The sequence below is a fragment of the Dasypus novemcinctus genome, chromosome 4, assembly GCF_030445035.2.
Source record: "Dasypus novemcinctus isolate mDasNov1 chromosome 4, mDasNov1.1.hap2, whole genome shotgun sequence".
Lineage (NCBI taxonomy): Eukaryota > Metazoa > Chordata > Mammalia > Cingulata > Dasypodidae > Dasypus > Dasypus novemcinctus.
The window spans coordinates 153,910,780-153,982,868 of NC_080676.1; the positions used below are offsets into that span (position 1 = coordinate 153,910,780).

General features: G+C 40.8%; 2 protein-coding genes and 1 pseudogene across 2 annotated transcripts; 1 reads left to right on the plus strand and 2 right to left on the minus strand.

Annotated features, from left to right (window-relative positions):
* Positions 1-8,976: 8,976 nt before the first annotated feature.
* Positions 8,977-52,941, minus strand: TMEM50B (transmembrane protein 50B). Its single transcript, XM_004474511.4, has 7 exons — positions 52,727-52,941; positions 36,973-37,113; positions 33,542-33,654; positions 32,082-32,149; positions 19,754-19,846; positions 15,467-15,524; positions 8,977-10,421 (listed from the first exon to the last, which is right to left on the minus strand). Exons 2-7 carry the CDS (start codon positions 37,069-37,071, stop codon positions 10,376-10,378), a joined length of 477 nt encoding a protein of 158 aa, XP_004474568.1. The 5' UTR covers positions 37,072-37,113; positions 52,727-52,941; the 3' UTR covers positions 8,977-10,375.
* On the plus strand, positions 12,613-13,235 carry LOC131278300 (ubiquitin-conjugating enzyme E2 E1 pseudogene; annotated as a pseudogene).
* Positions 52,942-66,480: 13,539 nt separating the features above from the next.
* Positions 66,481-70,641, minus strand: DNAJC28 (DnaJ heat shock protein family (Hsp40) member C28). The gene is made up of 2 exons (XM_004474510.4): positions 70,320-70,641; positions 66,481-69,215 (listed from the first exon to the last, which is right to left on the minus strand). The coding sequence occupies exon 2, from the start codon at positions 69,182-69,184 to the stop codon at positions 68,030-68,032; it is 1,155 nt and encodes a 384-aa protein (XP_004474567.3). The 5' UTR covers positions 69,185-69,215; positions 70,320-70,641; the 3' UTR covers positions 66,481-68,029.
* Between the last annotated feature and the right edge of the window lie 1,448 nt (positions 70,642-72,089).

Sequence of the window (72,089 nt, forward strand, 5' to 3'; positions counted from 1 at the left end):
TGAGGCCTGTGGACGAGCCCACCTGTGAGGCTGGCTGGTGACGAGGCCGGGCGAGGTGAAGGAGAGGGCAGCTTCCAGAGCAGCCCGCGGGCCAGGGGTGGAGAGGGGAGCCCCGGGCTGGAGTTGGAGGAAGGAGCCACGCTGCCTCTATCTGGAGGCCACCGGCTGCTGTGGTATACTGAGAAAAGGATCCCCGCTGCCCTCGCACCCAGGACCCTCACACAACCAGCTGCCCAGGTGGGGAATAGCCCAGTTGCCAGCCAGTGCTGAGGCTGGGGCCATCTGCCTGTGACTTGTACTTCATCTTTTTTTTTTAAAGATTTATTTTTTTTATTTCTCTCGCCTTCCCCGCCTCCACCACCCCCATTGTCTGCTCTCCGTGTCCATTCGCTGTGTGTTCTTCTGTGTCCGCCTGCATTCTTGGTGGCAACGGGAATCTGTGTTTCTTTTTGTTGCATCATCTTGCTGCGTCAGCTCTCCATGTGAGAGGCGCCGCTCCTGGGCGGGCTGTGCTTTTTTCGCACGGGGCAGCTCTCCTTGCGCGTGGAGCTCCTCTACGTGGGGGACACCCCTGCGGGGCACGGCACTCCTTGCGCGTATCAGCACTGTGCATGGGCCAGCTCACCACACAGGTCAGGAGGCCCGGGGTTTGAACCCTGGACCTCCCATATGGTAGGCGGACGCCCTATCCGTTGAGCCACATCCGCTTCCCTGTATTTCATCTTAAATCACTTACCTCTGTCCATAGTGCCTAAGTAAATCTGCACAGTCGCTCCTTGAGCTCCTTTCAGCCACTGGAAAACAACTACCCAATTTCTCCGAGGTCCCTAGCAACCCCTGAAATAACATGCCATGCGCCACACGGCCTCTATGTCAGGGGAGAACATCCCACACCGCCCTCACTATTGGCGGAGAAAGGGGACTCCATGCAGCCCTTCCTCGGAGGGCAGCCAGACGCCCTGCTCTTCGCTGCCGCCCCCTGGGGAAGCAGGGGCTCTCCTGACTCCGGGCAGCCGGGAGAGAACCGGTCAGATTAGGCACCAGTGACCTGGGGTCTCAGGGGCTTCGCAGCGCTCTAGGAAGACCCAGTAGGATGATGCCGCCTGAAAGTTCACCCCAGTAGAGAAATGCAGGCAGCAGGGCTTCTCTGGGCCCCTCAGTTGTTAAAACGCAGGGAGGCAGGCCCTCCGAGTCCTTTTACACACGTATCCCTAGTTAAAATACAGCATTGCTTTCAAGAGATAGTAACTGCTTTTGCCTTTAATCAAATATTGGTATGAATAACAATTTAAAATAAATAAGGGTTATCAGTTGGACTTATTTCATTTTTGCTTTCAGGGCTAGAGAAATATTTTATATATTCTCTGTGGGTGGTGAGTGGTTTTTGTTGTTGGGAAACATAGGAAAATTTGTAAGCCCTTAAAGAGCTGATGAGAACATGAAACGCTTGTGGACAGGCAGGTGAAGTACCCAGCAAAAAAATTCAATTAAGTGAAAAACTGGGGAAGCAGATTCGGCTCAACTGATAGAGCATCTGCCTACCATATGGGAGGTCCAGGGTTCAAACCCCGGGCCTCCTGACCTGTGTGGTGAGCTGGCCCACACACAGTGCTGATGTGCACAAGGAGTGCCGTGCCACGCAGGGGTGTCCCCTGCATAGGGGAGCCCCACACGCAAGGAGTGCGCCCTGTAAGGAGAGCCTCCACGTGCGACAAAAGCACAGCCTGCCCAGGAGTGGTACCGCACACACGGAGAACTGACGTACCAAGATGACACAACAAAAAAGACACACAGTATCCCAGTGCCGCTGACAAGAATGCAGGCGGACACAGAAGAACATGTAGCAAAATGGACACAGAGAGCAGACAATGGGGGTGGGGAGAGAAATAAATTTAAAAATAAATAAATCTTTAAGTGAATAAGCCTATGTGCTTATTGACTATTTCCTTTCTATAACTGTTGCTGTGAGCCTTGGTACAATCTCCACTTCTCAAGGTGCCAGCCCCAGGCTACTACTAAAGAAGGGACAAAGTACCAGCAGCCAGAGCCATGTGCACATCCATATAGGTTGTACACTGCACAAGCCCAGGGGTGCCATTTGCAACATAGACCACGAATGTAGCCTGCAGGTGATCCTTACTCCCAAGCTGTCTTCAGCAGGGCTACTTTAACAGAGTACTGCAGGCTGGTTGGCTTAAACAACAAGAATTTACTGGCTTACATGCTGGAGGCTAGATGTCCAAATTGAGCTTGTCGGCAGGATCAGGCCTTCACTGAACTCCACAGTTCTGGTGGTGGCTGGTCGGCCGTCCGGAGCTCAGCCTCCACCCCTGACACACCACCATCTGTCTTCTCTCTCTTTCTCTCACTCCCACTGACTGACTGCAGCCAAATTTCCTCTGTGTTTTAGTTTCCTGCGCTGCTCAAAGCAAATACTATGAAACGGTTCAACTTAAACAATGGGAATTTATTAGCTTATGGTTTTGAGACTAAAAGAAAGTCCAAATCAAGGCGTGATCCAGGTGATGCTTTCTCCCCAAGTCTTAGCTTGTCACACGGCCAGGCACATGGCGGCCTCTCCGGGTCAACCCCTTCTCTTCTGGGTTCTGTTGATCTCAGCTTCTGGCTTCTCTATGGCTTTCTCTCCCTCATGTCTGAATTCATTCCATCCCTGCAGGACTCCGGTAACAGGATTAAACCCCATCCTGATTGAGGAGGGCTGGCCTCACCTTAACCGAAGAAGCCTCACGGAAAGGTCCTGCTTACAAGGGGCTCACACCCCCAGGAATGGATTAAATTTAACGCCATGTTTTTCTGGGGTATGCACAGCTTCAGATCACCACGCTCTGCTGGTAAGGACTCCAGTCATATATATAGGCTCACCCTGATTCATTTGCCCCTCATCCAAATAGGATTTTGGAAGATCCTATTCACAAATGGGTTTCTACCTGCAGGACCAGGGGGTAGGACTTGAATGAGTCTTTGTGGGGCCATGAGTCAATCTCCCACCCAAGCCACTGAGATACCTTCTGTAGAGTTTGAAGTTATTTTATGATTCCCAAAAAAGAAAAAGATTATGTTCTTAAACTATTCCATCCCTCCAGGTGCGGTACCCTTTGATTGTGTTAAATTCAGTTTAGGGGACTTTCCTTAGATTACTTGATAAAATCAAGTTAGGGCTTTTGATTGCACTACATCAGTGAGGTATGATTCAGGCTGAGGCAACACCCTCCCTCTGGGTCTGCTTGGAGACACACAGAGAGACACACACGCAGGAAAAGGGAGCTCTGCCATTTCTGACTCTGCAATGTGAAAGGAGGACTCGAGGATCTCCAGCAGCCAAAGCTGGAGCACAAAGTCCCCAAGAGGCGCCCACAGAGCAGCTCAAGAGGAAATGAGGCATATGCCATATGCCCACAGCTGAACTCGGGAAGAAAGCAGAACAGCCGAGACTGATAGAAGAGGCCTGGAAAGAGACGAGCCCTATGCCTGGTTGCCCTCAGCTGGGCTCCAGGAGACGAAGATTCTGGAAGGGAAGGCAGGCCCCTCAGCAGAGACCGCAGACATCTTGCTTTACCACGTGGCAACACCCCAGGATGAACAATCGCGGACTTTGGTGAGAAAGCATCTCTGCAGATGCCTTAATTTGGAAATTTCACAGCCTTGGAACTCTTTTCACCCTAAATAAAATCCCCATTGGGAGTGGATGTGGCTCACGTGGTTGAGCACCTGCTTCCCATGTACAAGGTTCTGGGTTCAATCTCTGGTCCCCCCTAAAAATTAAAAAAAAAAAATTTTTTTTTAATCTCCATTATAAAAACCAACCCATTTCTGGTACTTTGGCATCAGCAGCCTTGTGGCAAAATCAGATTTAATTAATAATCATCATAAATACAATTGTGATTAAAGTAAAAACAAATACCTACTGTTGTCTTTTCCTTTCAAAACCACTGCCTAGTACTAAAGTTACATTTATGTATATGGTGTGAAAAACTCAGGTCAGAAAAGTACCTATATGGTCTGAACCTAACTACACTAGAATGCAAGACCCCCAGAAAAACTTACTGCATACTAAAATACCTCCAGTAGGCTTTAGATGATAAGGTGAATTTCTTCTACTATATTTTCCAACAACTATTTATAAGAATTTTTTTTTAACTGAAATAATGTCTCAAATTTTGTGTGAAATGAAAGCAGAATGCTGTAACCCAAGAGAAACTGAGACAGGGAAGGAACTGAAAATAGCAGATTTCAGGCTATTTTGCCCCACCCCACCCCACCAACCGGATCTGTTTTTCTCCAACCAGATGAGAAGCATTTATATATGCAAGGTAAAGACTATAACTGGTTATAACAAATATTACATCTCCTCTGTCACATCATAGTCACTTTAACTCAACTCCAAATAATGCTGTTAGCAAAAAGTAAAGTAAATTTGTTCTATTTATTAATATAGATGTGGAGTGGACACAACCATTCCAAGGTCCACAGGATGGAGGAATAGAGTATGTATTAGAGTGGACTTACTGATATTCTATTCATGAACTATTGTGATTAGTAATCGAAGAAAATGTGGCATTGGTGTGGAGAAAGTGGCCATGGTGGCTGCTGGGGGTAGGGAGTGGAAGAGATGTGATGCGGCGGCATTTTCAGGACTTGGAGTTGTCCTGGGTGGTGCTGCAGGGACAGTTACCGGACATTGTATGTCCTCCCATGGCCCACTGGGTGGAATGTGGGAGAGTGTGGGCTATGGTGTGGACCATTGACCATGAGGTGCAGTGGTGCTCAGAGATGTATTCACCAAGTGCAATGAATGTCTCATGATGATGGAGGAGGTTGTCGTTATGGGGGGAGGAGTGGGGTGAGGGGGGTGGGTGGTATATGGGGACCTCATATTTTTTTAATGTAACATTAAAAAAAAGACAGAAAAAGAAAAAGGACAGTACAACTTCACACACAATAAAATAAATAAATAAATAAAACTAGTTTCTCTCCCCCAAGATACTTCTTAATCACAAAGGGAAAAAGAGCAACATCATGGTGGAGAACCCTGGTGGACACCACCTTAACCAGGTGATCCAAGTTAAAATCACCAATCCTGGGATGGCTGTGGTAGCTGATTTAACGTACTGAAAACATATCATTTTTGTGATATGCCTGCCAAAAATGCATATTCTGAATGTGATCATGAGGAAATACCAGACCCACCCAAGCTGAGAAGCATTCTACAAAACCACTGGTGTGCATTCTTCAAAAATGCACAAAAGACAAAGATGGAGAAACTGTTTCAAATTCGAGAGACACTAAAGGAATATGACAACTAACACAATGTGATTATGGATTGGACCATGAACAGAAAATAAAATTCTTGTTGTTTAATATAAAGCATTTTACTGGCAAAATTTGGGTGACTGCGTAGTGCTGAATTTATCTTAATTTCCTGATGTCGATGTTGTACTGAAGTTGTGTTTTGGGAAAATACGGACAGAAGTATTGAAGGGGAAAAGACAACTCGTGTTGTCTGCAATAGTGTCAAACATTTCAGAAAAAAAATATAAGCAAATGTGGTAAAAAAAAAATGTTTACATTTGGAGAGACTGAACCTTATATGAGAATTCTTTATCCTATTTTTGTTAGTCTGAAATTATTTCAAAATAAAAAGTTACTCAATTCCTAAAATCACAACTTTCATAATGGGAGGTAAATACACTTCACACCAGACGGAATGAGTTTTTGGGCCCGGAATGGAAAGAGTTGGTAATAAGCTCCAACTACATCCTTTTCTGGTGTTTCTCTGGAATTTTCAGTCCGGACCTCTGGGGTGGGGCAGAGGCCAAAATACTCCCTAAATCAAAGTTCTGCCACTCTACACTGGCACAATCCACAAGGGTCCAGGAGCTGCCCTGCCACACTTATCTGTAGAAATTTAAAATATTCTGTTAACTAAAACCAAAAGAATTGAAGAGGCATCATCTATGTAAAACCTGATTTACAGATTTTGTGATAAAACTGCAACCAAAACAAAACAAACAAAAAACCACCAGCAGCCTCAAAACAAAACAAAAACCAACTGACTTGGGAGACTTTTTGTTAAGATGGGACGCCACCTTGTGACAAAAGGCTAAAAAGTCATCAAACAAGAAAGGAAGCATTCCTCCTGGCAGACCCCATGAAGGGAAAATATACTTGGCACCTCCTAAGATTAATTCTCAAGCCACGTTTACAGATGGAGAAGCAACCTCAGGGTCACAGAGCTAGTACATGTCAGTGCTCTAGATGGAGAAGTAAACCAACCTAAATGTAAATTCTGTAGTCTCCCAAGAATCCCAACTCAAAATTTAAAAAAATTTTTAAAAACAAGTAATTCCCTAGTTAACGATGTACCTGGAATTACTCTCTCTGGCTCCCTCAGCATCTTTTTTATTCTATATCTCAGGCTTGCAAGGGGCTTTTCCAAGGCCAGCATCATCCATACCTAAATGTTTCCCTCTCTTTTATTAATTTCCTGCGTTTTCTAGTTTTCTAAAGCCACCACAGTAGCATTTCCACAAATTATATTTCTCCAAATGTTCCAGGAGATAAATTTCCACGTCTCAGAGTACTGGAAAGCACTGCCAAATGAACCCCTCCTGCCTAAACACATGCAATGCACAGATAAAAAGCCTCTTTGAAAAAAAAAAAAAAAACCTTGACAGAATAAAAAAAAAATTAACATTGCACACTTTTTCCCTGGATACACCTAAAGGAACACAAGTGTTCCCAGAAAGCTTGGGAAATCCTGGCTGAGTGAGGAGCTGGGCTTTGGAGTCTGGGAGAAAGGACCCAAACCCTATTCCTGGGCAAATTCCTAACCTCTGGGCCACACTATTTTTCATTTAGTGAATGAGGATTAAAGTCCCTACCTCCAAATTGTGAGGCTGGAATGAGAAAACATGAAGCATACAGATATCAAGTTCTCAATAAACGTTAGCTTTCATTAAGCAGAGAAATGACATGAAGCAGGGCTCTGAAACAGGGAAGACTGAGCTGGCAGCAGAGCACTGAGGAAAGAAACGGACATGACAGGCAACGTTTACTCTATGTTAAAGGTCAGCAGGACTTGTAGGCATTTGGAAAGCCTGCAGTTTAAGCTATGAGGACAAGGGAAAGCAGCGGTGGAAGAGAAAACGTTTTTGACTTGATCATTATGAAATTGAGGGGAGTATAGGAGAGGACAAGAAAAGACCGTCTTTGGAAAGTATCAGGCCAGAATTAAAAATTAGTGCACTAGTAATAAAATGGAAATATAATAAAGGCTTTCTAGGAAAATGGGGAAGGATAGTGTAATTTTTAAAAATTGTCACAGTTCCCTCCAGGATCTACTCTGGGATTAAAAATGTTATGTCTTGGTTTTCTTCAATACTTAAGAAAAGCACTGTCAATTCAGTCTATTTATTCCCAAAGAAGCAAGAAAAAATCAAGAGTGACAAATAATTTCTGCTTCAAATAGTTTCTACTACAGTTTCTAAGCTCTCCTGTCTGGACAGATGATCCAGTGGAGAGCTTGCGCTAGAACAACAGCACAGGTTTAACTTTTATCAGCAAAACATGACTAATTGTTTAGAGTAGAATCAAATGAGCCTCAGGTGAGTCTTCCTACCCCTTCAGGTTTAACAGATTTTTACTTGAGATTTAAAATGTGTAAAGATAGCCCCAAACTTTTACAAACTTTAAACAGCATCTCAGTCCTGTAACGTTAAAAACCCCAAGAACCAAAATTGAGAGTGTGATGACAGGAAAAAGTAGAAATGGGATGTTTATAAGATTAGCAAAGATTATTTGATATGAAGTAATTAAATCTAAAAAGGAACACTGAAAAAAAAATGTCCTTGAATTGACACTGAGGTTGAAAACCCTTCATTGTGGGAAAAATTAAGAGAAACTGAGTTCAATGTTTCTTTGTCAAACAAGTTTCTGCTCAAAGTGGCAATGTTTATATGGTTTGACAGCTTCAATTTTTCCCTTTGAACTTGCTACATCATTATGTTGATACGTGTTGATGTCTTATTTACAGAGAAAAAACTGTATAATGGAAAAATCTAGCCTCTGTTTTTTTCATCAGTGCCAACAACACAAGGAATACAGAGTCCTCAGAAAGTATAATTAAAAAATAGAATCCTCTGGTGCTATTGGTTTACACTCACAAGACAGATTCAATGGCCACTGACCCTGTGTTAACAGGGAGAGCTGTAGAAAGGGCTTCCTACAGCCTCCAGGGCTGTTTTTTGTTTGTTTTTAGGTACCAAGGTGGGGAATGAACCCAGGACTTCATGTGCAGGAAGCCAGCGCTCAACCAGAGCCACGTTAGCTCCCTTGAGCTGGTTTTTTTGTTTGTTTTTTGGGAGGTACTAGAACTGAACCCAGGACGTCCCATGTGGAAGCAGGCACTCAACTGTTTGAACCACATCTGCTCCCTGCCCCCTTGTGTTTTTAAGTGATTACAAAGAACTCTACCTTTGTAATTTGGGAAGTCCATAAGAGAAGGTACAACCATTATCTCCTTTATTTTTTGTAATGATAAAAAAAAATGTTCAGATAAATACCTAAATGGCAGCTAACATGTGAATACTAGATTGCTGAATTAAGAATCATCGTTGAGCATACTTCATATATAATACCTCAGTGAAATTTGCTTCTCTTACCATAACCAATATATTTTTAAACAAATGTTAAGAACTGTTCTCACATTTCTCAGAACATAAGGCAATTAAGTGATTTGCTCAGTTTTTAAACAAATTAATGGCTGTCAATAGAAAGGAAAGACAAATTTTAAGTCATTCTTCTGGGATCCCTTCATTAATCTTTTACAAGTCTGAGTATTTCTCTGTATTTATAAAGAAAAACTGCTTCTTTGATCAAGTTTATTTGAATAACTGAAAAATGAAAAGCAAATAAATGTTTATGGCTCATTTTCTCCAATAAACTCAACAAAATTAGTATGTGTGAGAAGTAATATTTATTCCAAGTTACAAGGGAGTTGGAACACGTAATCAGTTTTATAATTTGTTGAGAGCAAGACAAAGTTTACTGACTTTTGAGGAAAAAAACAACAACAAAGAAAGAACGAGACAACATTGGGACAAAGGCACAGAATTCCACAAACTGCTTCATACTCTGTGCATGGCAAATCCTCTCTGAGGGAGACAGAAGTTAAGCAAAATAAAATTTTCATTAATAGTTGTAATGGTGTTATAATACCCTTGATATTTTTCTGCCTTACAACTAAAAGCTCTATAAAATCTCTCTGGTGGAAAAAAAAACGCAACACAAAGCCTATATAACAAATAAAACAAAATTAGCAATTAAAATCCAACTATCCCTTTGAAATTTCTCATAGGAATACACACAGTGCAAATACAGTTTTTAAAACCCAATAATTTTTCCTTTTCACGTTGAAGATATATTTTGCAGGAATACTTTGCCCAAAGCTTGAGAGCTAGAGCAAAAGCAGAGCTGCAGTCAGGTCACTAAGGGCATGAAACGCTTCATTTTTCACTAGGCCATGGTAATTTCTTCTGGAAAAAGCGCTCCATCTTTAACCATTCCACTTGTTATCTGGGTGCGGCTTTTAAATCAGTTGTTTCCAACTTGCTTGATACAGAATTTTATAATGTCAGATAATGACAGGCTGTAAAAGATAACCCTAGTAGATTGATCATTTAAGCTGCTTTTATAGGAAGCATGTTGCTCACCTACCTTCCAATCTTTTTACAGTAACCACATAAAATTCATTTTATTTGATCATGTATTATCCTTTCTCAAAGTCATATTAGAGGAACTGTTTTTAAAAGAGGCTTTCAAACTAGTCCTTCGCGCATTTAAAAAATCTTCTTATAAAAGTCCACTTCTTTAACACAGAAGATTAAACATTTTTCCTTTTTTTAAAAAAAATCTCATTTCTAAGCCAAAATAAATTAAAACTTGCCGAAATACCTTTTTTTAAATGGCTCAGTGCTTATATCAGATCAATGGAGCTATATTTTTGTGCATTTTCAGAAGTTAGATATACTGAAACAGTAGTTAACTGTAAAATGATATGATACAACCCTGGCTCAGGGAACAGATCAAGCTTTAAGTTTCCAGGAATAAAACAACTGATATTAATCATCCAATATATATAGTCCTATATTATATACATATTAACAATCTATTCAATGGGTAAAAAGGACAGAAATTTCATGAAACTATTTTAAAACTCAGAGCATAAGAAAGTAAAGAAACAAAACATTTAATGTACAATCTATTCCATTTGGCAATGTGTAAATTATATTGAGAGATAAAAACTTATCTACAAACAGAACATAACAAATAGGAAATGTGATATTAAGAAGTGATATCAGGTCCACAGCTCCTCAGTTCTTCCAAATTTGTAGATCAGAGTGCTAGAAAGATAAGAAAATCAATCATGAGAAAAAAAACACATGGAACAAGCAATGCAGAATTCACTTTCTAGATATACTTTGATCAGGACCTCACTAAACCCTTATATATCAATTTCTGAAATTAAAGGATGTGGTGGTATCGGTCTCAATTCACATATTTTGTAAAGCAGTTTGTTGACCTAAATGACTGAGCTTAATTAAGTATTCTTTCTTTTCAAAGCCTGGAAAGTTATTACATATGAAATGCGTAAGAAAAAGGGACATCTCTCACACTGGCAGATATTAGGGCTATTTTGCAACTGGATTCTACCATATCTGAATTACAGTAACTGAAACACCCTAACAAAGACCATGGTGCCATTCTTCATTCATTCAAAAAATAATTATTGTATATTAAGTACTAGCTGTGTGCCAGGCACTCGGCTAAGTGCTGGGAATGTGATTGTGAGGCCAAGCAGACAAATTTGCTCCCTAATGGAGTCTAATGAGAGAGAAAAACAAATGTAAATTTCCAACTGCAAAAAATGCTGCAAGGGAGAGGTATATGATATCCTGAGAGTAAATATAAGGATCTAACCTAGTCAGAGAAGTTAAGAAAGGTTTTTCTGAGGAATGGTGATTGAAACAAGATTCAAAAGATGAGTGGAAATTATTTTGGCAAAGTAGACGTGTGTGGGGGGATGGTAGGGGACACTCTGGAATCATAATTAAATTGTAGGCAGCTGGATGTGTTGGATTTGAAATCACCCAAGAAGGGATGTTAAGCAGGAATTTGGATACATGATTTAGGCCTGGTGGTAAGACTTCTGTGACTCAACGTCTAACAGGCAGTAAGTGAAGGCCTAATTATTATGTGACCTCACCTAGAGAGAGAAAAAGAACAAGAGACTAGAGAAGAGAAGGCCTAGAACTGAGCCTTAAGAAACTTCATAAGTGGCCATGGAGTGGAGGATAAGCCTGCAAAGGAGACAGAGGAGGAGTAGCCAGAGAAGTAGGAGAGGCTGCACCCCAGGGCAAGTAGACAGGAAGCATACAAAGTGCTTGACAACTTGCTGTCTCTGGGCAGAGTACAGAGTTGATGCAGTCATCAGTGTCCACCTAAGTGCATCTTTTATGCATATGGATGGTTTCTGTCCATCCAAATGTCATTCATGTGGATTCCACCATTACCACAGAAAGACAAATCTGAACTTAAATTTGATCTCTATCTACTGCTTAAGATGTCTTCATGAAAACTTGTATCCCCAGAAGGCTGGAGGTCACATGCCAAGAAATACAATCAAAAGTCAGCAAGGCTGGAGGTCACATGCCAAGAAATACAATCAAAAGTCAGCAGCACTTGTCAAACAGTTTTCAAAATGGGAAGCAGAGTACAGAGGTCTCCCTAAGTTGAGGAAACAAGAGTTGCATAAAGGAGCCACGGTTTATGCTTATGGAGTATAAAGTAGCTAGAGTTTGCAAGGCAGAATATAAGACGAGAGGTGCACACAGGGAGCTCAGGAGATATGCTAGGGGGTCCCCCCTTGAGTCTTCAGTACACATGTGAGGAAACTATCCAAGGTGAGCTAGTTAAGGTCATGTGTGAACTTGACTAGTTTATGGTGTCTAGGTGTTTGGTCAAGCAAGAACTGGCCTGACAGTTACTGTGAAGATATTTCATGGATTTAAATCATAAGCTAATTCCATCTATGGCTGATTACACCTACAATCAACTGAGGAGATTGCCTTAAACAATGAGAGAAATATAATCCAATCAGATGAATTCCTTAAAAGGAAAACAGATGATTTCAACAGTGAGAAGCAAGAATTTCCATCTCCGCTTTAGCCAGCCAGCTTCTCGTGAGAAATTCACTGAAAACCTTCATCGAAGTTCCCAGCTTGCAGCCTGCCCGAGGGAATGTGGACTTGCCCACTCCCACATTCACCTGAGCCAATTACTATAATAAACCTCATAATATTTACATGATAGATGGGCAGACAGATAGATACATAGATACACAGATTGACAGATACAGGTTAGTGAACTTAAAGACCTAATGACAGGTCTAATAGTTGCTGCTGCTGCACTTCCGCCTTGCTCCCAGTGAGACAGACACCAGCAGCCAGGCCCAGCCACAGCTGCCACCTCGGCAACCCCATGCAGCAGACACAAAGAGAGGGGCTTTTCACAGGGTGGGGTGGGGGACTCGCTATGTTGGATGACAATTCGAGGGCCAGCACCAGCTCCTCCTCATCTTGGTCCTCTAACCAACAAACCGACAAAAGAAGCCAACACCCCCAAGAAGGAGAGTAAAGTCAGCATGGGCAAAAACTCCAAACTCCTCTCCACCAGCGCCAAGAGGATTCAGAAGGAACTGGCAGACATCACTTTAGACCCTCCACCTAACTGCAGCGCTGGTCCCAAAGGCGGTAACGTCTATGAATGGAGATCAACCATCCTAGGGCTCCAGGATCCGTGTATGAGAGTGGAGTTTTCTTCCTTGATACCACATTTACACCAGAATATCCCTTCAAGCCTCCAAAGGTTACATTTCATACAGGAATCTATCACTGCAATACTAACAGCCAAGGAGTTATTTTTTTGGACATACTTAAAGTTAACTAGAGTCCAGCACTAACCATTTCTAAAGTCCTCCTTTCTATCTGCTCACTTCTTACAGACTGTAATCCTGCCAATCCCTTGGTGGGAAGTATTGCCACTCAGTATATGACCAACAGAGCAGAACGTGACAGAATGGCCAGACAGTGGGCCAAGAGATATGCTACATAACTTGGGTTTTCACAGTTCACATGATTTGACTGTCACAGAAAAGAGCTGCTAATGATTTTGAAGGGGTGGAGGGTGGGAGTTGGTAAAGAGTAGGGTATTTCTATAACAGATATTATTCAGTCTTATTTCCTAAGATGTTATTGTAACTTAAGATATCTTGCTACAGTAGACAGAATTGGTAATAGCCTCTTTTAAAACTGTCATTAGTTCTGCAATATTAGCTGAAAGGTAGTATAGAAAAGAATGTACATTTGGGTTCAATTCCTTATAGTATGTAAATTTAAAACAGCTTAATTTTGTAAAGGTTACACACATGGCCATTTATGTAAAGTCCTTCCAAGAATACATCTTTTTTTTTTTTGACTGGAATTTGTTTTCCCTTCTTTGGAGGGAACATTGGTATTTAACAGAGTTTTTAGAGACTGTCATCTCATACATGTAAAATGGACACGTGGCTATAAAACACCATATAGGAAATGAGAAGTTGTATAATATATTTTATATGCCAATCTACTTTATTGTGAAAAGATTAAAGGTCTGAATGAGGACTTGTGAAAACCTGTAGTGAAATATCTTAAGCTGGTAACTGTAAGGTGTGGAAAAGGAGTTGCTCAGTGGATTGGTTATATGTTGTGAACTACTTAAGTCTGCATTTGTTACTGTGCTAATAAACAATATAAAAAAATAAAAAATAAAAGACCTAATGACAGAAACTATCCAAAATTTAATAGAGAGGAGAAAAAAACTGAGGGGAAAAGGGTGGAGAACAGAGCATTAGTGAGTTATGGGACATTTCAAGCAGCCTAATAAACATATAATAGGAATCCAAGAAGAAATAATAGCAGAAAAGATTACAAATTTGATGAGAACTATAAACCCACACATCCAAGAAATGCAATGAATCCCAGAGAAATAAGAAGAAACTACAGTATACAGCATTGTCCTGGTATGAGTCTTTGGTGGACCCCAGAAAATCCTGTTCTTAAAGCAAACCCATTCCTGTGCCTGCAAACCCATCACAGATGAAGCCTTTTGGTTAGATTCAGTTAAGGGACCTTTTGATTAGATTGCTTAGGTTAAGGGCGTCTGATTAGATTGCCAGACCCAAAGTGGGTCTTAATTCTTTTTACTGGAGTCATATAAACAAAGGACTGAAATGAAGACACACCCAAAGAAAGAGACCTGCCGTTTGGCCCTGCCACATGAGAAAGGACTCCAGGATTGCCTACAGCCACAGTAAAACAGAGAGACTGAGAAAGAGGCTGGAGGCTGGAATCTGCAGAGCAGCCCAAAGCTGAAGAGAGATAGCCCAGGGAGAGATGAGCCATATGCCTAATCACCCACAGTTGAGCTTGGAAAGAAACTGAGCCTAGAGCAGAAAGCAGAGATCTGCCACCATTTTGCCTTGCCATGTGGCAGGAATCCAGGACTGCCAGCAACTGATCTTTGATCTCTGATTTAGACATTTCCATAGCTTTAGATCTATAAGACTTTGCCCTAATAAATTACCATTATAAAAGCCAACCCATATCTGTATTTTTGCATTGGCAGCCTTTAGCAAACTAAAACACACATCGTAATCAAATTGCTGAGAATCAGTGACAAAAACAAAGTTCTTCAAAATTAACAATTTTGTGAAACACTCTTAAAATTAAGACATTCATTCTGAAAAGGCTAAGAAATGGGTGTCACTTTGGGGCATTTAGCAGACTGCCCTTAAAAAATAATTTTAATACTGTTTTTTGTGATATTTTTATACAAAATATTTTTATATTTACTTTAAGTTCCCTTAAAAATTCAATCAGAAAACTCTACTCCCCAACCAGGTTTTGTATACAACATGTATACTATGTATAAATTTTGATATTTTTCCTTTTCTTTTATATAAATATACTTGCTATGACTTTTTAAAAAAGCACAGGCTATGGAAACAGTAGTCCAGGTTGAAATTCCAGCTCTGCATTCACTTACCTGGGTGTCCTTATTTCCTAATTTACAAAATGAGATTAATACCTTATTTATATATTTAAGATAATTAAATGGGACTTAAAAGAATAACATACATAAAGCATCCAGCTGAGGTCCCATATATAGCAGAACTCCTATTAGATGACTTATATATGCTCTTTGGCAATAGTGAAATTTTCATCTTTTAAAAGAAATTTTACCCATTCTAACCCAAGGGATTTATACATGTTCCACATATATACTTCTTTATGATCAAGATGATATTTCAGGAATGTTATTGGTATGATTGAGAAATCAGTCAACTTACCTAAAAAATATAAGAGCATTTTGAAAAAACACAGCTAGTCCTGGATACACATCAATATCTGCGTACACACACAAAAAGTTAAAACAGATTAGAAGACTGCAAAAGGCAAATGGCAGTAACAAAGTATCTGTGCCATGCATAATGATATGCTCTGTATGTTACAACATAGTGCTATTATTAGCTCAAAGAAATCTACAATAAATTTAAAGTAACAAAATCCCCATCTCCTTCTTCCAAAACAATAAAAACATAAATAACCAAGGAAAAATAAAGATTGCTGCCAACTTTTTTCACTGAAAAGCTAGTTTTCAAATGAACTTTTCCACACTCAAAAAACTTTTTTTTGAGGCGTGGGGAACTGAACCCCGGACCTGGTTATGTGGGAAGCCAGAGGTCAACCACTGAGCCACATCAGCTCCCCTGAGTTGGTTTTTTTCATTTGTTTTGCTTGTGTTTGTTTTTGGTTCTTTTAGGAGGTAGTGGAAACTGAACCCAGGACCTCCCATATGGGAAGCAGGTGCTCAACCACTTGAGCCACATCCACTTCCCTGTTTTTTGTGGTTTTTTTTGGCTGGATGATAGTATGTCTTTTTCTCCCCTTCCAATCCCCCTCCCCCACCCTGCTGTTTTTTTGCTGTGTCATACCCTGTGTGATCTTCTGTATTTCTCTTTTTGCCTTATCTTCTCATCTTTCTCCTCTAGGATTCATTGGGAATCAATCCTGGGGACCTCTGATGTGGAGAGAGGTTCCCTGTCAAGTGCACCACCTCAGTTCCTGGTCTCTGCTGCGCTTCACCTTGACACTTCCCTTCATCTCTCTTTTGTTGCGTCATCATCTTACTGCGTGACTCAGCTTGCTACGCGGGCACTGGATTGCCATGCAGGCACTGAATCACCACATGGACACTCATGTGGGCACTTGGCTCACCCTATGGGCACCCACGCGGGCACTTGGCTCGCCATGCAGGCACTCGGGCTCACCGCACAGGCATTCAGCTCGCCACGCAGGCAATGGCTCACCACACAGGCATACTTTCTCTTCTTCATTTCACCAGGAAGCTCCAGGGATCGAACCCAGGTCCTCCCATATGGTAGGCGGAGGCCATATCACTTAAACCACATCCGCTTCCCTCCTCTCATTAATTATTAAATTTTATACTGGTTTCAAGGATATCAAATAAACTCAGGTAATAATTTGGAGTTTAAATTAGTGGGGAAAAAAATAGGGTTGCTTTCATTCCGGTTTAAAAAAAAAAAAAAAAGAACTTATCAGGTTTTCTTTTTGTTTAAAGTAATTGCTATGGTTCTAGCTGCATCAAAACTGCTGAGGAACCAGCAGCAGGCACACTGCTTGTCCCTTTGCTTCCTATGGCCAACAGAGAAATATAAATGTTAGAAAGCTACAAATTAAATTATTACTTAACAGTCTGTAATTTATTTTCTCTCATGAATTCAGGGTTTTTATTTTGCAAATGTGACAAATATAAAAATGATCATTACAATTCATCATAGTTCTCTTTCACAGAATTCCTAAAGGGAGTGGTTATTTTCAGAAGAAGAGAAAAACTATTTAAATTTTTGTGGATAACTAACTTTCATAAAACTATCATGTTGATAAAATTTGCTGGAAAAGATGAAGGAACTGGCTCAATTTTTAGCTTTTGCTATTATAGCAAACAATAATAGTGGCATGGTTCAGAGCTCCAACTTGCAGGAAGCAGATGTGGCTCAACTGATAGAGCGTCCGCTTACTACATGGGAGGTCCAGGGTTCAAACCCAGGGCCTCCTGACCTGTGTGGTGAGCTGGCCCATGCACAGCGCTGACGCACACAAGGAGTGCTGTGCCACACAGGGGTGTCCCCGCGTAGGGGAGCCCCACATGCAAGGAGTGCACCCCGTAAGGAGAGCCACCGCACGTGAAAAAAGCGCAGTCTGCCCAGGGGTGGCACCGCACACATGGAGAGCTGACGTAACAAGATGACGCAACAAAGAGACACAGATTCCCGGTGCCACTGACAAGAATCCAAGAGGACACAAAAGAACACAAAGTGAATGGACACAGAGAGCCGACAACTGGGGGGAAGGTGAGATAAATAAATAAAAAATAAATCTTAAAAAAAGGGGGGGGGCTCCAACTTAGAGCCAAATCCCCAGGTTTGAAACTCAATGCTACCGACTGACTAAATGTATGACCTTGGAACAAATCACTTGACCTAATTATGCCTTAGTTTCCTCACCTATAAAGTGGGCATTAAAACAGTACCCACCCCACAGGGTGTGAAAATTAAATGAGTGACTATGTATAGTGCTTAGAATAATACCTGGCTCGTAAGTATTACATAAATGTTAGTTGCTATTATGATTATTAATAGTTCAAAAAAGTCTTTACAGGTCAAGAATTAAACATGTGCTAAAAATGCCCTCTGAAGTAAATGCATATGCATTTTACAAACAGAAAAGTACATAATGAGCAATGCTGTAGAAATAGATGAGCTTCATAATTGAAAAATTTCTCAATATGTACTAATTCTTTAAAGATTAAGATACAACCAATGAGATCACAACCTTGCAAACGTAATACTTCCTTACACAACTTTCAGGAAAGATAATTTATCCCATTTTCATTAGAGAAACTGAAAAGTTTCACTTGTCACTTCAAGTAACTACACAGTCCTTCCAACAAAATCCCACCCTTCTCAGAGTCAGGGATAAAATGAGTTTGAAACACACTTTATTGTATGATTCCATTTATGTGAAATAGGCAAATCTAGAGATAGAAAGTAGGTTAGTAGTTGCCTAGGGCTGGGGAATTGGGGAAAAATGGGAAGTAACTGCCAATGGGTATGGGGTTTCTTTTTGAGGTGATAAAAATGTTCTAAAATTGGACTGTGGTGGGAGTTGCATAATTCTGTGAATATACAAAAAAATTGGAGCATATAATTTAAATGGGTGAATTATATGGCATACAAATTATATTTCAATAAACCTGCTTTAAAAAAAGCACTTTCCTTCAGATGGGCATCATGCTAGAACTGTATACTCCATTAGTATGCTGAATTAACTAAAACAACACATTTTAGATACATTTAGTGAGCAATGTTAAACATTAGACAACCACTGTCCTCTAGAACTCTGACTTATTTTGTGCCAAGTGAAAGACGGTGGAAAGATATATTGGAAAAATTTTACAGTGATCAAACTATGAGATTTCAGGAATCCTGTCTAAAGCATTGGAAGGCCAGTGGTAGGTCAGGACAAAGTGATGTGATAGCTATGCAAAGACTCTGCCACAGAGATTTCCAAAGCAGAGGGGTCAGAGGATGAATACATGTGTTATCTGAGACTCCTCCTCTGGAATGAAGAGAGGCAGTGAAAATAGTCTTCATATGCTTCTAGAGACACCTGCTGAGACTAGGTTCTGCTTTTAATCCCACCCTGGGAAAAAACAAAAACAAAAACAAAAAACTAGGGAACCAGGCACAGCCAGGAAACTCAAACTGGTTTAAGAGGCATTTGTTCTACTGCAACAGCTGTTTCTGCATCAAGGACATAAACATGCCTTCAGTCCATCCTTCAAAAACTTCCCTTGTACCTGTGACTGAAAAAAATCCAGGCTGGGGTTGGAGGGAGGGAAGTATCAGTGGAAAGAAAGCTATCAAGGTCATAACCAATTATGTGAAATCACTGTGGCATTGTTTTATAATTCAGAATTTTTCAGATTTAAGAAAACTAGTACAGAGCACCTTCAGCTGGACCAGGGTCAGCATTCCATAATTAAATACATCAATATTCCTCAATAAAATATTTGAATACTTACACTAAATGGAATAAAGTCCATAGTTAGCCCAATGTCAGTTCAGGTCAGGTTTTGCTGCCAAACTGGTTATGAAAAAAACTTGATTTTCAGAGTTTTGTGGATTTTGGAATTGTGAATTAGGGAATGGGGGCCATGTACTGATTTCTGACTTTTACCATTGCAATCCAACAGATGGGCCTCTTTTATAAGATATAAGAGCTTGGCTGTCCAAGGTAAGGAAGGAAACTAGATATTGCTGAGATGGCTCAGAGTTACACACTTTCATCAATGCTATGGATTCCCTAACCAGGGATAGATATCCCACTGTACTCAGTGATTCCTCTGAGAAGTTTTAATCAACAACTTATCTTCATAAAGAATCGTTTCTTCAAGTCACCTGAATAATGAAGCTAAATTTTACTTGAGGAAGTTAGTCTAAGTAAGTCATATATAAAAGACATATCTGAATAAAGAAGGAATAAACACTTACTTTGGGTAACATAGGCACCAAAAAGAATCCACATGGAAGCAATAAGTGACCCAAACATCAACATGAAACCAATGAAAAGCCAAACTCGAGCACCTATGGGAGAACAGGTGTTAGGTTTTTGCTCATTTTTGCACTTTTATAATGTCTTATGAAGACATAACACTAGAAACACTATTAACCTATTACATATTATGCAAATCAAAGACAGTCATATATTTACATAAACCTGCTATAACAGATGATTAAACAAAGATTACAGAAAAGTTCAAAGAGATTAAACCATACCTAGAAAGAGAAAAAGGCAGACTGTTACCTCTCTACTGGTCCACTGCTGGAGAAACTAAGGCAAACTTCATTAGTTTTTTTGTTGCTTGTTTCTTTGAAAGAGGTACCAGGGATTAGACCCAGGACCTTGTATATGGGAAGCAGGTGCTGAAGCACTGAGCTACACCCACTTGCCAACCAGAAGTTAAGTTTTTTCATTCATTCATTTGTATATTTTTTAAGAGGTACAGGAGATCGAACCCAGGACCTGATATATGGGAAGGACACACTCAACCACTGAGTCACATCCACTTCCCATTAGTAATTATTTGGCTGATTAGTTAAATCCTAAGTACCCCTTTTTATATATTATCCAAGTAATTGTCCAGTTAGAAGTAGCAAATATATTTCAGGTAGCCAACACCACACAAGAATGAAAGCCTTTAAATGAAGGACAAACATGTCCCCCTTTAATCACTATTATGCTTCTAAAATCACACTATTACTCAATATGGTACAAATAGTGGTCATGCTTCAGGAGCTACACTCAGGCTCTTTTATGGCTGAGGCAGCCAACCTGTAGTAATACCCTTGTAGCATTCATTCAAGGTCAGAAGCATCTCTTCCACATGGAATTCCAGAATCTTGATAAAGTAATCAGCTGGACAATTTAGCAGACTGAATACATATTTAGGACAGCAGGTTAACCCTTGTACCAGACCCTTGTATAATGACTGCCCATCTCCCTGTAGAAGAGGAGAAGAGCTCCACTGAAGTGAAAAGAAAATCCAAGCTAATTCCATAAAAGAAAGTTTTATTTGCTTCAATTGCAGATATTGTTATTAAGAGAACAGAGACTCAAGTATTTTAGATACTAGCTATAGCAAAAAACACTGATCAAAACTCAGCATGATTAGAATTGCTGATATTTGAGAGAAATCACCTTCTAGGTTATTTAACTAAACATGATTACAATACTAAGCAGATCTTCAGAAATACAGTAATGTTTAATTCGCTGGGAAAAAAACATCCTCAACTATATTATAAAACAGCTTTTAGCTAAAGTGATTTAAAGAACTTATCAAAAAAAATCTTTGTAATTATTTTCCAATATGTCCCTTATATATATATATGGCCATGTTAAATTTGCTAATTTAGAATTAAACAAAAGTATTTCTTTTAAAAAATGAGTATGCTTTTTGTTTAAATAAAATTTTAAACTATAACATTTTTCCTTTTTCTTTTGGCTGCAAGGAAGCTCAAAGAAGCAATTAAGACCATCTTTGCGCCCGTGAGGAGAGCCGCCCAGCATGAAAAGAAAGTGCAGCCTGCCCAGGAATGGCGCTACCCACACTTCCCGTGCCGCTGACGACAACAGAAGCGGACAAAGAAACAAGATGCAGCAAATAGACACCAAGAACAGACAACCAGGGGAGGGGGGAAGTTAAATAAATAAATAAATCTTAAAAAAAAAAAAAAAAAGACCATCTTATCCCAGATTATTCCATTTATATTATATTCATTACTTTCATATTTTCCTGAAAATTCCTCTAGGAAGTAAATGGGTACAATTCACAAATAAATCACTTAAGCAGTATGAAGGCTTAGTATAAAAATGCCTGAGCATGACTATAAAAGTTTACCCTGAATTTCTGAAGTAACAGACAGAACTTATACTATATGCCACATATAAATATAATAAATTGTATGTGAATTTTATTTGGATGGGGAATAATCATGGAACAAAATGTAATAATCACTTAGCAAGGCTAAGAGAAGAGTATAATGGTAAAAAATACAGGTTTTAAAGCAGACAGACCCAAAAAAACACCAGTTCCACCTTTGAGCTAAAAGATTAAATAAGTTACAATGAAATTTTTGATAAAAACTAGATGATAGTAACATAATCCATAGCAATGTCTCTGGTATGGTCTTTACAAAAAAAAAAAAAAAGATTAAGTAAATGTGTGCTCTCTGCAGAACATTTTCACTTTTTGGGGACTGAATCATGTCCCCTACAAACAGCATGTTCAGGTTCCACCCCTGGTTCTGTGGGTATGAACCATTTGGTAAACAGAACCTTTGAAGGGATGTTTGTTTTAACAGCTAGGAAACTAAAACACTTCCAAATACACACTACTTTCTTATTCTTTACGTTCCCCTCATTCCTGACATTATCTGAGGCTGGGGCACAAAATATGCTAAAAAGGGAGCACACACACAGAAATCTTGTGCACTTTTAACGTAGATTCACAGGTGATTTATCACTATCCTTCTCCCCAATTCTCCATAAATCCCAATGGAAGTGAGATTATAAAAGTTACATCAGAGGGACTTCTGGGAATATGGTGGATGAGACACAGGACTCACTTCTCTCTCAGAAAAATAGCTAGATGACAGGCAGACGCAGCCTGGGAAAAAATGCTCTAGGGTTTAGGACACCAGAGGAAGGCTGAACACCAGCCAGAAGAGAAAAGGACACAGGAAAAGAACGTCAATAGAAAGACTGTGAGTGGAAGCTGCAGGTGCAGCGCTGGCACACTTCCCCCGCACCCTGGGCAGAGAGCTTTGAATTCTCCAGTCTCTGGAGGGCAGCTATGGACAAAGGGAGCTGCAGAAATCCACCTCCTCAGGAAATGGGAGAGAAAAGGATGCAGCCTAAGGCTGATTCAGCCTTTGGCCAAAAATTTGATCTGCCTGTCCCACGAGAACTTCAGGCCTGATGGTGCCACACCAGAGTTTTGCCTTGGGAGCCAGCAAGCGACTGAAGAGATCCTACTTTCTCAATCACCCTCCCTACTGACCAGAAGTGGTTGTTGAAAATGCACAGGGGGGTAGTATCATTTCCTTCCCAGGGAAAGGAAGGGGGCTGCCAGCAAGGTGCAAGAACAGCCTCTTGGAAAGTTTTAATTGTGAGGCTCGGAACAGCTGGAGGCAGGATCCTTGGCCACAATGTTGCTGTTGGTGTTGCAGGGAACACACTCTGACCAGGCTTTGATCTGAGAGAGCTGCCAAAGAGCACCATCTGCTGGTCGGGAAAAAGTGCAAGTGAAGAAATTCAAAGAATAAAATGGAGGAAGTAAATAGTGCATTTATAGTAATATCATTGAGTGTGAATGGATTAAACTCCCCAATCAAAAGATACAGATTAACAATGGATTAGGGAAGCAAATTTGGCTCAACTGATGGCATCCGCCTACCACATGGGAGGTCCAGGGTTCAAACCCAGGGCCTCCTGGCCGCTGTGATGAGCTGGGCCACACGCAGTGCTGATGCATATAAGGAGTGCCCTGCGACGCAGGGGTGTCCCCCGCATAGGGGAGCCCCACGTGCAAGGAGTGTGCCCCGTAAGGAGAGCCGCCCAGCTTGAAAAAAACTCAGCCTGCCCAGGAATGGCGCTGCACACACGGAGAGCTGACGCAGCAAGATGACGCAGCAAGGCAACAAAAAGAGACACAGATTCCTGGTGCCGCTGACAAGAATGGAAGCAGAGGAGAATACACAGTGAATGGACACAGAGAGCAGACAACAGGGGGTGGAGTGGGGGGAAGGGGAGAGAAATAAATAATAATTTTTTTTTAAAAAACCACACATACAAAAAACAATGGATTAAAAAAACATGAGTCATCCATATGCTCTCTACATGAGACTCACCCTAGACCCAGGAATACAAACTGACTGAAAGTGAAATGTTGGCAAGATACGCCATATAAACAGTAACCAATAATGAGCAGGGGTAGCTATACTAATATCAGACAAAACAGACTTTAAATGCAAAAAAGTTATGAGATACAGATGGCCATTATATATTAATAAAAGCACCAAGAAGCAGTAACAGTCATAAATATCTATGCACCTAACCAGGGAGCCCCAAAATATATGAAGCAAATTCTGGCAAAACTGAAGGGAGAACTAGACAGCTACAATAATAGCTGGAGATTTCAACACACCACTCACACCATTAGATAGAACAAGTAGGCAGAAGATCAACAGGCAAACAGAGGCTTGAAAAATATGATAACCGAGCTAGACCTAAGAGACATAAACAGAATATTGAATCCTAAATCAGTGGGTTATACGTTCTTCTCAAGTGCTCATGGATTTTTCTCCAGAATAGGCCACATATTGGGTCACAAGACACGTTTCAATAAATATAAAAGATGGATTGGCTCAAGCTATTGAGCTCCTACCTACCACATGGGAGGTCCCAGGTTCGGTTCCCAGTGCCTCCTAAAGAAAACAAGGAAGACAGAGAGATGATGTGAAGGGCAGGTGCAGCAAGCTGACACAACAAGATGATGCAACAAGAGAAACAAGGAAAACATAATGAGAGACACAACAAAGCAGGGAGTGGAGGCGGCTCAAACAATTAGGCACCTCCCTCCCACATCAGAGGTCCAGGGTTCGGTTCCCGGAGCTCCCTAAAAAGAAGACCTGGACACAAAAGACAGCAAATACAAACGAGGCAGTGGGAGGTAATAAATAAATAAAATAAATCTTAAAAAAAAAAAGATGAAAATTATACAACACAGTTTTTCAGATCATAATGGAATGAAACTGGCAATCAAAAATAGATGGGAAAATGGGTAATTCATAAATGTGTGGAGGCTAAACAACAAACTACTAAACAATAGTGGGTCAAAGAAGAAAGTGTAAGAGAAACTTAGTAAATATATTGAGAAGAATGAAAGCAAGAAAACAACTTCTCAAAACTTATGGGATACAGCAAAAGTAGTGCTGAGAGGGAAATTTATAGCCCTAAATGCCTATATTAAAAAAGAAGAGGCATGACTCACCCTGCAGCAAGCTTGCGGTCTGTCTCAGACCGTGTACTTTTCTAGTTTTCTTGTTTCTTAATAAACTCTTTACTCCCTTAAAAAAAAAAAGAAGAAGGAGAGGAAAGTGGATGTGACTCAAGTGACTGAGCTCCCACCTACCACATGGGAAGCCCCAGGTTCGGTTCCCAGTGTCTCCTGGAGAACATGAGCTAGACAGTGAGCTGACACAACAAGATAACACAAGAAAGAGACACAAAGAGGAAAGATAATGAAAGATACAACAAAGCAGGGAACTGAAGTGGCTCAAGCAATTGAGCACCTCTCTCTTACATAGGAAGTCCAAGGTTTGGTTTCACTGCCTCCTAAAGAGAAGACCAGCAGACACAGACAGCATACAATGAATGGGAACAGAGAGCAGACAGCAAGCACAAATAATGGGCTGGGGAGGATGAATAAATAAAATAAATGATCTAACTGAATTGGAGACACTAGAAAAAGAACAGCAAACTATTTCCAAAGCAAGCAGAAGGAAAGAAGTAATAAAAATTAGAGCAGGGGAAACGGACTTTGGCCCAGTGGTTAGGGCGTCCGTCTACCATATGGGAGGTCCGCGGTTCAAACCCCGGGCCTCCTTGACCCGTGTGGAGCTGGCCATGTGCAGTGCTGATGCGTGCAAGGAGTGCCGTGCCACGCAGGGGTGTCCCCAGCGTGGGGGAGCCCCACGCGCAAGGAGTGCGCCCGTGAGGAAAGCCGCCCAGCGTGAAAAGAAAGAGCAGCCTGCCCAGGAATGGCGCCGCCCACACTTCCCGTGCCGCTGACGACAACAGAAGCGGACAAAGAAACAAGACGCAGCAAATAGACACCAAGAACAGACAACCAGGGGAGGGGGGGGGGAAATTAAATTAAAAAAAAAAAAAAATTAGAGCAGAAATAAATGAAATTGAGAACAACAACAACAAAACAATAAAGAAAATCAACAAAACCAAAAGCTGGTTCTTTAAGAAGATCAATAAAATGACAAATCCTTAGTTATACTAACAAAAAAAGAGAGAAGATGCAAATAGATAAAATCTGAAATGAAATGGGAAAAGTTACAACTGACCCCACAGAAATAAAAAGAACCATAAGAGGATATTATGAGAAACTGTATTCCAACAAACTAGACAACCTAGATAAAATGGACAAATTCCTAGGAATGCACAACCAACCTACAATGACTCTACAAGAAATCCAAGAACAAACCAATCACATTTAAAGAGATTGAAACAGTCATCAAAAATCTCCCAAGAAAGAAAGGTCCAGAACCAGACGGCTTCATAGGTGAATTCCACCAAGCATTTGAAGAAGTATTAACACCAATCCTGCTTAAACTCTTCCAAAAAATTGATAGGGAGGGAAAAATTAACCAATACATTTTATTAAGCCAATATCACCCTAATACCAAAGCCAGATAATGCCAAGAAAACAAAATTACACCTCAATCTTTCTAATGAACACAGATGCAAAAATTCTCAATAAAATACTTGCAAACAGAATCCAACAGTATATTAAAAGAATTACACACCATGACCAAGTGGGATTTTTCCTCATATGCAAGCATGGTTCAACACAAGAAAATCAATTAATGCAATAAACCATATTAACAAATTGAAGGGAAAAAAAACACATGATCACCTAAAAAAAAAATCCGGCATCCTTTCTTGATAAAAACACTTCAAAAGATAGGAATGAAGGAAAGTTCCTTAATATGATAAAGGATATATATATCAGAAACCCACAGCCAACATCATACTCAATGGGGAAAGGTTGAAAGCTTTCCCTCTTAAGATCAAAATCAAGACAAGGACGATCAGTGTCACCACTGATCTTCAATATTGTCCTAGAAGTTCTAGCTATAGCAATTGGATAAGAAAATAAATAAATAGATAAATGGCATCCAACTTGGAAAAGAGGAAATAAAATTCTCATTATTTATAGACAACATGATCCAATATTTAGAAAATTCTGAAATGTCTACAACAAAGCTACTTGAGCTAATAAATTCAGCAAAGTGGCAGGATATAAGATCAACACACAAAAAACAGTAATATTTCTGTACACTAGTACTGAACAATTTGAGGAGGAATCAGGGGGAAATTTTCTATTTACAATAGCAACAAAAAGACTCAAATACCTAGGAATCAATTTAACCAAAGTTGTATAGGATCGATATTCTGAAAACTACAAAACAAAGCTAAAAGAAATCAAAGAAGACCTAAACAAATAGAAACACAGTCTGTATTCATGGATTGGAAGACTAAGCATTGTGAAGATGACAATCCTACACTAACTTATTTACAGATTCAATGCAATACCAATCAAAATTCTAATAGCCTACTTTACAAAAATAGAAAAGGCAGTTATCAAATTTATTTGAAATGAAAAGTATACCTAAATAGCCAAAAACATCCTAAACAAGAAAAGCGATGTGGAAGGACTTGCCTGACCTTGAAACATATTACAAAGTTACAGTGGTCAAAACAGCATGGAGAATTTCCTTCTGTCAGCCTTCATGTTACTCAAATGTGGCCAGTCTCGAAGCCAAACTCAGCATGTAAATGCAATGCCTTCCCCCCAGCGTGGGACATGACACCCGGGGATGAGCCTCCCTGGCACCGAGGGACCACTATCAACTACCAACTGATGATGCAACTGGAAAATGACCTTAAATGGAAGGTTCAATGCGGATCAGTAGAATATCCCTGTCTACATAAAATAACATGACTTTAAAATGCTGTTTGACCTAAAGTAAGGGGGAAATGGAAAGGAGAAATGAGTTTATATGGCTACGAGTTTCTAAAAAAGAGTCTGGAGGCTGGCAGAAGGATTGCCCTCATGCACAACTGAGCAGAGTCAGAGAGACAGATAAAGCAGATACAACCCCCAGATATTGGTTCCTTTGAAGGCTAAAGAGACCCATGAGAGTTATGGTCATGGCCGATGGGGTTAACTACCAGGGCAGATGGCCCCTCTTTGGAAATGGTGTTTATGTGTGATGAATCTGGACTCAGATGGGATCTCCCTTCATAAGACTTTCATGCTAATGTGCTGGAGGTGCAGTTAATGTTGGGGTTTAAGATATATTTAGGGGATTTGAATCTCTGGACTGACAATGTGATAGCCAGGTCCTGAGCCTCAACAGACTCCAGCAACTACAATCTGATTTATTGGACTTACCACACTCAGCTAAGATGGAGTTGAAGAAGGACAATCACCACACCATTGAGCCTAGAGTGATTACAACTGAAAATGGGAGGATTGCATCCAGCATCCATGTGGAATCTGAGCCTCCTCTTGACATAGAGGTGCAATGGATACAACCAATCCAATGTCCACATAGAAGAGGTGGCATTGGATTGGGAAAAGTGGACATAATGGACAAAGGGTATGGGGAAAGGCAGGAAGAGATGAGAGGTGGAGGCGTCTTCGGGACATGGAGCTGCCCTGGATGGTGCTTCAGAGGTAATCACCGGACATTGTAAATCCTCACAGGGCCCACTTGATGGAATAGAGGAGAGTATGGGCCATGATGTGAACCAATGTATATGAGGTGCAGAGGTGCCCAAAGATGTACTTACCAAATCCAATGGATGTGTCATGATGATGGGAACGAGTGTTGTTGGGGGGGGGGAGAGGGGGGGTGGGGGGGTGGGGTTGAATGGGACCTCACATATATATTTTTAATGTAATATTATTACTAAGTCAATAAAAAATAAAAAAATTAAAAAAAAAAAAAAAAAAAAAAAAAACAGCATGGAATTGGCATTAAGACAGACAAATCGATCAGTGAAACAGAAATAAACCCTCACCTCTATGACCAACTGGTTTTCGACAAACCTACCAAAGACATGTTAATGGGACAAAACAGTCTCTTCAACAAATGGTGCTGGGAGAACTGGATATCCATAAACAAAAGAATGAAAGAGAACTTCTATGTCACTCCCTATACAAGAATGAACTCAAAACAGATCAAAGACCTAAATATAAAAGCCAGGATCACAAAACAACCAGAAGAAAATGGAGGGAAACATTTTCAAGACCTTGTAGTATGTGGTAATTTCTTGGACCTTACATGAGCAACAAAAGAAAAAATAGATAAATGGGACCTCCTCAAAATTAAACACTTTCGTACCTCACAGGACTCTGTCAAAAGGGGGAAAAAGCAGCTAACTCAGGAGAAAATATTTGGAAATCACATGTCCATTAAGGGTTTACTATCCATGACGTATAAAGAGATGCTACAACTCAACGGTAAAAAGACAAATGGCCCGATTAAAAAATGGGCAAGAGACAAACATTTGCCCAAAGAAGAAATACAAATGGCAAAAAACACATGAAAAATGTTCAACATCACTAGTGATTAGGGAAATGTAAATCAAAGCTACAATGAGATATCCTTTCATCTCACACCTACTAGAATGACCACTATTAAAGACAGAAAACCACAAGTGTTGGAGAGGATGTGGAGAGATAGGAACACATATACACTGTTGTTGGGAATGTAGAATGGTACAGCCACTGGGGAAGACTGTTTGGCAGTTCCTGAGGAAGGTGACTATAGATTTGCCATGTGACCTGGCAATACCACTACTAGGTATATACCCAGAATATCAGAAAGCAATGACATGAACAGACATCTACAAACTTATGTTCAGAACTGTGTTATTTACAATTGCCAAAAGATGGAAACAACCCAGGTGTCCATCAACCAAAGAATGGATAAACAAATTGTGGTGTATATACACAATGGAATATTATGCAGCTGTAAGAAGAAATGAAGTTGTGAAGCGTATGACAACATGGATGAACCTGGAGGACATTAGGTTGAGGGAAGCAAGCCAGACACAAAAGGACATATACTGTATGACTGAATATTATGAACTAAATATATTGTGTAAACTCATGGGGTTAATATCTAGAATACAGATCACCAGAAAAGAGAATGACGTTAGAGAACAGAAAGCTGAGAGTTAATCTGTGCAGCATTGGTAAAAAGGCTGTTTGTAAATCTTTGGAAATGAACAGAAAAAGTGAAAGCAACATCATAGTGTTTGTAACTAGCAGTGCTATTATATGGGGATGATGGTGCAAATTCTAAGGTCATGTACATTACTACAAGGAATGCTAAAAAATGTAACGAAGTGGGAAGTGGATGTAGCTCAACTGATAAGAGTGTCCATCTCCCATATGGAGGGTCCAGGGTTCGATCCCAAGGGCCTCCTGACCTGTGTGGTAAGCTGGCCCATGCGCAGTGCTGCTGCACGCAATGAGTGCTGTACCACGTTGGGGCGCCCCTGCATAGGGGTGCAATATGAATATGGATAGCAGTGCATATAAAACACTGTTTTTCTTAGAAACTGAACAAACATGTTAATGTTACTTAAAAGGTAATAGCATAATTTTTTTTGCCTGATAAGTGAAAGAAACCAGACACAAACTACTACATATTGCATGATTTCATTTACATAAAATGTAAACATAAATCAATTTATAAAGATGGAATTAGATTAGTGGTTATGTAGGGCTGGGAAGGATAGAGGGATTGAGAGGTGACTGCTAAGGGGTGTGGAGTTTTTCTTTTTGGAGAAATGAACATTGTTCTATAATTTTTTTGTAGTGATGAATGCACAACACTGTGATTATACTAAAATCCATTGACTGTACACTTTGGATGGAATATATGGTATGTGAATATATCTTAATAAAACTGCTTTTTTAAAAAAGTACATCAGAATACACACACACACACACAGTTACATCAGCATTTAGAGCTGATGAAGCAGAAAAAGTTCGGCTCTTCAAAGCTCCTTATTTGGTTTAAAATGTATGACACTTACAGTATGATTCCATTTATACGAAATTCTAGAAAAGGTACAGCTATAGAGATAGAAAGCAGATCAACAGTGGCCAGGAGATATGTGTGTGTGGGTGGAAGGAGGGATAAACTAAAGGGGTATGAGAAAACTTTTTTTCTGGGGGCGGGGTAATGGAAATTTCTTTATCATGACTGTAGTAGTGGTTACATAACTGTATAAATAGGGCTAAACTCATTAAACAGTATGTTTTAAATTGGTGAATTATCATACATGAATTATATTCATCTAAGCTGACAAACAAAAGAAAAAAATATTTATACTAAACCAGACAAACAGCAAATGATTCTAGAGTGAAAACAAGCATAGCATAGTGGTTAAAAAAGCACAGGCTCTGGAGCCAGACTATCTATTTGAAACCCTGGCTCCACTACTTACTTGCTTTGTGACTTTGGATAAGTTATTTGAGCTCTCTATGCTTTAGTTCCTTCATCTAAAAATGGGGACAATAAGAGTATTTACCTCATAGGACTACTGTGATAACTAAGTTATATATAAAGCACTCAGGACAGTCCCTGGCACACAAAAAACATTCCACATGTATTCACTATTTTTCATAATCATCCCTCAAAACTTCTCTCTCACCTCTCTAAATTTTCAGTGATTACAAATCACCTGCCCTCATCCTTAAAGGTTAGAACTATGACTTCTACCCCTGTGCCTTTTACTTAGGGCACTGAAATTTCACTGAAAACAAAATCCCTGGATTCTAAAAGGAATATGTTACAACTTGAATGAAGAAAAAAAAAACACTATTGGGTGACATTTCAAAAGAATTCAAACTACAAAAAAAAAAAAAAAAGACTATATTTAAACAAGTAACATGTCTCCTCTGAATGATTTTGTTGCAGTCTGTGGGTGCTCAGGTAATTAGACTTCAACTGTAGCCCTAGATCTGATTGTTTAATGTGCCCATTACTCTGCTGTAGTTAATCATAGTCAGCCATCTCTTAAGTAATATTCACGATGCGAATAAATCCATCATTAGCATTGGAAGAGTAGCCTGAAGTCCAGGACCCACTTTTTTTTTCCTAGGAGTACCAGGAATTGAACCCAGGACCTTTTACATGGGAAGCAGATGCTCAACAAACTAAGCTACACCCACTCCTCTGGATCCACTGATTTTGAATGGTAACATAATGTCTATATACTGTGATCAGCATGACATGACAAAAATATTAACTTCTGGAGTAACTTTAACTCTCTAAAATAAAGGATTTAAATAACATGAAAACAATTTTAAGTTAATAAAAAATATTCTATATCATCATTACCTGTCCTGAACAAAGACTTACTAGAGAAACTTATCCCCCTCTGATAAATCCCCGCTTTATCAAATCCCTGGCAAATATCAGCAGCTCAAGGTGCCATTACCTGTTCTTCCTAAACAGCCACTCTCATAGCTGTCACCTCGCACCTGAGCATTAGACACAGCATTTATCCTACAAAAAAAAAAAATTATTCAATGAATTTTCACATTCTTAAAGTATTTATATATATTTACATATCAATTAAAAGGAAAACATAATTTCCTAACTAAAGTCAATATCTGAATAACTTAATCTTTTAATACTTAACAAAATTCACAGTGGGTAGAAATGTTGCATTCGTCTTATTTCCCTAAAGAACACCCAGAAAACACATACTTTTATTTTAAGAGATTACTATTACCTGTCTCCAGAGATTATGAAAGAGGGACGAATTTTCTGACTTGTGTATTTTATGTTTATATACTAATTAATCAGTGTTAGTTATCCCATTTTAAGGTTCTCATTATAATCAAAAGTTAAACAGTTTTCTTTTTTGTTAAAAGTCAAGTGATTTTCTCTAATCCATTTCTCAAACTCAGAGAAAATTTGATCTCTGCATAATAATAGGCTGATTTTCTTCAGCTTCTTTTTCCATTTTTGTTAGAGGAAGGTTCACTAATTAGTAACAGAAACTGCCTTTTCTTAGTAGCCTAAATAGATATAAGCAGTTCCACTTTCCATACTGTAAACTCTTAAACTCCAGAAAGCATAAGGAAATTACATAATCTTACTATTTAACATATTTAATAAAGATGTGTTAAAGCTTAGTTATAATGATGTAGAATTCATTTAATTCATTTAGATTTCATTTAAGAATTTTTAAAATTCTTAAAAGACATATATGAACAAAATGAAACAAAAAACACACACAAAAAGACATATATGGAAAATTTTCAAAGCCTTTTTAAGTGAGGTAACTGATAACCCCAAAAATGATCTAATAAAAAAGGAAAGCCACAGATCACTCTCATTTGTGAGTACGGAGGCCAATCTTCCCCATTCCCAAATGCCAGTATACAGTCAAACAGAATATTTTTTAAAAAGCTGAGTGTATTACAATTCCACAATCATAATTCACCATTAGAAAATCTAGAAATGCAGTATATTTCATTAAATCTAAGATGCCATAGATTTTAAGATACACCATTAATTTTTATACTGCCAGGAAAGAAAACGTGTTGTCAATTATAAGTGTAAGATACTGTTGACTATAAGATATAACCTGATATTCAGAGACATTAAAATCTGAAAAAATATATCTTAGAGCCGATAAAATAAGGTAATTTGCTATAACAAATAAAAGGAGGAAAACTATGATGATTGTTGGAGTTGCTAAAAAAGATATTTGCATAAATTCAAAATTCAAGCTTGATAAAAATTCTTAATGAGAACATGTAGATATAGTTATCATGTTAATGAAGAATTCATCAAGTAAATTTAAAAGTTACCCAAGATAGCAATGAACTTTAAGGGAAAAATACTTAAAAAAAAAAATCTTGAATTGAGAATTACCTTCCTACTTACATGAAGAAAGCCAATGTGGAAAACACACCACATGTGTGAAAGGCATGGTTCAACTGTTCTTGATTAGGATACACCACGGCTGCATCAATCATTATCCACCACCCTGTAAAAAACTTGAAAAAGAGCCCAAGTTTTTAAAATGCTAAAACTCATGCTTAACACTATACTTGCTTTTTCATATTCTTCTTTTTCCTATACACCATATAAATGAAACTAAAATATTTCTACTTTGCATTTTGGATGTTGAAATTTAAAAAATAATAATCTCTTGTTAAAAATAAATAAATAATAATCTCATTTATAAGATCCTGAAGTCCTGCTGTGAATGCAAGATGAAAAATGTATTATGTTGGTGCAAAAGGAACTGCGGTTTCAGACCATGAATTCTAAATCATTGTAACTAAGCTTGAACACATCTTTATTAATTAAAATAGGAACCATTACAATCAACACATTTTGCCAATGAGAAATAAGTTTGTTTTTTCCTGTAGCGTAAAAATCTGTACTTTGGGATTCGACAAACTCTTTGAAAGCATTTTCTACATCTTGCTGGTTGTGGAAGCGTTTTCCCTGCAAAAAGTTGTCAAGATAGTTGAAGAAGTGGTAGTCGGTTGGTGAGAAGTCAGGTGAATATGGTGGATGAGGCAAAACTTGGTAGCCCAATTCGTTCAACTTCTGAAGCGCTGGCTGGGTGACATGCAGTCGGTTGTTGTCATGGAAAAGAACTGGGCCCTTCCTGCTGACTAATGCCAGGTGCAAGTGTTGCAGTTTCTGGTGAGTCTCACTGATTTGCTGAGCATAATTCTTAGATGTATTGGTTTTGCCAGGATTCAGAAAGCTGTAGTGGATCAGATCAGCAGCAGATCACCAAACAGTGACCATGACCTTTTTTTGGTGCAAGTTTGGCTTTGGGAAGTGCTTTGGAGCTTCCTCTCAGTCTAACCCCTAAGCTAGTCATCACTGGTTGTTGTATAAGATCCACTTTTCGTCGCACATCACAATCCAATTGAGAAATGGTTCATTGTTGTTGCATAAAATAAGAGAAGACCACTTCAAAACAATGATTTTTTTTATTTTCGGTCAGCTCATGAGGCACCCACTTACCAAGCTTTTTCACCTTTCCAATTTGCTTCAAATGCTGAAAGACATGGAACGGTCAACATTGAGTTCCTCAGCAACTTCTCCTGTGGTTTTATAGGATTAGCTTCGATGATTACTCTCAATTGGTCATTGTCAACTTCCAAAGGCCGGCCACTATCTCCTCATCTTCAAGGCTCTCCTCTCCTTTGCAAAACTTTTTGAACCACCACTGCACTGTACATTCATTAGCAGTTTCTAGCCAAATGTGTTGTTGATGTTGTGAGTTGTCTCCACTGCTTTACAACCCATTTTGAACTCAAAATGTTGCTTTTTGTCTAATATCATTTCCATAGTCTAAAATAAATATAAACAGCAAGTACTAAGTCATTAGCAAAAAAAAACATAAAGCAAGAAATGTACATTAAAATGATGTATAGGCGGCAAACTTGGTCCAGTGGTTAGGGCATCCGTCTACCACATGGAAGGTCCGCGGTTCAAACCCCGGGCCTTCTTGACCCGTGTGCAGCTGGCCCATGCGCAGTGCTTATGCACGCAAGGAGTGCCCTGCCAAGCAGGGGTGTCCCCCGCATAGGGGAGCCCCACATGCAAGGAGTGCGCCCCGTAAGGAGAGCCACCCAGCACGAAAGAAGGTGCAGCTTGCCCAGGAATGGCACCGCACACACAGAGAGCTGACACAGCAAGATGATGCAACAAAAAAAAAGAAACACAGATTCCTGTGCTGCTGACAACAGAAGCAGACAAAGATGACACAGCAAATAGACACAGAGAACAGACAACCGGGGTGGGGGAGGGGGAAGGGGAGAGAAATAAATAAATAAATCTTAAAAAAAAAAAAAAGTACATAATCTTTAAAAAAAAAAGATGTATAACATAACCACATTTATTTAAGAATGTATTCTAATATCAAATGGCAAGATTCAAGGCAAAACCGCAATTACTTTTGTACCAACCTAATATTTGGGAATGGATTATGTGCTTCTCTCACCCACTATAATTACATGCAGCAGAAGCTCTCTCAACATCTACTTAACCAACTCCATGATTGCCTGATGTTTTTCATTCTTTCTAGAGATCATTCTGATTAGGCCCACAATAAGTAAGCCAAGTGCTTGTGGCTGGTTAGTTACTTTTAATATGCCCAAGCACTTTGTTTCCCACTAATAAGTTATATGCTTACCAACAATCAGTTGTAGTATCTCCAAAACTATTTAAACTTGCTGTAGCTTTTATTATATAATCTAATTAAATATATAACTGACTGAAAATCAGTTTGTCAAATGTAAGCCTTCTATGTAAACTAAGCTCAATAAACTTAAAGTTGCAAGAAATTTTGTAGTCAAATTAAGTGAAGACAGGATGCCCATAAGAGCAAGAAAACAGCATTTGCATGCAGATCACTTCACAGGTTTCTTTGGTTCCTGCTCTGCTTTTCTTGTTTTATTCTTTGGGACTTCAGGTGTAGAACAGTACACTGAACAAAGATGAATTAAGCAAACAGAATGATAATGAAATTTGCTTCAAAATAATGCAGTGGGGGCAAGGAGTGACTGATGAAGCAAGACTGGTCATGATTTGATACTGTTTGAGGCTGAATGATAGCTGCAATGGGGGGGGAGGGATTTTTATACCATTCTCTCTTCTTGTTCATGTGCTCAAGATTTTTCATAATAAGATTTTATAATTTTTATTTTTTTAAAGATACTTAGATTACATAAATGTCACATAAAAATATAGGGGATTCCCATATGCCCCATTCCCTACACCTCCCACATTTTCCCATGTTAACAACAGCCTTCATTATTGAGGTAGAAGAAGATTTTTCTTTCTGTTTTAAAGGAAGGAAAATTAAGCAATAGTTCCCTCCACAAATGTCATCCTCTTACTTTCCCCCCATGGAGATGGTGCCCCTTCCCTGGAGCTACAGGGCTTCAGATTTCTAATGCAGCCCAAGGATTTTAAGTTGTCTACACATCTTGAACTTCAATGAATCACAACAATAACTTTTGGTTACATCAAAGTCTGAGCCTTTGAGGATCTTAAAGTACTTGTGCGTATTGTATCATTAAGTTAAAAATGTTACTGCCTAGAATCATTGTGCTATCACTGAAACAGAAGAAAAAATACTAAGTTTAACAAATTAACACAGTCGAATGAACCAAGGGCTTACTACATACTATGCTTTGTTTAGTAATAGTATCTAGTAATGTGATAATTATATATACAGAAAAGCAGTGAAAGAAATAGTTCTGGAAGAGTCAAAGGATAATCAACATTAATTTCCAGGGCAAAAGATGAGGTGTAAATCTCACCCACCAGACTTTCTCACTTACCAATATCCCTGCCACCACAGAAGCCACCGCGTTTCTTCTCTCACTCCAGTCAATACATTCACATTCTGGCCAACGGAAATTATCCAAGAAGCCTGCCATTTTCACCCCTTAAACCGTGGATTTTTCATTAAATGCTGTGTGCTATAAACAAAAATATAAAAAATTATCAATCTAAGGCCCAAATAAGCACATAAAAAGGTGCTGAGCATCATTAGTCACCCAGAAAATGCAAATTAATGAGATGCCATATCTCATCTGCTAGAATTGTTAAAATTAAAAAGAGTGACACCACCAAATGTTGGTGATGATGTAGAGCAACTGAAACTCTCACAAAGTTTCTTGTGGAAGTTTCTTATAAAGTTAAACATACACCTCCTATGATCCAGCAATTCTATTCCTAGGTTATTTACCCAAAGGAAGTAAAAACACATGTACAGACACACACACACACACACAAGCCAGTTTTCCAGAAAGTTTATAGCAGTTTTATTCATAATAGCCAAAACTGACACAACCTAAATGCCCATCAACAAAAGAATGGATAAACGAATTATGATCTATCTATTCACACAATGAAATACTACTACTTAGCAGTAAAAAACAATGAACTGATACATATAAAACCACAGAAAAATCTCAAAAACCTGATATGAGTGAAAGAAAAGAGACATAAGTGTATCCACTATATGATTCCATTTACATGACACTTGAAAATAGTCAACATTAATCAATGGCCATAGAAATAAGGACAATGGCTGCCCATGGGCAGGGTGAAAACTGACTGAAAAAGGGTATAAGGGAACTTTCAGGAGTGATAGAAATTGAATGCTCCATATCTTGATTAGAATAGTGGCACACAAGTACATATTTTATTTACCAAAATTCACTGAACTGTACATTTAAAATTTGAGTATTTCACTGTATGCAAGTTTTACCCCCAAAAAAGTTTTGAAAATCTTATCATTGGGGGAAGCAGATGTGGCTCTGGTGACCAGGCTCCCACCTACCACATGGGAGAACACTGGTTCAGATCCCAGTGCCTCCTAAAGAAGACAGCGAACTGGCGTGACAGGCAGGTGCAGGAAGCTAACACAACAAGAGACACAAGAAGAAGAAAAAAGCATGAGATACAACAAAAGCAGGGAGCAGAGGTTTCCAGTGCCTCCTAAAAAGGATGGCGAGCTTACATGACAGGCAGACACAGGGAGCTGATGCAGCAGGATGACACAATAAGAGACGCAGGGAGGAAAAACTTGATGAGAGACAGCAGAGCAGGGAGCAGAGGTGGCACTAGGGGTTAGGGCCATCCCTCCCATTATCAGAGGTCCTGAGTTTGGCTCCCAGTGCCTCCTAAAGAAACGAGGAAGACAAACAGACACAGCAAATGCAAACAACGAGGGGATGGGGAAAGAAATATATGAATAAATGAAATAAATCTTAAAAAAAAAAAATCTTATCATTGGGGAGCAGATGTGGCTCAAGCCGTTGAGCACCTGCTTCCCACACAGGAGGTCCCAGGCTGGGTCCCCTGTGCCTTGTAATGGGAAAAAAAAATCAAACAACAAGCAAACAAATGAAAAGTCCAATCCAGGGGAGCCAATGTGGCTCTGTGGTTGAGCACCAGCTTCCCACATACAAGGTCCCAGCTCAATTCCAGGACTTGGTATCTCAAAAAAAAAAAAAACCTGATCATTTATATAAGCACTAAAGTCTTACTCTATATGCAATAGGGGCACATTTCATCAAGATATTCTGCAGACATGTTAATAAGTTGCTATCAAAGATTAAATATTAACTGGTTAAAAGCAAATACAGGGAAGGTCACCATGAATTAAATACAAGACAATGCCTGAAGGTTAAAACGAAATAAAAGTGTTATTTCCTATATTAAATTCATTTTCCATTTATGAACATATTCTAAATCCTTCTATAAAGGAGAAAATATATAGCCATTTCCACATAATAATGTACGAAGTAAGTCAAGATCTCCTCCCTTCCAGAACCTAAGTTGGGGGATCAGGGACAGGGTGGGGTAGAGGAATATCAAATGAATTATTCAAATAATTTCTTTGAAGAAAACGCAAAAAATCCTAACAGACTTAACAAAGGGGAGACCTGTTTTACACTGGGTGGTCAGGGATAGCCTCTCTGAAATTTTAAAGCTAAAATTTTAAAATACACTCAACTTTAAAAGCTGAATAACTAGGTTAAGGAGAAGCAAAAGAGATAAAATGGCGAGAGGGAAAATTAAATACACAGTGTCTCAGTCCCTTTGGTCCCACCAAGGAAGAATGAGCTGTTACCAGAGAGAATTAGGATATAGTGAGTTAAAAGAACAAGTGGCTTGGAATAAAATTGAAAAGACAGATAGAAACCAAAACATATTAATGATTAACGGTGACCCCATGAAGGATGAAGGATATACAATTCACTGAGTTGTAATGGGAAACCAACTGAGGAATTTTAAGAAAAGGGGTCAAGACACCAAGAGCCCAGTTATTACATGTTTTAGTATCCTAGGCTACTCAAGCAAATACCACAAAATGGGGTGGGCTAATAAATGAGAATTTATTCACTCATAGTTTGAGGCTGGGAAAAAGTCCAAATCAAGGCATCACGAAGGTGATGTTCTCTTATCAAAGACTGGTGTTCTGGGGCTGGATGCCAGTGATTCTTAGTCCTTCGCTTGTGACATGGCAAGGTACATGGCAGCGTCTCCTGGTCTCTACCTCCTCTTCAGGGTTCCATTTCAGCTTCTTGCTTCCCATGGCTCTCTCTGTATTTCATTCTGCTTATAAGGGACTCTAGTAACAGGACTAAGGCCCATCCTGATTGGGCTGGACCATACCTTAACTCAAATAACCTCATCGAAAGGTCCTACTTATAATGAGTTCACACCACAGGAATGGATTCGATTTAAGAACATATTTCTCTAGGGTATACAGAGCTTCAAACCAAAACCACCCCATTATGGTAAACATTTAGGAGAAAGATGAACAGTGAGGGGAAAGGACTAGAAAACTAAGAACTAGCACTCTCAACTGGGAAGATCAACTTTAATAAGGATTTTATTAGAGATATTTACCAAGGTATAAGCATATTTATCATGACAGTCTTGATTTAAATGGAAACTGACAATATTGACACTGGCTTCCTGGCTTAAAAATGGAAACATACTATATTTGATATAAGATTACAGGCCTTTGGAGACCTAATGGAGGTAAAGTGTACTTTAGTAAAATAAAATCTAAACATTCACTAATAGAGTAGGGGAGCTGATGTAGCTCGGTGGTGGCACACTGGCTTCTCACATACAAGGTCCAGGGTTCAATCCCCAGCCTCAGGACCTCCAAAAAATAACAATAATATAATACATGCTTACGTAAACTAATTTACTTACTACAGATATTTTAAAGCTTATTTCTGAAAAAACATTTAATGGCATAATAGTAACAACTAATATAAAGTGAAAAAAAGCTGTATCTACAGCATTATTTCCTTTTCAGTAAAAATAATTTACTATATGGATGAACCTTGAAGACATTATGTTGAGTGAAATAAGCCAGATATAAAGGGACAAATACTGTATGATCTCACTGACATGAAATAATTAGAAAGCAAACTAAAAGAGTAAGAAACTAGAACACTGGTTACCAGTGATTGGGGAAGGCTAGGGAATGGGCAACTAAAGCTTAAATTGTATAGTTTCTATTTGGGTTGATTATAAAGTTTTGGTAATGGATGGTGGTGATGGTAGCACAACCTTGTGAATGTAATTAACAGCACTGAATTATATAACTGAATGTGGTTAAAAGGAGAGATTTTAGGTTGTATATGTTATTAGACTAAAAAAACACGTAACACTATATAATACAGTGAACCTATTGTTAATGACAGACTAGTTAATAAGTTATAAAAATGTTCTTTCATGAATTGTAACAAATGTACCACACTAATATAAGATGCTTATAATAGAGTAGTATATGGGAACTCTGTATTTTACACATGATTTTTCTATAAACCTACATTTTAAAAAAAAGAAAAGAAAAAGAAACAAAGGAAAAAAGCTTAATTGGTACAAAATTTCTGTTTAGGATAATGGTAAAGTTGTGGCAATGGATGGTGGTGATGTTAGCATGACATTGTGAATGTAATTAATATCTTAAAAATTATTAAAATAAGCGAAGTGGATTTGGCTCAACTGACAGAGCATCCGCCTACCATATGGGAGGTCCAGGGTTCAACCCCAGGGCCTCCTGACCTGTGTGATAAGCTGGCCCACATGCAGTGCTGATGCACGCAAGGAGTGCCGTGCCACACAGGGGTGTCCCCTGCAAAGGGGAGCCCCACGCACAAGAAATGTGCCCCCGCAAAGAGATCCACCCTGAGCGAAAAAAGCACAGCTTGCCCAGGAGTGGCGCCACACACACGGATAGCTAACACAGCAAGATGACACAACAAAATGACACAGATTCCCGGTGCTGCTGACAAGAATGCAAGCAGACACAGAAGAACACACAGTGAATGGTGAATGGACACAGAGAACAGACAACGGGGGGGGAGGGGCATAAAAAATTTTTAAAAAAAAATTTTTAATGATTAAAATGGGAAATTGTTATATATATGTTACCAAGATTAAAAAAAATTTAATTTATTGTATATGTACATAACTGGAAGGACAAAAACTAGCACTTTCATAATATTATATGTGTAGATGGAGGAATCATTTGTTTGTTTTGCTTTTGTTTGAATCTTTTCAATATTTTCTGTGTTGTGCATGAATTACTTTAAAAATACAAGGTTCTGAAAAGTTATTGTGATTGACAAAATGAACTTAATTCTTCTTGCCTGTTGAGAAATCTCTTGTACACTGTGATATGTCTGTGACAAAATGAACTTATTAATTCTTCTTGCCTATTGAGAAACCTCTTGTACTTGCATTATGTCCGTGACTGCTTTCAATAAACTTAAAAAGATGTTTTTGAAGTCAAGGAATTATTAGGAAGTTCTCCCACAAAACTGACCCATGTACAATTAAAACAATAACAACAACAAACAAACAAAAAAACAATGTTATTGAACTGGACTAATGGATTATTGATCTGAACCACAAGTCACAAGTATAATAGATAGCAATTATTCCTACTACTAAGAGAGACAATACTTTCTAAAAGGAAATATGAATTTAAGTGATTCAACTATCACAATTTCATTTCCAAAAATTCAGTTTAGGAAACCAAGGGCCACTTGTATTTCAACATACAAGCATTGTCTGAGCAATCTTCATAGGCACCAGAGTCCGAACTATTGTTTGTTCATTTACCTCCCCACTAGTTGTTAAGAACTGCTATTTTTGGACATCAGCATACAAAAATGGTTAAGACAAACCTTGTGGAGAACAGTCTAGGTTGGGAGAGTGTCAGAAGAATAAATAATTGTATTACAATATGAAAGTGCTATAACAGAAACATTGTTTTTTTAAAAAACTGTTAAAGGATACTACTTGCCTGAAAGAGTTAAAGAAGGTTAGACTGAGGAAGGACAAAGTGAGCTGGGTTTTAAAGCATAAATAAGGATCTGGTAAATGAAAAAGAAGGAATATGCAAAGTAATTAATGTAGGCCCAGAAAAGAACAGGGTAGAGTTTATTCATAGTGATGGTGATTACCTTGTTTGGGACAAGATCATGAAGGATTTTCCACTTACTCAAGTTAAACTTTATTCTCTAAGCCAGGCTTTGGCAAACCTTTTCTGTAAAGAACCAAACGGTGGGAAACGGACTTTGGCCCAGTGGTTAGGGCGTCCGTCTACCACATGGGAGGTCCACGGTTCAAACCCCGGACCTCCTTAACCCGTGTGGAGCTGGCCATGCGCAGCGCTGATGCGCGCAAGGAGTGCCGTGCCACACGAGGGTGTCCCTCGCGTGGGGGAGCCCCACGCGCAAGGAGTGCACCCATAAGGAGAGCCGTCCAGCGTGAAAAGAAAGTGCAGCCTGCCCAGGAATGGCGCCGCCCACACTTCCCGTGCCGCTGACAACAACAGAAGCGGACAAAGAAACAAGACACAGCAAATAGACACCAAGAACAGACAACAAGGGGAGGGGGGGAAATTAAATAAATAAATCTTTAAAAAAAAAAAAAAAAGAACCAAACGGTATACATTTTAGGTTTTGCAGGCTATATGATCTCTGTCACAATACTGAACTCTCTCATCAAAGTGTGAAAGCAACCTCAGATAATACTTACATGGGGGAAAAAAAAAGACAATACTTATATGAGTATCGCTGTACTCCAATCAAACTTAATTTACCAAACTAGCAGCATGCCAGACTTGGCTCACTGGTCATAGTTTGCTCACCACTGCTCTAAGCAATGAAATCGCCAGAGATTTGTAAGCAAGGAAGTGAGAGGACCAAATCTGTGATTTAGAAAGATAATTCTGGCAGTAGCCCTGGGGAGGAGAAAATAAATAGGAGTATTAAATGTTTCACAACAACGCAAGGTGTTAGTGGTGGGGTGATGTATGGGAGCACTGCATAACGAAAGACATGTATGTTTTTTAAGTTCAGAACTTTTACTATACAATTACTATTTATGTATGCTCATATATGAATGATACACTTTCAATAAAAAATTTTTTAAATAAAAAAAAAAAGAGGAGTATTAAAGAGATGCCTGCCCTCACTCTAGACAGGGAGACAATAAGGATGTAAATTGAGGCCGTTTCAGGAACAACTAAAAAGAAAGGGTTTTATTTGAGAAATATTACAGAGGTATTGTCAATAGGCAGAGAGGCACTAAGAATGACTACTAATTACTAGGTTGGGTGCCAGATGGCTAGTCAGAGAACTTTAACCAAAACAGGGACTGCTGAAAGAGAGAATGGGAAGGGAGAGTCATCTGAACATACTGTATTTGATATTAACTGAAGGACAATCAGGTAAAGATGTACAGTAGACAGCTGAAAATACAGATTTGCAGGTTCTCAGTAATTAAGTGCTATCTCAGGGAGAAAACACAGAAGAGGACTGAGAATTGATTCAGTGATCTTGTCTGATTCCTTACTTCCTTGAATTACTTGTGCCAAGCATTAGAGCATACCTACATATGATGGTATTCAATCAGCACAGAACTCCTCTAGAGCATGCATTGAATATTTACAGAGATCTCTTATGAGCAAGGTACTGTGGGGAAAATAAACATTAATCAAATTTAGACTTCATCATCAAGGGATTTAATTTAAAAGCTAGAAGAAAAATCAATTACCACTTTTAAAAACAATTGCAATTTGTATAATTTTTAAAAATCTACTGCAAAAATATCAGTAGATTAACAAAATATAAAAGACAAAGATCATTTAAGGTATTAGAGATCTACTTAGCCAGAACAAAAAAAGTTGTCTCCAATGAAACAAAAACAAAATCTACAACTTCCCTACTACAACTACTACAATTAGTTTTGGGTGCTTATAGGTACTAGACTCTTCAAAGGCTTATCCATTCAATGCTCACAAAAACTAAGGCAGTTAACTATTATTATCTCTACATTACTGAAAAGGTTCACAGGATAGGCAGCTTGCCCAAGGTCACACAGCTAGCAAGAAGAACAGCCAATATTCACTGAAGTTCAGGTCTGATTCCAAAAGCTGTATTCATGACAATTACACGACTGCTGCCCAACATTATAGTTTCACTGCATTTCTCTCATTTTGGAATTCATGGGGCAGAAGTTATCATTCCACTGCCTGCAGTGAAGAAAGCGAGAAGAACAAGATGGAAGAGAAATAGCCCAAATTTAGAAGAATGCTGTGATCATTAGAAATAGAAGCAGTCCAAAGAGGTCTGTCTACCTTAGTGATTACTGGTGATTCAAATCTTGCCAAAGGAGTCTACCCAATGCAGTTCTTCTTGGGTTAGCCAGAAACCTGATTTCTAGGCACTCAGGATGAATATTTTATAGGCCTTAAAATCTAACAGAATGAATTATTCAGAGATTTACGTACTTTTGGAAAAGATACTTTACATATTCATCTCAGAGAATGTTGCTTTCTGAATTGTAAATCATGTAACAGCTAGAATGAAATTTGGTAAATACCAGTCATTTTGGTAAGATGTCAATCTAAAATCAAAGCAAAGAATAAGAACATAGATTTTTAAAGAGACTTTAATTTTATAACATTACTTCCCCCAGGAATATCCTAGTTAACATCTTTTTATTCAAAATGTGAATTATTTGGTGAATTTTCCCTCCACTGTTTCTATATGCAGTTCATTTAGAAATTTAAATATCCAGACCCAGATCTACATATCCAATTACCTGCCTGACAGCTCCTGGCTGTCTCAAAGTCACCTCAAAATCAACATGTCCAAACCTGAATTCATGATCTTCTCTTCCGAACACAGATACCTGGGCGAAGAACATCAGAGAGAACAGCCAGGGCAAAATGAGGAAACTTTTGCTGTAACAATATATTCAAACACATTATTCCTTAAAATCCTTCTCTCTGCAGTGACCTAGAGAAAGGATTACAAGTTTTAAGATACACAACAGAGCACAGGAGGAAAAACGATTTCCCAAGGGGAAGAGGAGCATTCAGAGCAGGGCAAATAGGGGAATTCCTAAGGCCATGAGCACATGTCCAGGACACATGCTCAGAAAAGAATGGAGAGGATCCTACACTTTCACCTTAGGCTGTTCTTCGGGTTCATTATTAAGATTACCAACTCTAGAAAGCACCAGCCAACACAGAGCCCATCTGCGAAGAATGTGAAATGTATTTTTGGCTTTTTGTTGTTGCTGTTAGCTCCTGGCACTCAAGGGTATCTCTGTCAAAACACTGGATGGATACAAGCTTAAATTCCAACGTTAACACATTAAAATATTAAAATGTCCAGTGTGGGAAGATGTGGCTCAAGTGATAAGGCCTCTGCCTACCACATGGGAGGACCTGGGTTCGATCCCTGGGGCCTCCTGGTGAAAAAGAAGAAGAGAAAGCATGCCTGCACAGCAAGCTAGTGCCCACATGGAGAGCCAAGTGCCTGCACAGTGAGCCAAGTGCCCACGCGGTGAGCTGAGTGCCTGCATGGCAAGCCAAGTACCCACACAAGTGCCAGTGTGGCAAGCCAAGTGCCCACACGAGTGCCCACGCAGTGAGCTGAGTGCCCACGTGAGTGCCCGCACAGTGATCCAGTGCCCACACAAGTGAGTCACGCAGCAAGATGATAACACAACAAAAGAGAGATGAAGGAGAAAGACAAGGTGAAGTGCACCAGAGACCAGAAACTGAGGTGGCACAATTGACAGGGAACCTCTCTCTACAGAGGTCCCCAGGATCAAATCCCAGTGAATCCTAGATCAGAAAGACAAGAAGACAAAAATAGAAATAGATATAGATCATACAGCAAATGGACACAGACAGCAAAAAAACAGCAAGGGCGGGGGAGAGGGGAAGGCAAGAAAAAAATAAGGAAAAAAAAAGTCCAATGTGCAATAAAAGATTGCAAGACAAACAAAGAAACAGGAAACAATGGTCTATCCAAAGAAGCAAGATAAACCATCAGAAACAATCAATAAAGACCAGATTTTGGACACAAAGACTTTTTTAAAATGGTCATAAATATGCATAAAGAGCTAAATGAAAATATGGACGAAGGACTAAAGGGTATCAGGAAAACTATATGAACAAAATGAGAATTTAAACAAAGAGAGAGAAATCATAAAAAGGAATGAAATAGAAATACTAGAACGGAAGACTGCAATAAATTAAGTGAAAAATTCCCTAGGCGGGGTTTAACAACAGATTGGGGCTGTCAGAAAAAAGAATCAGTGAATGTGAAGATAAAAGACAGTTGAAATTATTCAAATTGAAGAGGAGAAAGAAAAAGAATGAACGAAAGTGAACAGAGCACCTGTGAGACCTGTGGAAATCATTAAGCATACCAATTTACACATTTGGTAATCTCAGAATGAGAAAAGAGAAAGGGGCAGAAAGAATATTAGAGGAAATAATGGCTGAAAACTTCCCACATTTAATGAAAGACATGAATATATACATCCAAGAAGCCCAACAAACTCCTAACAGGATAATCTCAAAGATATTCATACATAGACACATTATAATAAAGCTTTTAAATGCCAAAGGCAAAAAGAGAATCCTGAAAGCAGCAAGAAAGAAGCAATGTGTCATGTACCAGGGAGCCTCACTTAAAATTTCACAGAGAAAGAAAGTATTTGAGTACACAGGGGTGGAGGGAGGGAAATGGGGAGTTAATACATAAAGGCTGTATCGGGGTGAAGGAAAAGTTTTGGTAATGTTTGGTGATGATAGTAAAACAACACTGTGAATGTAACTGATGCCACAAGTTTTATGTTTGGGAGAGGTTGAGAAAGGAAATTTATTTTGTATATATGTTTCTACGATTAGAAGAGAGAGAGAGACTAAAGACACAATGACAATTAAATGCAATACATATTGGACTAGATCTAATAACTGAGGGAAAATGCTCAAAAGGACATTATTGGGAAAACTGAAAAAATGGAATACGGACAGTATGCCTTATATTTACGTTAAATTTCTTGAATTTGACAGCTGTCTTAATGTGCTTTCGGAAGCGAGTATACTTGTTCTCAGGAAATGTACACGGAAGTGTTAAGTGTTAAAGAGCATGATCTATGCAACCTACTCTCAAATGTATAGAAAATAGTTAAGATATGACAAATACAGCAATATGCTGGTACATCTGAGGATCTGGATGGGGGGTACACTGGAATTCTAATATTGTTTCTGTATTATTTTTTCAATTTCCTATAAGTTCAAAATTACTACAAAATAAAAAGGACACAATGAGTACTCAATGGATAAAAATCCATCCACACTAAGACACATCCTTTTAAATTTCAAAACACTGGGGTCAAAGCATAGATTCTACAAGCTTGCAAAGACAAAAAAACAGGTCACATACAAAGGATCAGGAATCATAATCACCTAGAATTCTCTCAACAGCAATACTGGAAGCAAGACAATGAAGCAATAACTTCAAAATTATTTCCAACCAAAATTCTATTTCCATTAAGAGTCAATGTGTAATGGTACAGAACTGCTGTTTGGGGTGAAAAACTTCGGTAATAAATGTTGATAATGGTAGCACAACACTATGAAGGTAATTACCACCACCAAATTGTACCCTTGAAAGTGATTAAAATATAAAATGCTATGTTGTATATGTGGCCACAAAAATAATAATAATAGTAAAGTGAACAAAAAAAATTTTTTATCCATCAAGTATGAGAACAGAATCAAAATACTTTCAGGCATACAACGTCTCCAAAGAGTATAACTCTTCCTGTCAAGAAGTTATTGGGGAAATTGGATGTAGTTCAAACAATTGGGTACCTACCTACCACATGGGCGGTCCCAGGTTTGGTTCCCAGTGCCTTCTAAAGAAGATGAGCAAGACAGCAAGCTGATGCAATGGGCTGGCACGGTGAGCTGACACAACAGGATGATGCAACCAAGAGACACAGTGAGGAAACACAATGAGAGACACAACAAAGCAAGGAGCAGAGGTGGCTCAAGCAATCAGGCACCTCCCTCCCACATGAGACGCCCTGGGTTCGGTTCCCGGTGCCTCCTAAAAAGATGAGCAGACAGTGAGTGCAAACAATGGGGGAGAGGGGGAAAGAAATAAATTAATCTTAAAAAAAAAAAAAAAAAAGACGCTATTGGAGGGAAGTGGATGTGGCTCAGGAAGTTGGGCACCCACCTACCACATGAGAGGTCCCAGTTTGGTTCCTGGAACCTCCTGAGGAAGACAAGGAAGACAATGAGCTGACGCAATGAGATGATGCAATAAAGAGACACAATGACACAAGCGGGGAATAGAGGTGGCTCAAGCCCTTGGGTGCCTCTCTCCCACACGGGAGGTCCCAGGTTTGGTTTCTAGTGCCTCCTAAAAAAGAAGACAAAGCACACAACAAACAAACACAGAGAGCAGACAGCGACCGCAAAATGGGGGAAGGGAGGGAGAATAAATAAGTAAATAAAAATAAATCTTTAAAAAAAAGAAACTATTGGAGACTGAGCTCTGCCAGACACTAAATCAATAAAGAAAATACAGGATATAGAAAAGATCCAGCAAAACGCAACTAGAGATTCGAATCCAGCTGTGCCCCACAGGCAGAAAATAACCAGTCCAGACTGAAGCAGTGTAACTCAGGATACAGGCATGTTAAGGCTATATCTTAACTGATCCCCACTGCTCTAGCAGCCTTTTAACCTTAAGACTGAATGCCCTATGAACCTGGCCCAGATTCTTATCTGTACTCAGCTTGGTTTGCCATGATCTTCATGGTATACTGATTTAGTTTAACACCAGTACATTCATTCATTTCACCCCACAGAAGATTTCTGCTTTAACTTACTGTAAAGACTGAGGATGGTAAGCTAAAAGCTTAAAGTACAGGGCAACATACTCCGTCAATTCTTTTGCTGTCCTTTCAGTACTTGGTTCACACTACAGCCCTCCAGATGCTCTGCAGTGAGTCCTGAGAAACATTCAAAACATGATCTGCTGACCTCGGCAGAATGGGCCCTTATCATAACCCAGAGGTTCTGTTCAGCTCATCATTTCCTGAAGCCTTCATCTAAGAGTGAGAATACTTTCCCTTCCTTACACTGTCAGGCTTGTGCTTACTAACATGAAACCAAATTTAATCAAATTAGAAAGCTCGAGCATTTTCTAATAAGCCTATCTATATAGGCCTTATCTGATGCTCTTAGGAAACACAATTTTATCTCAGATGAACAAGCCATTACTAATAAAGAGGCAAATAGTTTACAGCCCTGTAAGATTTGAGGTTAACTGCAGAAATTAACAAGGTGTTATTATTTTATAACATGGTAGAGAAATTCATCCCAGAGGTATTATGATTTTGTTGCCCTGTGGGACATTAATCAATTATATTTAACTTAACAAATTTATTTAAACATTCCTTTCTCTGCAGACTACATAAATTTCTGTTTTTTAAATACTCTAAGAACCAACTGTTGGTGGTACTTCCAATAAATACAACTTTGAAACGTGCTATTTGTATGACAATTTTATTTTTAACACTGTTCAGTTCAAAACCAAATATATTAATATATTGTTTAGGATACAGGAGTGTGTGTGTATATATGTATACATGTACATTTATGCATACATGCAAAACTTTCAAAAGCAAGAGAAAGATTAATATAAAAATCAGGAGAAAGATTACCTCTGGAAGAATATGTTTCTTAATCTGGATGGTAGATACAACAGGAATCAGTGTAATGGCATTCTTTAAATTATTTGTATGGTCTGTATATGGTTTTGTACCTGAGATACATTTCACAATTTTTAAAAAAATTATTTAAAAGAACATGCATTTATATCACAGAGAATAGTCAAGGGGATTACCAAGATGCATCTTTTCAGTTTCTTTTTCTAAAGGCCCTCTCTATTCATTCCTATCAACCCAATCAAATGAGTCAGTATAACCTTAAGGTCAACACTACTAAGTGTAACAAGGTTAATAAATTCCTCATTGCTTAACATGGTTCTCAAAACTTTCTCTGATCCAGTCTCTAAATACAGGACACACAAATTAAGAAATATATTGAATTAAATAGATTTAGCCATTGCATATTTAAGCTATAAAAAGATTCCTTAAGGAAAAGAAGAGTGTTTTTTTAGTTCACAGCTGCTAAAAAAATTCCATCCAAAGTGTTGGCTTAAACAATAGCAATTTACCGGCTCACGGTTTTGAGACTAGAAAAGACCAAAATTGAAGACTGTGGCGCTCTGAGGCTGGCTGATAGCAATCATGGGCCCTTGGTCTTTCCGCCAGAGCAAAGCACATTGCAGTGCCTTCTCCTTTCTCTTCTAGGTTCCTTTTCACTTCCTGCTCTTGCTTCTTTCTATGCATTCCCCTCTGTCGCTTTCTCTGTAAGGTCTCCAATAAAAGGATTAAGAACCAACCAGACTTAGTTGGGCCACACTTAATAAAAGTCATCAAAGCTCCTATTTACACTGGGTTCACGCTCACAGGAATGGAGTAAGATTAGGAGCATGTTTTAGCAACCACAAGCACTGAAACTATAATGAAGTGCAATCATCTGTTTCAATTATCCACCTTAAACGTATCTTACTGATCAAATGCCAAAAGGATTTTTGCACAGGATATTAATGATTAAAATCCAGAAACAATCAAAACGTCTATCAATAAGGGACCAATTACTAGGATACTTCCAAACAATGGGATATTTTTAAAATGAGGTAGAACCGTGTGTACTGACAGGGAAATGTATCCTATTACTATGTCAGTTGTGGAATAGTATTATATGATTCCCCTCCCAGGGAGTAGAATTGAGAATGTAAAGAGTGAAAAGTGAAGAATCAAAGAATTCAAGCTTTTTACTTTGATATACTTTGTGCTGTTTGAATTTTTTACGTAGTCTTCTGTAACGTTCAAATTTTCCTACAATCTGAATATATCAGACTTTTAGCATTTAAAAAGGCAAATAAGGATAATATAAGATAATTTATATACCTTGGACTTCAGAAGTGAATTCAGCAAAGACCAGCCCACTAAGCCTGCGGCAATCCTAGTTGCAAAGAATGAGGGATGGACAGGCTGTGTATCCGAAAAAGTAAAACTACATCCTCATGTTGCTTGTAATTAAACCTGCTTTTCCTATGGCATCAATAGTCAAGATAATTTTCAATTTTCATTTTAAGAACAAGAAGCCTTCCAACCGTATTATCGCTCATATATATGTATATATATATATATAAAACATTTGCTACGTATGCAGGTTTGAAAGAAAAGAAGACAAAGTACTGAGATGATGGGGGGAAAAGATATGTGATAACCCTGGCCGTAAGAGCCTCTAGAATTATCAAGAAAGGAATTTACAGCACAAGGTGAATAGTTTGAAAGAAGTGGGACACTTCGAAAGAGAGAAATTCAAGGCTGAGAGGTACAATGTTGACTACATTCACGCCAATCCGAAGCTTGAATTTCCCCCATAGAAGGGGAGGGAGCGCGCACAGGAAGGATTAAGCAAGCACGTTCAACTGTTAAATCGGAAGCCAATTTATTAGTTAAAAACCAGAATGGTCCTACCTACAACTTCCACTTCCAGTGTGAATTTCTTCTGCTACTTATCTAAGAGGATACTCTACATGTATTAATTCTCAAAATAATTTTGTTCCCTTTATCATTTCCTCTCCTCTCTTTTGTACCTGAAAAGGACGAACTTAGAAAACTCCCCCAAAATTCTGCCAATACGCCTAGCAACGGTTCCGCGCCAACCGGAGGGGTGAAGTACTGAGTCGCCCCCCCAAGATGGCTCGTCCCGGCCTTAGAGGGGGAGTTGGGGCTGCAGTAGGGCGTCCTGAAGATCAAGCCCCGCGGGCTTTCCTCTCAGGAAAGCGAGCGCAGACGGCGAGACCGCGGGGCCCCGGGGCGGGGCGCGGCCTGGCCTGGGCCCGCGGCTGCGGGGGTCCCGGGCGCGCCACGGCCACCGGCAGCCCGACGGAGCGCGACGGGAGGGCAGCGAGGCCTCGGCGGCCCCGACTCGCGCGCGGGACCTTCGGGGGCGAGACCGGGCCGGGCGGTGCCGACTCCCCTCGCCTCGCAGGCCGGGCCGCCGGGGGCGCCTCCTCGGGCGCGCGCGACCGACGCGACCCCCTTTTGTCTCCCGGGGACCCGAGGCCTGCCGGCCGCACTCACCCGGGCTTCGTCGGACGCCCACGCCGACCCCAGCGCCCGGCGGAGGAGGCGGGTGCGGCGACCCGGCAGGCGTCCTGCGGCCCCACCTCAGCCGGGGGAGCCGGGAGGCGGGCGGGGCGCCAGGCAGGAGCGCCGGGGGGCGGAGCGCGGCGCCAGGCAGGAGCGCCGCGGGGCGGAGCGCGGCGCCAGGCAGGAACGCCGGGGGGCGGAGCGCCGGGGGGCGGAGCGCGGCGCCAGGCAGGAGCGCCGGGGGGCGGAACGCCGGGGGGCGGAGCGCGGCGCCAGGCAGGAGCGCCGGGGGCGGAGCGCGGCGCCAGGCAGGAACGCCGGGGGGCGGAGCGCGGCGCCAGGCAGGAGCGCCGGGGGGCGGAGCTCCGGGGGGCGGAGCGCGGCGCCAGGCAGGAGCGCCGGGGGCGGAGCGCGGCGCCAGGCAGGAGCGCCGGGGGGCGGAGCGCCGGGGGGCGGAGCGCGGCGCCAGGCAGGAGCGCCGGGGGGCGGAACGCCGGGGGGCGGAGCGCGGCGCCAGGCAGGAGCGCCGGGGGCGGAGCGCGGCGCCAGGCAGGAACGCCGGGGGGCGGAGCGCGGCGCCAGGCAGGAGCGCCGGGGGGCGGAGCGCGGCGCCAGGCAGGAACGCCGGGGGGCGGAGCGCGGCGCCAGGCAGGAGCGCCGGGGGGCGGAGCGCGGCGCCCTGCGCGCCGCAGCGGCCAATCGGGACGCAGCAAGTGGCCGGCAGGGGCGGGGCCTCTGGGAGAGGGGCTTCGAGAAGGGCCGGGGGTGTGGTCCCTCTGCGGACCTCCGGGAGCGGTTGTCTTGACCCCACGCCTGGCGCTCCGCGGCCGGGTAGACTTGGCTCCCCCTATCCTCTCCTGCCCGCTGCCTTGACCTGGCTCCCGTTGCGCAATTTCTCCACTCGGGCGTTAAGTGCAGTATCCGTGAAAGTGCGGGGCGCCCGAGACCCAGCGCGCTGGGGCTCAAATCTTTGCCTGTGGCAGCTCACTCAGAGTGGGACACGTGCTCCAGGAGGCCGCGAAGGAACTGAAGGTTCTTAGAGAAGCCCTTTTTTTAATCCCCCTTTAAAAGTGGAGCCCTTTTCCAATCCCGGACATTAAGAAGTGGAGGCCTGGAAAGGTGAAGTTTACTCACACGCAGTTACCCAACTGGACACCTGAGATTACCAACACAGTCAAGTTAGTTAGAATTCTGATTTCTCCTGATGCTTTTCCTAGTCCATTCACTCAGGATCTTTTTCTGTATCGTAGTCTGGTCCCTTCCTACTGAGAAATGACTCTGCCTCTTGAATTTTCAGCATAACTTCAATAGCCTTTGGAAGCTCCATCTAAATTTCCTAAATATGGAAAGCCATTTAGGTTGTTGGGGAAGCAAATGTGGTTCAAGAAGTTGGGCGCCCACCTAACCCATAATAGAACCGGGGTTTGGTTTCCAGAGCCTCCTAAGGAAGACAAGCCAGACAGTGAGCTGGGAAGCAGACGTAGCTCGACTGATAGAGCGTGCGTCTACCATATGGAGGGTCCAGGTTTTGATCCCCAGGGCCTCCTGACCCGTGTGGTAAGCTGGCCCATGTGCAATTTTGCTGTGCACAAGGAGTGCTATGCCACACAGGGACGCCCCCGCGTAGGGGTGCCCCATGTGCAAGGTGTGCACCCAGCAAGGAGAGCCAGCCCGCGTGTAAAAAAAAAAAAGCGTAGCCCCCCCAGGAGTGGTGCCACACGCAGGGAGAGCTGACGCAGCAAGATGACACAACAAAAAAGAGACGCAGATTCCAACTGCTGCCTGATAATGCAAAGGGATGCAGAAGAACACACAGCAAATGGTCACAGAGAGCAGACAATGGGGGGAAGGGGAGAGAAATAATAAAACCTAGGGGAAAAAAAAGACAGTGAGGTGACACTACTGGCAGGCACAGTAGGCTGACGCAACAAGAGAATCAAGGAAAGCATAATGAGAGGCACAACAGAGCAGGGAACGGAGGTGGCCCAAGAAATTGGGTGCCTCCCTCCCACATGGTCGGGGGGGGGGGGGGGGTTCTATTCCTGGTACCTCCTAAAAGGAAGATGGGCAGACACAGAAAGCACATACTGAACAGACATGGAGAGCAGACGGTGAGCACAAACAAGGAGGGGGAAAAGAAGGAAGGGAGGGAGGGAGGGAGGAATCATTTTTTTAAAAGTCATTTAGTTGTTTGGGAAAAAGACCTGTTTTAAATCCAGGTAACAAAAATTGGCATCTGTTTTAGTTTCTCGCAATGGATTGGTTTAAACCATGAAAATACATTGGCTCGTGGTTTTCAGGCTAGGAGAAGTCCAAATCAAGGTCTCATCAGGAGACGTTTTCCGGAAAACTGGCATTCTGGGGCTGGCTGAAGACTCCAGGAATAGGATTAAGATCCATCATGATTGAGTTGGGCCACACCTTACCTGAAGTAACCTCATCAAATGTCCTATTTACAATGGTTTCACATCCATAGGAATTAATTAAGTTTAAGAACATGTTTTTCTGGGGTACATAGCTCCAAATCACCAGAGCATCTAAAAAATTTTTTACCTTAGGTATAACAAAGTGAAAGATTTTGTCACATAGTTATCACAAAATGCCATCTTATGTAAACTTATTCCTGTAGATCTTATATATGCAAGAGGGATCATATATACTTTTTTATTATTTCCCATTCCACCAGTTCTCATTTTCATAGATACCACATTCATATTTTATAACTTGGGAAATAATACATTTATGGTTACATGACCCACCATCCATATAACTGTTATGACCTAGGAGTTCAGTAAATATGTGCAACCTTAAAACTGATTAGTTTTTAAATTACACCTTGCTTCCATTTTGATTATTGCATTAGCATTCTGTTTGGCTACAAGAAGCAAGGGGAAAAAAACCCACAAAATAGCAGTGGTTTAAACAAAATGAAGTTTTATTTCCCTCTCATGCTTAGGAAGTTAAAAATCCAGGAGAAGAAGCAGATGTGGCTCAAGCAATAGAGCTTCTGTCTACCATATGGGAGATCCTGGGCTGCATCCCTGGGGCCCAGTGGTGAAAAAGAAGAGGAGAAAGTGTCCCAGCACGGCAAGCCAGTGAATGCGAGTGCCTGCGTGGTGAGCGCAAGTGCCCACATGTTGAGCCAGTGCCAGCACCAGTGGGTCATGCAGAAAGATGATGATGCAACAAAAGAGAGACAAGGGGAGAGTCAAGGTGAAGTGCAGCAGAAATAGGGACTGAGGTGGCACAATTGACAGGGAACCTCTCTTCACATCGGGAGTCTCCAGGATCAAAGCCTGGTGAATCCTAGAGGAGAGAAAATGACAAGAGAAGACAACACTGACAGCAAAAACAGCAGGGTGGGAGGAGGGGAAGGGGGGGAAATAAATAAATAAATCTTAAAAAAAAAAAAGTTAGTCCAGGGGATCTGGTGTAGCTCAGTGGTGGAGTACCAGCTTCCCACATGTAAGGTCCTAGGTTAGTCCAGGACTGGTCTGGAACTTAGTGGAGACCAAGATCCAGTCTCCCTTTTCCAGCCAAGAGAGTCACACCTGCATTTAGTTATGCTTTCAAAAATATGGACATTTGAAAGATATCGACTTCCATTCCCAATGTTACCTCATGGTCTAACAGAGCTGCTGCAGTCCCAGCCATCATGCTTACATTACAACTAGCAGAAGAAAGGGAGTACCCACTCTTTTTAAGATCTTTTCCAAAGGCCACATATGTTGTTTCTGCTTTCATCCTCCTGGCAAAAATTTAGTCACTTGGCTATACTAAACTGCAAGGGAGACTGAAAATGAGGTTTCAGTACTGAGGAAACATCAAAGGAGATACTAGGGAACAACTAGCAGTGTCTACTATAGTCTTAAATCTCACCTCTTTTTTAATTTTAATTCAGATGACATCTTATTTAAAAATTTTAAGATTCTCCAAGATTTTTTTAAAGCTTTATTACATTCGAGTATCTGTAAGAAAAATGCTCACATCCATATGTGAAGGATGATGTGACTGTCAACCTGCCATTAGGATAGATAGAATCCAGTTGAGGTGGGACAGCCTGCTGAGAGAAAGGGGGAGTCCAGGCTCTCCTTCACACCAGGGCCCAGGCACCCTCGTTTCTTCTTGCTTTCTCGGGGCTGCTTCACAATCTTGCTCTGATGCGTGGCTTTCACTTTCCATCCTTTTTTAAAAGATTTTTTTTCAAAGCTGGGTCCTCCCACTTGTTAGATGGAAGCCCTATCACTTGAGCCACATCTGCTTCCCACTTCCCATCTTTTGAGAATAAAAATCAAATGTGGCTAAAATCTCTCTTACTTCTGTGGGTCTGAATTAAGGCTCTCCTGAAAAGATAGATGTTCATTTGGGAGAAAGACTAGTCTTGAGAAACCAAAGCTTGTGAGGTAATTGATGCAGGCAGAAGAGGAAACATTTTCTGCAATCTAAACTCTGAAGATAGTGGATACATGTAGCAATTGATTTCTTTTCTTTACAAGTAATGCATCAAAAAGTTCAAACTGGCTTAAATAATAAAAATAATTCACTGGCTCATGGAATGAGAAAATCAGAGGTCAAGTGGCTGTGGCAGTATGAATCCCAAAAAGTGAAAGATTATGTTTGTAAACTAATCTATTCTGGGTGTAATACCTTTAATTATATTGGATTCCATTGAGAAACCCTTGATTAAATTACCTGTTAAGATGAGGGCTTTGATTCAACCATGTCAGTAAGGCCTGACTCAGGTTGAGTCCCTGCCCCCTTAGTGGGCTGAAATAAACAGACACTCACTCAAAAAGTCATATTTGCTCCTGGGGACTCCAGGAGAGATGAGCCACTTGCCTGGTACTTTGCAGCTGAAGAAAACAGAACAGCTGAGCAGCTGAGAAGGCCTGGAAGGAAACAAGCCCTACGCCATAGACCAATAGAGGAAGACCTGTAAGACCAGGCAGAGATGCTCTCCATCTTGCTTCAACACATGGCAACTGACTTTGGTGAGAAAACACCCTTGAATTGGAGTCCTCGGTGTAGGGATTCTTAACCAGGGGTCCAGGGGGTCCGTAAGCTTGAATTGAAAAAAATCAACTTATGTTTATTTTCTCTGACCTCTAACTGATAATCTAGCATTTCCTTCACTTATGAATGTATGCAATAAATCACAGTAGTACTCATTTCATATCACATTACAGTTGTTGTTGACACTCATCCATACTCCAAAATTATGATAGTTGTTAGACCCAATGCTAGTTGAGTGTCATAAAACTCTCTTCCCCTACATTCTGAGAAGGGGTTGACCCACCAGCTCCACTGCCCTGGCCACAGAACTGCCTTCTTCCTAAGGCTGACTCCCCTTGGGTTGAAGCAGTTGCTTTCCCCTGATTGGACTACCCGTGCACCAGCCCCGAATGTCAGGGAATGCCAGGTAATGATTGGCTTGGGCCTGGTTACATCAACTAATCACTGGGACAAAGGATGGCTCAACTCTATGCAGCCACCAGGGACAATTGCCAGACATTGTATGTCCTCCCATGGCCCACTGGATGGACCGTGGGAGAGTGTGGGCTATGGTGTGGACCACAGGACATGGGGTGCAGTGATGCCCAGAGTGTACTCACCAGATGCAATGGATGTGTCATGATGATGGGGGAGAGTGTTACTGTGGGGGGTGTGGTGGGGTGGGGGCGATGGGGGTGAATGGGGACCTCATATTTTTTGAATGTAATATTTTTTAAAAAATGAATAAATTGAGTAGAATTTGGAAAAAAAAAAAAAAACTCTATGCAGCCAGTCTCAATTCCCTTCTTATAACAACTATTTTAATTATCTTGAAATGGAAGTCTTGGAAAATGTAACCTACCCCTGCACATAATTTTTTTAAAATGTCCTAAGTGTAATATAAGAGAAACAGAAAAGAAAGAATTTATCATTTTAAAAAAATATGCAGTTTAGTATGTAAACAGATACTACGATAAGCGTGATTACCAGCGAGGACATAATGCAGTAGTCAGATGCTTACATCTACTTAAATTGAATAGGTTTAGGTTTTAGGGAAGTAAGAAATCAGAAGGCATTCTAATCAGGAAGTGCTGGAAAATGAAAGTCCTGAGACACAGGGGGAAATGAAAATAAAATCTAATTTCAGAATAAGTGTATGTATATGATAAGAAAAAGTGGGTGATAAAGTCAGTTCAAGTAGATAAGGAGAAAACGAGAAGAAAACTCTTACAAATAAGTCAGGCCTTTTCATGTGTGTCATGTTATGGGAAGTGGATTTGGCTCAACTGATAAGAACATCCGCCTACCACATGGGAGGTCCAGGGTTCAAACCCAGGGCCTCCTGATCCATGTGGTGAGCTGGCCCACGCGCAGTGCTGATGCGTGCAAGGAGTGCCGTGCCATGCAGGGTTGTTCCCTATGTACAGGAACCCCATGTACAAGCAGTGCACCCCTGCAAGGAGAGCCGCCCGTGAAAAAAGCACAGCCTGCCCAGGAGTGGTGCCGTACACACACGGAGAGCTGATGCAGCAAGATGACACAACAAAACGAGAGATAGATTCCCAGTGCCGCTGACAAGAATACAAGCAGACACAGAAGAACATACAGTGAATGGACACAGAGAACAGACAACATGGGGTGGGGGGAAGGAGAGAGAAATTAATAAAAATAAATAAATCTTTTAAAAAAATAATCCTCTATGTTATGACATGGGAAGAGGTGGTGCTGAAATAGCACAAGCACTACCCACTGAGGATATAGTCAGATACCAGTGTTTAAAATGATTGATATGGAGACAACTCCTTCAACTGGGAGCAGAGAACAGAGGATGGGTTAGGAAAAGATGCAGTAATGTAAGAAGTCATAGAGCAGTAATGTGGGAGGCCTCTGGGAATGGCATCAAGAGGAAGAACAAGAGAACTCTTATATTTTTTAGTGTAATATTTTTTGTGTGATGTATATATCTTCAAAAAAATGCCAATTTACAAAAATGATGTGGTGGGGAGTGGGGAGGGAGTTATATGGGAACCTCTTATGCTTTTTTTATGTTTTTTAATGTAACATTCCTTGTGATCTATTAATTTTTTAAAAATTTTTAAAATTAAATTAAATTAAAATTTAAAAAAGGAAGAACAAGAGGTGACTCGGAAATTAATTAATCATTTCGACATGTAATTTTTACAATGTAGATTGACTATCATGAAACTACCAATGCAGAAAATATGAAATATTTTTAAATGTTAACTGGTGAAATTAATGAGATCCCCGAGTTTCATGCATGTCTACTGTATTCGTTATCTACCACTTACCCCAAAACTTACCGACTTAAAATATCAAACATTTATTTATCATCTTGCACAGTTCCTAAGGATCAGGAACCAGGAGCAGCCTGGCTGGGTTGTTCTGGCTTGGGGTCTCTCATGAGGTTGTGGTCAGGGTGTCAGCTGGGGCTGCATAATCTGAACACTTGACCGGGGCTGGAGGATATGCTTCCAATAATGCTCACTCACATGGCTGCTGGCTGGAGACCTGTTCCTTGCCACTGGGCTGCTTCGCAAGGCTACCTCAAGACATGGCAGGTGGCTTCCCCCAGAGTGAGCGATCCAAGAGGCAGTGAGAATAGGAAGCCTCTAATCTCAGACGTGACATGCCATCACTTCTGCTATATTCTTTTGGTCACACTGACCAGCCCTCATATGATGTGGGAAAAGACTATACAAAAACATGAGAACTAAGAAGCGGATGCAGCTCAACTGATAGGGCTGCTGCCTACCATATGAGAGAACACGGGTTTGATCCCTGGGGCCTCCTGGTGAAAAAGAAAGGAGAAAGCATGCCTTCATGGAGAGCCAGTGCCCGCATGGCAAGCCGAATGCCCGCGCAGTGAGCTGAGTGCCCACACAAGTGCCCATGTGGTGAGCCAGTGCCCACGCAAGTGAGTCATGCAGCAAGATGATGACGCAACACAAGAGAGACAAAGGGAGAGTCAAGGAGAAGTGCAGCAGAGACCAGGAACTGAGGTGGCACAATTGACAGGGAACCTCTGTCCACATCAGAGGCCCCCAGGATCGAATCCAGGTGAATCCTACAGGAGAAAGATGAGAAAAGAAAAAGAGAAATAGATACAGAAGATCACACAGTGAATGGACACAGTGGGGGAAAGGGGCGAAACAAAACATGAGAACCAGAAGATGGGAATCAGTGAGGGGCCATCTTGGAGACTGGCTATCACACTCACTAATTTAATAATATTTGGTTCTAAATGAAAGGGAATCTCAAATCTCCTCTGGTACATATTTGCATTTGATGCTACAAATGCAAACTGCAATAAGATTGTAGTATTGGTAACTCAAATACCATAAGCTGATTGCTGGCAGTAATATTTTCCTGGAATGGGGTACAAATCTTGGTAAAACTCTCAATAAAATGAAGTACAATGTTCTCCCAATTTACACAGCATTAGTTGCATGTGTAAAGTCATTAGCATATATTAAAATCATGCAAACATATGCTGTATTTATATGTAAAATATAATTCAGTTCTAGATTTAGATCAGTGCAAGCAGGTTTTTCACCCACAAGATCATCTGGTAGGACATCTGAAAGAATGCTTCACTGCAGCTGACCCTCCTGCACATTGCAGAATCACCTAGAATCACTGCCCCACCTCCTATATGCCTGTAGTCAGGAATGATATTCAAGATATTTAACTAGGGCAGCAAGGACTTACAACCAGCCAGAATGGATGCCAGCCAGCACAGCATAATGGTGCAAATCAGCTAGATATAAGCTCTGCCAGTAGCATCTCTCTAATCAATCTAATCAATCCTCCACAAATTTCCAAAATCTCTTGGGAAAGAGGGCAGTAGCATGTCCACTGAGGACCAATGATTTGCCTTTCAGGAACCCACCCCCACCCCCTGCTACCACCAGCATTTTATGTTACTCATCTCTAAGGTTTACAACAACCCTGAAACTGGATCTGAGTGTATCATTTGACAGATGGGAAAACCGAAGCTCAGGAAGGTCACACTTCTGATGAGGGGCAAGACCTGGATCCGAATTGAGACCTGCCTAGGTCTTCATTCCCTTTCCACTACATCACGTTCATTGGATCATGCTCATTGATATTAGGTACAGTCAGGAAGAAGGGACCTCATGGGAAATCAAGGACAAGAATGACATCCAGGGAAGCAGATTTGGCTCAACGTTTAGAGCATCCACTTACCACATGGGAGGTCCAGGGTTCAAACCCAGGGCCTCCTTGACCCGGGTGGAGCTGGCCCATGTGCAGTGCTGATGTGCGCAAGGAGTGCCGTGCCATGCAGGGGTGTCCCTGTGTAGGAGACCCCCATGTGCAAGGAGTGTGCCCCATAAGGAGAGCCACCCAGCACGAAAGAAAGTGTGACCTGCCCAAGAATGGCACTGCACATACGGAGAGCTGATGCAGCAAGATGATGCTACTAAAAGAGGCACAGATTCCCGGAGCTGCTGACAAGTATACAAGTGGACACAGAAGAACACATTGTAAATGGACACAGAGAGGAGACAATGGGGGCGAGGGGCAGGGAAGGGGAGAGAAATTAAAAAAAAAAAAAAAAGAATGACGTCCAACCATGAAACACACTGACTCCAAAGTGGACCCAGAAGCTTCAGTTTATAGAATTCTTGGACTTTCACTCCAGAGGACTGTCAGTGAGATCTGTTCCTGTTTCTTCTCTGCCAACAGCATAGAGTAGTGTATGGACAAGAACAGGGATCTGGAATCAGCTCTTCCACTTTCTGTCTGTGCCATAGGGTTGTTGTGAGAATTAAATCAGTAAATGCAAGGAAAGGGTTCAATAAGTGTGAGCTATTTTTACCTTCTCAGTACCCCATATTTCTTTTATGCCTCCTTATTTTGCCATCTCTTATTCCTGATTCCAGATAACTTCAGTCTGCATTTGTCCTGACTATGCCTCATGGTCTCTCTTTGTGTAAGCTTGCACTGGTGTATGCACTGCTATTAGTTTCACTGGCAATCTGCTTAGTTCTGATTTCCTTGAATGCATACAAAATATCACACAGGCTTAACAAAGAATGGTGTAGAGTTATATATGCTGATTCAGAAAGGACCTGAAGGTATTTTAATACATAGGTGAAGGAAAAGGTATAGAAGCGTGTGTATAGTCTGCTCACATTTGTGTTTGTGTTTTTGAGAGGTGATGTGAGTTTGTGTGTATGTGTATTGTCTTAGTTTGCCAGGGCTACTGTAACAAAGTACCGTATACTGGCTGGCTCAAACAACAGGGATTTATTGTCTCCAGTTTTGGAGACTAGAAATCCAAAATCATGCTTTCTCTAAAGCTCATAGCATTCTACTGGTGGCTTGCCAGCAAGGTACAGCTCAATCTCTTCCTCCGTCACATGGCCATGTGTCTGCTTCCATCTTCTACTGACTCTACATCCAAATTTTCCCTGCTTGTAAGGATGCTAAGCATATGGGATTCAGGCCAACCCTGATCCACTTGGGCCTCACCTCATCTCTGAAGATGCTGTGGACAAATGAGTTTACCTCCACAGGAACAGGTGCTGGGACTTGAATATGTCTTTGTGGGGAACATGATTCAATCCATAATATATAAATAATTTTTGGCACAATATACAAATCACCTGCTGAGTTTTAAAATAGTAAATTTTGCATGTATAAAGACCACATTCTCCTGTCATTTCTGCAAGATATACATTTGCCTGTATCTAGCTTTTCTCCATATTGTGGATTTGAGCTTATAAAATGCCACCCCACTTAGTATAGTAGCTATTTGTTATACTATCATAGCAGATGGGCCAGGAAATACTGACAAAGGTTTCTGGTGTTTTTTTGCCCAAAGTTTGTATGTAATGACCAATTTTTGTTATGCATGGAAAAAAAAAAAATCTAAACTTAAATTCTTAAAACATTTGCAGTCATTTTATGCTTAACATGATTTAAAGCAATTACCTTATTTCTTATCTTCCAAAGAATATTTCTTGCCTATGAAAAGCCAGCAATCAACATACCAAATTTTGGAGTAGTCCCCCTGGGGGCTGGATTAAGCAGCAAAGGGATTTCTTAGCCGACACTTCTTTGGAAGAACTGGAGAAAGTGACTGAGGGCTCTTTCCAGGAACAATGCCTAAATCCACCCTGGAGAACAGGCCTGAGGAATAAAATGCCACCTCCACTGCAGCCAACATTATATACTCCATGCCGTCCAGGAACTTGACTGCCACTGCCACTGATGCTACTGCTGTGCCAGGAAGTGGCAGCCACCACCTTCCTACACGGGCAAAGAGAGGCCTCCATAGGGAGCCAATGCATTTCCTCCTGTGCCTTGTTCTGAACCCTCGTTCTTTACCATAGACCAGTCTTGCTGGCAGAGCCTGGGGTCATGTACCCATTCCTGAGGTGCAAAGGAGGAAGGAACTGGCAGATCTGACTTCTGTGCTGGGGAAGCCAGAGCTAAACATTGGGATTTCCTTAAATATGGGCCATCTGAAAGACGAAAGGCAGCCAAAATGCAACAGATGTCTGCTACACCACATAAACAAAGCTCATTGAGAATTTGGGCCAGCTGGGGAGATCATGATGTAAACTTGTCTGGATGAAAAATTGAGAGGATGAGGCCAAGGAACTACGTTCACCCACAGAGGTGAGACCTCACCGAGGGCAGGGACCCAACCAAAAATGTCAAAGCAGAGCCATCGCTGGATCATACACTGCTCATTGGGAGGTCCTTGGGCCCAGATGTCTTCTCTACCTCTGGATGCCAGGTTGGACCTCCCCCCATAATTGTGAGTGGGCCTCTCTTGTATCAAGGGTAGGCTTATTGGGTTTATTCCAATGTTGAGACCTTTGGGTACAGTCTCTTAAGGGGAGATGAGGGACCTTGGCACACACTGGTCATCTGGGGAAGAAGTGGGCCCTTGCTAAGGGACCTTTGCAGTGGAATCCCTGACTCCCTCAGCCTTCCTTTCCTGGGTCTGGATTTGGAGGAGTGGGGGTATGCTGTGGTTACTGGAGGGCTCTCTCGGGGGTGGGAGACTGGTGAGCTCTTCTGGGCACAGAAGGCAGGGACCTCAGATCACAGGCCAACTGGAGACAGGCACGAGCCAAGTTATCCCATCCTCAGGATATCCCTTCGGAGGATAAGTTGTATTTGGATGTTCCAGTCTGGTCTCAGCTGCGCAAGGGGGATTTTGATATTTGTAGGCCTGCCCTTAAGCCAAGGAAGAGGAAGGCCAGTGTCCCTGCCTGAGCCAGGGAGGTGGTGGCAGCAGTAATACTAGGCAAAGCGACTGCCCAAGGGCTACATTTGGAGCTGAGGGTCCACTTGCCCACCTCACTCACTGACCGCAGAGAATCCAGATGAGGAATGTTGAACTCCCTTTCAGGAATTCAATTAACATACGGTGAGTGAAGGAGCACCGTCAAACAGGAAAGGCAGTACCCCTAGGAACCTGCAAACAAGCACGAGCCGGTGTCCCTGGTGAGGTGCCAGGAATGTACCAAAACGTGGCCAAGGCCCCGTGATGGGGAACAGATCAGTATGTCAGGAAATAGTAGGGCCCTGACTGCAGAGGCCAGGTAAAGAGAGGCTTCCGTGCCTGAGGGGTACCTACCCCCAAAAGCAGGGTTATGTCCTGGGGGTATAATGAGGAAGAACTCAAAGAGTAATGCAGCTGTTCCCCCAAGGAACTTGAACTTTTGTCCTGAGGTCCCAGAGAAGATATCGAGGTCCAGATTCAGGCACCCAGGACGAGCGCAAAACCCGATTCCCGTGGCTGGGGTGAGAGGCTACATTACTTACCCAAGGCATGGTCCTACAGTTTAAGGAATGGGGTGAAGAGAAAGGAGAAGTACCTATTCGTGAGTTCAGAAACCAAAGTAAATTACCACTGCACTTGAAAAAGCTCACGAAAACCAGCTTGGGAGGTGAAGAACTAATAGAAAATGGTCCACATTGCTCATAAGAGAACTATATGGAAGTCAATTTCCAATTGAACAATCTCTGACACACTGGCTGTAGCAGTTTCATATTATTGATGAATTCCAAAAAGAAATATTGGATTATATTTGTAAACTGATCTCTTCCTCTGGGCATATTAGATTATATTGGATTCATAGGTTTCCTTGATTAAGTAATCATGTAAACCTCTTGTGCCAGTAGGGCTCTGAGTGGTGGGGACTCCCAGATAAAAGGCATGGCAAAGGACAGAGTTGGGGGCTTTTAATGTTGGAGTTTTGATGTTGGAGTTTGATGCTGAAGCTGGAGCCCCTGGGAGAGAGAAAGAGCCATTCACCTGATAGTCTACAGCTGACCTTATGGAGAAAACAGAGGAGCTGAGCCTGAACCCTCATGGACATTGGCGGTCATCTTGCTCCAACATGTGAAAATGGACTTTGGTAAGGAAGTAACTTAGGTTTTATGGCCTGGTATCTATAAGCGCCTATCCCAAATAAATACCCTTTTTAAAAACCAACCAATTTTTGGTATTTTGCATCAGCACCCCTTTGGCTGACTAACACATTGTCCAAAATAATTTCTCTGGCCTAGAATTTGTTTACTTAAATAAGAAAATCTTGACCTATGTGAATGTCCCTTGTGTTAACAAGACTCTACTTCAAAGTCAGTTTTGATTATCACCAGTCACAAAAATAAAAAACATTTAGGTGGTGAGCCAAAAATATGGGTATTGTTACTAATAGTTGTTTAAACAACAATGGACCACTGCATAATCATTAAAATAACTTTATTAATACCTACAACACTTACAAAGTGCCCTGTGCTGAAATGAAGAATTTACTGGAATTTTCTGGTACCTTTTCCATACCATGATCCACTATTGAAAAAGATTTCACTCACATATGTTGCTGCAATGCAATTAGGTATCCGACATCGAATTCCCATTTTCTTAACACGATTCACAGAATCACAGTCTTCTAAAAAGTTTCAGAACTATAACTCTTATTATAAAGCTATATTTCATGCAGTTGAAAATTTTGTTTAGAGTATTACAATTATTGTAGAAGGCTGGTGATAACTCACTTAATAAAATATGTTATAACAATTAATACCCCACCATCTAAGCAGAAAGGCCTGATATTTCCTTTTGAAGATGCACCTTTATTTGTTGTTTAAATTCTCACACATTTTAAAATATCTTGTTCTCCCAAAGTCAGAATAGCAGGTGCCACACTTTTATCTATAACACAGTGCTCTAGATCAAATGTGGAAGCAAATCTGTTGTTCTTTCAATCCTTCTGATTGCCCAATTCTTATGCCAAAAGTGTTGCCTAGAACCCCAAAATACAAATTTTCTGGAAGTGGATGAGATATAACCATGGCATGAATGTACATCTCTTGTTATTTGCCAAGAATGTAAATTGGCACAAAATTAAGACATCTTGTCTCTGTTTACTAAAGGTTCTTAAGATAGGAAATTAAGTCCCTAAAACAGGATATAAGAAATTTCAAATGGCTGAGAAAGCCTCAAGGGAAACTGATAGGGAGGCTTAAGATAAAATTACAGAAACTGTGGACACTGGAATCTATTTCTAGAATGGAAAAATCAACTGGCTTGGCTGGTCCATTCCTGGCAAAATTCAACTGGCTTGGCTGCAGTCAATGAATCACAGGCGAGACAGGAAGTAGAACCATTCTGCTGTTTTCATTCAGTACCCACAGAAGGCCTTTACAAAAAGAAGAGTGCTGTAATTACACTGGACTAATTTCCTGTCTTAACATTTCTACCCACATCGAGGGTGCCCCAGATGTTTTAGCACAGTTCTAAGCTTTAATAACCTCGAAAGCACAAATGTTGCAAATTTACAAAAGACATCATTTGAAAGGTTAGTTGTTTAAATTTCATTCTACTTTAGTGTTGGTGACATTTCAACAATACATTTTTAGTTTAGTTTAAGTACCTATGTTTGAAGATAGCAGACAGTAACCGTTTTTAAGGAATTAGAGCTTAAAACTGCACTGAGACGTTTGGGGGGATCTTGTGTACTTCTCAGGCCTGACTACCTGTCCTAGCTTGCTTCACCTGATGACTAAGACTTAACCTGTGAAATGGATTAAACTGTTTTCTTTAAAAGTCATTTCTATTTGCTTCTTCCTACATCATCAGAGCCATCACTGGGGATGTATTTAGTATGGTGAAAAGCATGGGAGACTGTTCTTAAATTCTTGTGTTATAGCAATAAATCTCATCCTCTATGTCTGATGTCAGTGCAACTGAAAATGATTTGGGGCAGTTTCGTGATTATGAACTTAAAATGGTTATATTTTAACAAATCTCCACAGATTCTTCAATTTCAAGAAACCTGTCTTGATTTCAGGCATTTCCTCCCCTTCTGCATGATCAGTACTATTTGGATTTTTATCTGTGACTTCTTTTGTTTTCACAAGGGTCTCGTATATTTTCTGGGCTCTGACAATTTCTTTCTGCGCATCAAAATGGACTTTTTGCCTGGTCAGGAGAGGAACAATTAAGTTAAAATCATTAATTCGCTTGTTTAGCTTTTTGATGTTTTCCTGAAACTGCTCACAGACTTGGTTCCACTGCTTCTGTTCAGCTGGGGTCATTGGATTCCCAAGTTTTTTTCTCGACACTAAAATTTCCTCTCTCAGTTGTTCAAGAGTCTCCTTGATTTCCTTTTGCATTAGGATCCATTCTGGTTGGTAGCCATTATCTATCAATATCCTGTTCAGGTTGTGAGTCATGGGATCAATATATGAACAACCAGAAAATTTTTTTAGAGGTTTTCCTTTCCCACTGAGGTTGTCAAAGTCTCCCTTTGCCATTGATTCCTGAATAAGATCCTCCACTAACCGCTCCATAGCTTGAGTTATCTTTTGGTTTTTGCTCTGTCTCACATCTTTAGCAATGAGGCTATTAGCAAAATACTGGCTTTGTAGTTTCTGTTTTTGATATTCCATCACCTGCTCAGTCGCACGGTCTGCTCTAAATTGCTTATATTGCTTCTCTCGTTGACTCGGAGGCCCAAAGCCAATACCTTCAAAACTTAAATAATGCCGATGTTGGGGTGTTTTATATTTGAATTTTTCTTCTTCTTCCTCTTCAACTTTATTCTGTCTGGCACTTGTTTCTTCTATCACATGGGAAAGCACCATCCTATAAGCTTCTTCAATTCTTATAAATGTTGTAGAATCAGCTGTACTAGAGCCACTATCTGGATGGTATTGCTTTGCCAGATAACGAAAAGATTCTCTGACATCATCTGCAGAGCATCCTTCATGGAGATTCAGCAGCCTGTAATATTCTGTGATCTTCTTTTTGGATTTATGAGTTGACATCATTCTACTCCTAATGACACCAAGGCATGGAAGCATTTTCATTCGGTTAGGAATCACTGAAACATTTATCAGATGAGATCTTAAGATTTGAGCCATCATCAGGTACAGTGTGTTCATTATTACACCCAGAATTTTTCCTAGCAATGATCTATAAAGCAACAACAAATATAGGTTGAACAAAGCAGTATTATCACTTAATTTCATAATCTCAGCAATAAGGAAAATAGGGTATGAAATTACAAATACAGTAAAAGGCAATTCTTTCTAATGCTTCTGCCAAAATTCTTATAGCTATTTCAGTGATTTTAGCAGAGAAATGGAAGTTGGTGATGTATAGCCAGCATTAATACATTGTGATATAATCTGAATTCTACTCTCATTAACTACAGAATTTTAGAACTGGAAAATTCTTAGAGATGACCCAATCCAATCTTCACATTTATTAATGCAAAGATGTAGGTCCAGAGGGTTAAGCAACATAAGCAGGTCACTTAGGAAAATAATTAGAATTAGGGCATTCTTTTCTGAATTATAAGCAGATTATAAACTTCATCAGCACCACTGTTTCTTTAGTTAATGTATCATGATCTTCTCAAGGAGTCTTCCCACGAGAAGAGTTACACATATGAAACAAAGTACATTAGAAAGCATGACCCTAAAAATAACAGAATCACTTCTTTTTTAAGGAGCTACTGGGGATTGAACCTGGGACTCTGTACATGTGAAGTAGGCCCTCAACCACTGAGCATCAACCGCTCCCAAAATATGTGGTCATCAATTGTAACAAATGTACCACACTAATTAAGGATGTTGTCAATGTGGGAAAGTGTGGGAGGGGGAGGGAGTGGGGCATATGGGAATCCCTTGTATTTTTTTAATGCAACAGTTATGTAATCTGAAGCTTCTTTAAAAATAAAAAAATAATTTAAAAATAAAAAATAATAGAATTAAGTGTCCAGAAGACTTGAAGCTTTATACCTCGTTCAGAGGAGTTTGAGCCCTGCCAAAATATTAGCTGTTATTTTAAAAACACATGCCCTAGTAGAAGAAACATTTAGACACAGTGAGTGGCAATTAAGTGCTGGAAGCAGTTTCACTGGAAGTGGGATTTTGATATATAAACCCTAAAACTGGGTTCCTGGAGAAGCCCAGTTTTCTGGAAAATTGGGGTCAACTGCTTTACAGTTGGCTGGGTGGTGCTTTGGTTGGGGGTGGTCAGTCCCGCCCAGGAAACGCCCCACCCCCTACTCACCTTCACAGTCCCGGGGAAGGGGCTCGGTGGTTCCCTTGCCTAAGCGGCACCTTTGAGCATGCGTGCTCCAGGCCTCTTCACTCCCCAGGCGTCTCCGCCTCAGCCGCAGACTTGGTTCTGAGCTGGACTAGACCATCTAGCACTTTATCTTGAGGGGTTCTGAAGGGGTAGGAGGGCAGCATCGAACTTGGTAGGAACAAGTTTCCTGCCTTATCAATGAGACCAAAATTTTCCCTTAAAATAAACTCTACTCTGGAGACCAGAGGCAGGTACCTCTGGAGGCTCTGACCCCCGTGAGCGGCCCGCTCCGCCTCTGCCCCCACCCCAAGCGGCAGGTGGTTTGGCCGAGTGGGATTCTGGGGGATGTAGTGCTTCGCGAAGCGCGCCAGGCGCCTTTAAGTTGTAACTCCCGGGCGGGAACAGAGGTGAAGAGAGATTTTTGGAGAGTGCGGCGGGGATAGGTTTGGGACGCTTGAGCTCTGCGGTTCGGAGGGCGACGGCCGTCGGCAAACGTGCTTTGGGGAGGTGAGGACTAGGTCGCTTCCGTGCTGGGAACTGAAAGCCTCTTCCGGGCTTGCCGGCGGGAGGACCTGCGCAGCATTTGTTTGTTCTATCACGTGGGAAAGCACCTTCCTGAAAGCTGGAGGTCACCAAACTCCGGCCGACCGGGGCTGGAAAGTGGGCGTTTATTAACTCAGCAATTACTGAATCGTGCCTGGTCAGAGAACAAACCCAAGATAGGGGTTTCCTGGCCGCCATGGGAATCTAGATTTCCTGGGTGTCCGTTTTAATGTTCACCCCGCCCTGTACGAGGAGTTGGTTTAAAAAAAAAAAAGGGGGCGGGGAGAGAAAAAGTTAGAGGGTTAGGAAGTCAGACCTGGGTTGAAAATTCAGTTTTTCCCACTTGCTGGGTACCTTAGTCAAATTACTTCTGTTTATCTGTAAAGTGAGGGTGCCAATAAGTAGTAAACGTGTATTCAGCACTTACTGTTTGCCCAGGTACTGGCTACGTGCGTGATATATATTTTCAATAGCCATATGAGATAAGTGCTTTTGTTTTCCCCACTTTACAAATGAAGTAATAATTGCATATAACTCACTGCGTATTTGTGAGTTACACTTGGCACTGCCTCGGGCAGAGCCCTGAGATGTTTTTGTTCCAACTTTGTCTCCTAAATGGAGCCTTTCTCAATTTCTAAGTTATAGAATATTTTAAATATAATCATTTATTACCTTCTCTGCAGGTGCACAGAAAGGATATAAAGAGGGCTTTGGTTATAAGGAAACAATAAACATAAGATAACTCTTGTGCTGTTAAAGAAAATAGTGTTTCTGTAAGCGTTAACTTGTAGTCAACATGTTAAACACAGCATCCTTTAAAAGAAAACAAAACACTCATTTGAATAGCAATTGGCATTTTGCAAAGCACTCGAAACAAATCTCATTCTGATGTTTGCATTTTATAAGTTATCAAACTTTTGTTCCTAGTAAAACGACTTGGTTCGTTGGTAAATATTAATATTAGAGCTAGGATTCTCTCTAAAACCATTTCTGTTTTTAGAATACCAATTCTGTAGTAAGACTGTACATGTCGGTAAATTGGAATCAATTAAGTTCTGCATAAGGAACCCTTTCACCTGCAGAGTGAAACCAGCTAACACTGATTTGGGCAAAAAATGTAGACGTAGGCAGTTGCCGGTATTAGTTAAGCTGCCAAGAGTTGCCAGAGGGAGTACATGTAATTCAAGTGGTTGAGTGTCTGCTTCCCAT

Bases quoted from the DNA above. Each gene is read 5' to 3' on its own strand.
- TMEM50B (XM_004474511.4), bottom strand. From the start codon at position 37,071: ATGGCAGGCTTCTTGGATAATTTCCGTTGGCCAGAATGTGAATGTATT. The intron at 33,655-36,972 runs GTAAGTGAGAAA...CTCTTTTTCAAG, and splicing joins CTGTGGTGGCAGGGATATTG to TTTTTTACAGGGTGGTGGAT. The intron at 15,525-19,753 runs GTAAGTGTTTAT...GTGTGTACGCAG, and splicing joins TGGTGCCTATGTTACCCAAA to ATATTGATGTGTATCCAGGA.
- DNAJC28 (XM_004474510.4), bottom strand. From the start codon at position 69,184: ATGAACACACTGTACCTGATGATGGCTCAAATCTTAAGATCTCATCTG.